Below are 72,089 nucleotides of genomic sequence, written 5' to 3'. Positions count from 1 at the left end.
AAAGCATACACATAGAGCTCAATGACTGAATTTGCAATTCAACTTGTGCAAGGATACATTTCCACTGGATACCATTGTTTCGGTTGTAGACTTTGAAGAGAACTACACACTACAACCACAAAATGAAGTGCAAGAAAATTATTATACTTCTCAACAAGTTTCCATATTTGTTCACATAACATTCATGCATTCACCTACAAGTATAGAGGATGACAGGAAGATTTTGAGGGAGTACCATTTTTACATCAGCGATGATCGATCACTTTCTACGGAGTTTGTACATGGTTGTTTTCAACTATTTTATGGAAATTTGGCTAACAAGCACATACCATATCATCAACACATTATTTGGTCAGACAATTGCACATCTTAATTCAAGAATGCACGGATGTTCTATTGGTTGAGCAGGATGCACAAGTTGTCTAGAATTCAATATATGGGGAATTTCACAGAGGCTGGTCATGGAAAGGGAGAGCACGATGGTGCAAGTGCATGCATTAAAAGAGCCTTAGCTCATGAAAAACTAAAGTACAAATATGGAGCAATATTGATAGATGCAAAATCCATTGTCCAGTGGTGTAACGATACAATGGGTCCAGGTAAGGAAGGTGAGTCCATGGTTCATAGATTTTTTTGGCTAATAGATAATGCTAGCATTGCACCATATGATTATTGTTGGACACTAAAAAGATCAAGTGAGTTCCACTCTTTTAGAAGCTTTGATGGAGGTTTATGGAGTATCCACACACGAAAAATGGCATGCTATTGTCCATCATGTGCAGAGGAAAATTGGAATGACTAAGTGGACTGAATGGGTGGACAAATAGGATATACAGGTTTTGGATCCAATTGACACCTATCATCCCCCACAAGCACTGGAAATGGTAGAGATGGATTTGTCCATTGACTTTGACCACTTGTTTGATATAGTGCAACCTGGTAAGATATATATATTTATATATCTTCATAATTTCCATATGTAACTTTTATAACTATTACCTAAGTATTTTCTAAATTTATCACTACAAGCCATGTTTTTACTGTTATTGCACCTAAAGATAATGAAGAAGTGACATATTATTATTTGTGTCATTGTGACCAAGCTAAACAAAAATTGGATCACTTGGTTATAGATGGTGAAGGTTTAGACTACCATATCAGTGCAGTGGTTGTAATCGACACATGGCTTAGACAATATTCTATGAAGAACCCTAACTTGTGGTTATTCAAGGATTGGAAAACTGAGAAGAAGATTCTTCATTATTCAAACCTTGTTGTTACATCAAATGTCCACCTGATAAAATATGGTGGAAAACCACATAATAAGACTCTTTGGAAAGTTTGCGAGTCGGACCACAAGGCAATATTTGAGACATTAAAATGTAGAGCAGATCTAGTTGGTTCATTAGATTGAATAGGGAGAGAGGTAGAGAGAGAGAGAGTGGTGTAGGGGCACCTTGAAGCATAGGGCCCTTACCTTTTCATTTTTTGTTGTGTTATGCTCCAAGTGAGCCTTGTAAGTAAAATAAGGGTCATTGGACCTAGGTGTGGTAGTTAGGGTATTGGATGTCATTTAATGTCCTTAGAAGAGTCACTATTTTGGCCTAAAAATAAAGGCATACATTTCCATAGGGCAATGAGTAACCTAAGGGATGAGTCATTAGCTTAGGTAAGGGTCCCTAGCATGGAATTGATAATGGATAGCCTATATAACAAGTTAAAAGTGTTAAGAAGAGCAAGCAAGAGAAATCCAAAAGTGGCTATATTGCAATTTTGCAATTTTAGCAAAATGTTGATTTTGCAAGAAATTGTGGATTTGCCTTTTAAAACTTGAAGGAGGCCAATGCAAACCATAAGGATGAAGGGAAAAGAACTAGGAGGAGATATAAAGACTTTCCAAACCCTAAAATGAGAGAATTTAATATTATTGTGTACAATTAGCATGATATTTGAAGGCAAAACTATTGAGTTTCTGAGTTTTAAGGCACTTTTGACATTTTTTTTTTAAGACTATACTAGTTTCCATGGTAGATTGGGTTGTTTAGAACAATTTTGTTTTAGGAAATTTGGTTTGATTGTCTTTCTTTTCATAGTTGCTCAAAAAGTTGTTTGATAACTTCTTAAAAAGTTGTTAAACTTTCAAAAACTATTCCACAAAGGGCTAGTTGGTTAAAACCAACCTTATAACTATTGGTGACAACCTATATCAGCCCTTAGAGGCAGGTGATAGGTATGATGTACTTATTTTGGCAAGAAATCAATAAAATAACCTATTTTTCTTGTAAAATTATGTGTTTAAGAGCATTGTACAAATTGGTATGGATGTTCTAACATGCATCAATTATCCCAATAGTTAGAGGGGTGAGTTGCCTTTCATTTGTATTTGGTTTCATGTTTTGATCCTTTGTAGTTTGCAAGTTATTCAAGTTTTACTGAAGGTGCCTAGAAATCAGCATTAAACCAAAGATTTTACCTAGGGCCTTGTTGTTTGTGGCACTTTCCTCCATGGGAATTTGATTCCCCTTAGTAGAATGCAAGCCCTATCAGTTTACTTAATGATTTTGTAGGTTTTATAGATGGCCAAGCAAGGAATGAATTTTTCCACCATACCATAGGTGTGTGGCTCCATACATGCACCATTCAACACTTCACCGCAATCACTATAAAGATTTCTCCAAAGTGATCCAAGTTCTATAACTTTGGATTTGGACTTGTTTCACATGCCCCTAGATGTTCCAATGATTTTTTTGCATATTGGCATGTGTGAAAGGGTACCTATAGCGTAACTGTAGCCTAATTAGGCCTATCAACACTTTCCAAATGTTGTTACAATAGTGGCTTCTAGTCTCTTCTAGTTTGAGGTTTACATATATTTTATATGTCCTAAAAGGGTGTTTGAATTTCACTTTAAATCATGTCTTCATGTTGGATTTTTCCATATTATGTTCAATTTAAAATTTGAAGGGCTACTAGCCTTTTCAATGGAAAACTATTGTAGTTGTATATCAGTGCTATTTGGACACAACAAAATCACTTTATCTAATGTATACATACCTTAATAGGTCTAAGGTGTATTTGTATTCCATTCCATGGTCCTTGTTCTCTTTTCATTCATGTTTGGGGGTATGTTCCTGGTGCAGAACACCAAGGAAGTGGTTTATATTTTAGTTTTCATGGTTTTTTTTTACCTACTTAGGCTAGAATAAACAAACCTTGGATGAGAAGTCCATGGTTATCAAAGAAAGACACCATTTTGTATGCTTAAGGCACTTTATGCAATTTATAAGCAAAAGTTGCTCATTAGGAAAATTTGGAATTTTTAATGTTTTTGGTCAAGAAATCCTAGGATTAGTTGCTTTTAGTCAGTTTTAGGTATGTTGGAACCTTTTCCAAGTCCTAGAAGTGGAATCAGGTGAAAAATGTAAAAATTGCACTTTTTCTGCAAAGTTGCATTCTTGAAAGTTGTAAAAGTTGCTCAAGTTTACAACTTAGTGGGAGAAGGGTTATAAATATTAAAATATGGGTTGTAACCATTAAAATATACATAGGAGATATGTATGCCTCATTTGTGAGGTCTAGAGGGCATTAATGTACAGATTGGAAGAAGTTGCAAAGAAAGAAATTCAGTTTTGGAGTCATTTTACTGTTGTTTGTATGCTACACAAACTATATGGACTTTTAGACCAGATGTGATGGATTTTTGAATAGATATTTGAATCAGATTTCTTTTTCTTTTGGTCTCATCATTCTACGTATTTTCTAACTCAAGTTATTGCATTTTTAGTGAAACTAGGTTTTTAGGACAACATTTTGGTGCACACAGCAAAAATGGGCCTCTAACTGCAATTTCCTTGGTTGAAATTTCATGGAAACTTGGAAAATGGTAGTTAGTAGGTTTCTTTTTAGGATTCTAGGGTTTCAAGACTAGAGGATTTGTTTTGTGATTTTTCCAATCAAGCCCTAGGTCAAGTACCATGAAGGATTTGACCTCTTGTAGCGTGTTGATTTGTGAATGGCAAGAGTTTGAGAATTGGTGAAGGATTGAACATTTATAAATAAGTTATTTTAGTTTTTTCAAACCTTCTTAAGCATTGAGTTCATTTCCACAACCCCATTTCCTACTAGTTGCTTTGTAAACCAAGCCTAACTTGATCACTTAGGTTTGTGTTGCTTTGTGAAGGAAAGGAAATGTTGGAGTGGAGCTAGAACTTGATGCTTTGGGGTTTGAATTAACTTTGAAAAGGGTATTCAAAAACCTATTTTTTTTGGGTCTTGTTTGAAACTTTGTGAATTTAGATCCAAAAAACCATTTCAGGAGGGCTAAAAGGGGCTCACAGGGCTACTAGGCCAAATTGGGGTTTGAGGCTTTGTGCAAGTGTATGATTCAAACACGTGGTGTAGTATATGATAAATAGGTTCCCTAAGATCATTTAACCTCTTAGAACCCTTGGGACAAGCTTCTAGGGTGTTTTCCTAATATTGACCTAGTTGTGGGAGATAGTGCAAAACTCATAAAGTGGGCAAGTTTGGTTCTTTGTCCTTGGATTCTTGGTGAATTTGGAGAGTGTATTTCTTTGATCCATTGGAGGATTGGAGTGTGTTGAAAACTTGTAATAAGGTTAAAGATTTGATAGCCAGTTGGTTGATTTCAAGAGTGGGAAGTCCATTTGAAGCTTCTTAGTTGTGCTCTTTGCATCAATTCCCTTATTAGGCTTTTGGAGAATCTTTAAACTTAGGAAAAGCTAGTGATTAGGTTCCCTGCCTTGTTTGGGTTGTGATAACCTATGATAAGTTCATTATTGATACTTGTGATAAGTGTCCCAACACTAAACCCTCTTTTTGGGAAATTTGAAGGATTCCAACCTTGTCTAATTGCCTAGTGGCTTGCCTTTTAGAAGCTTCCACCATGCACTTTTGCATCACAACCTATCCTAAGTGAACTATCTAGGATCCTTAGGTGCCTTCTTTGATGAGTCTAGAATGGGTGCTCTTGTACCAGTCATCTACTTGACTAGGACATGTTTGGGAACTGAAAATCTCTAGTTAAACTCAAAGCTCCATTTAAAGGTAGCAATGAGATTTTTGTTGTTCTATTAAGATCATTAATATATTTCAATGAGAACTTTGAGGGATCATGCCCAACTTGAGTATCCTAGCTTCCCAAGTCCTGTAAATGAAAGACCATTGATGAATAGGTATTTCTAATTGAAACATCTATGGTGTTGGAATGAAGTGTGTGACTAGATTCTTTACCTACAAATAAGCCAATTTAAGGCTTCACTTCACATTGCTTCTTGGGCAATTATATAGCACTTGTTACTTCTCTATCTAAAATTTTTGTGTCTGTGTACATGAGCACCCTTTCCTAGTGGTTGTAGGTTTTGTCTCTTCATCCTAAGTAATTGGCATACCCTGGATGGCACTTAGACAACCATTTTCTTCTAAAATTTCCTTTTCTCTCAGATTAATCTCTCTATTAAGAAGGTTTTATATATCTTCCTTTGTATATTTAATAGATGTAGCTACAATTCCTCTATATATTAAGCTTTCCTCCGTAGGAATGAGAAGGCATTGGGGAGTGAGGCCAACTATTGGTCACTCTATTAAAAAGGTAGTTCTTGGCCATTCCACTAATGGGAATTAGTTCAATCTTCTTTTTTAGAATTAGTACCTCATTTTTCTTGAAAGAATAATATATATTGTTTTCAATGCCTTTGAAATATCTGTAGCTGGTAGTCAATTTCTTATTCATTGACTTTCAATATTCATGGGATACTAAGGTATTTGGTTAACTAATAGGTACTAGGAATCTTAACTAGGGTCCTAGAATAGTCCTAGATGGACCCATTTAAAGAGCAAAAATTGCAAATGGAAGTTTGGGAAGTTATTGTAGAACCAGAATCAGTATGCAAAGAACATTAACAAATAAAGTAAACATTCACAAACCAAAAACTAAATTCACATATATGCTTAGACAAAGAAAGAAAACAAGAATTGCAAACCTCACAAGAGAAAACACTCCATGCTTTCTTGATTCTGTAGATGTGTCCTTTTGCTGTGGATGTATGCTCAAGATGCTCAAAAGTTGCTTCAATGGAGATGGGTAATGGCAAATTGGTAGCTTTGTGAGCTCTCAATTTGGCATTATAAGGGTATGGTTGATGGCTTTGGTTCTCAAAATAGCATGGTAACTTTAGCTCAAAGATTGTTGATGAAATGGCTTGGGATGGGATTCAATTTATAGGGTAAGGGGTAGAGGGATGGAGGGCTTAGATGCAAGGATGGATGAAGGCTTAAGGAGGGCTAGGATGCACTCAAAGGAGAGCACATGGATTGTTCTTGTTTAGCACCAATGAGAAGGTGACACTTGTCACAAGGAGGATGAGTGTGAGAGGGTAGGGTAAAGGGTTGGTTAAAGTCATGATGAGTGGGGTTGAGTATGTAAGAGGGATGTAAGAGGAATGAGTGTGGAATATGGGTGTAAGAGTCATGAGTGGGCTTGTAAGAGTCTTTATGTTTTGTAAGAGCACTCATGACTTGGTGGTTGGGATTTTTGAGGGGAGACTTTGGTTTGGATTAGGAAAGTCTTAAACTTGTTTAAGGAATGTGACAACATTAGGGGGTGGATTAGGCTTGGGTTTAGGATTAGATTAGGGATGTTAGAGATGTACAAGTGGATGACATTAATGAGGGTGGGTGAGTTAGTGGCTAAGCTTGGTTAGTATGGGTGGATGGGGTGGATTAGGCTAAATGGAGGATTAGAGATAGGTTAGGCGTTTTTGAATTTGAGGATTTCATTTATCAAATAGATTTATTTAATAAATGGAGATTTTTGAAATTAGATAGGAGAAAAGGATTTAATTGATAAATAATAGATTATTTGATTTATCAATTAGGACTATAGATGATTAATTAAATTAATCAACTAGGGGATGACAAAGGATTAATTAAATAGAAATTTAATTAATAATGCCTTTTTAGATAACTAAATAGGATTACTAAAATAGTGTAATCAAATTTAGGTGTCTACAGTTATAACTATTCATGCTTGGGTATATGATCATGGGAAACATTTTTTTGAATGTTAGAAGGTTTCCAGTCAAATTTGCATTTTTAAGCAACTTTTACAACTTTTGCAATTTTGCACAAAAAGTGTAACTTTTGTAAAGTTCACTAGATTTCACTTCTAGGACTTGGAAAAGGTTCCAAACTATTAAAAACAAGTAAAAACACCTAATCCTAGGATATCTTGACCAAAAACTCAAAAAGACCCAATTTTTCCTAATAAGCAACTTTTACTCATATCTTGCACAAAGTGGCCTAGGCATACATATCTATCTCATATCTCTCAAATCGTTGTCATGGGATCAAATTGTCTATTCTGTTAGTTTTGAGTGGTCGAGAAAACCTTAGCCCCAAGATCATCCCATCCCATTGAGCACTTGAATTTTCTCAGACACGCCAAATCGAAACGTCCCTAAGAATCACTAAATGTCATAGGGCAGGAATCTTTGATGAGGCATATCTCAGAGCTTGTGCAAGGTATGAATGTGATTCTAGGTGCTATAGGACTATGTTTTAGAGACCTATAATAACCTCTCTTGCTTTGTGGAGATCTTACTCCATTTTGATTTTTCGATGCCATCTTGGGTGATGCTGAAACTTGTAGCGTTGGCCTGTACAAAGTTGACAACTGCCAAATCTCCCTCACCATTTGTCATGGGATTGAACTATCTATTTTGTTAGCTTAGAGTGGTTAGGTAAACCCTAGCCCCAAGCTTATACTATCCCTTTGAGTGCTTGAACATTCTCGGGCATGCCAAACCAAAATGTCCCTAAGAGTCACTAAATTCCATATGGCCGCAATCTTTGATGGGGCATATCTCAGATCTCATGCAAGGTATGGATGTGATTCTAGGTGCTATAGGACCATGTTATGGGGACCTATAATAACCTCTCTCACTTTTTGGAGATCTTATTCTATTTTTATTTTGCGACGCCATCTCAGGTGATGCTGAAACTTGTAGTGTTGGCTAGTACAAAGTTGCCAACTACCAAATCTCTCTCACCATTTGTCATGGGATCAAACTATCTATTCCATTAGCTTTGAGTGGCTAGGTAAACCCTAGCCCCAAGCTTGTCCTACCCATTGAGCACTCAAATGTTCTTGGGCACGCTAAACCAAAATGTCCCTAAGAGTCACTAAATGCCATAGGGCAGCGATATTTGATTGGGTATATCATGGATCTCATGTGAGGTATGGATGAGATTCTAGGTTCTATAGGACTGTATTGTGGAGACCTAAAATAACCTCTCTCTCTTTTTGGAGATCCTATTCCATTTTGATTTTGTGATGCCATCTCGAGTGACATTAAAACTTGTAGTGTTAGCTAGTACAAAGTTTCCAACTATTGAATCTCCCTCACCATTTTTTGTGGGATCAAACTATCTATTTTGTTAGCTTTGGGTGGCTAGGTAAACCCTAACCCCAAGCTCATCCCATCTTGTTGAGTGCTCAAACGTTCTTGGGCATGCTGAATTGAAACATCCCTAAGAGTCACTAAACACCATAGCGTAGTGATCTTTGACGGGGTATATCTCAGAGCTCATGTGACATATGGATGCAATTTTGGGTGCTATACGACTAGGTTGTGGAGACTTACAATAACCTCTCTCACTTTTTGGAGATCTTATTCCATTTTGATTTTGTCATGTCATCTCGGGTGATGTTGAAACTTGTAGTGTTGGCCAGTACAAAGTTGCCAACTGCCAGATCTCCCTCACCATTTGTCATGGGATTGAACTGTTTATTCTATTAGCTTTGAGTGGTTGGGTAAACCCTAGCCCCAAGATCATCCCATCCTATTGAGCACTCAAACATTCTTAGGCATGCCAAACCAAAACGTCCCTAAGAGTCACTAAATGCTATAGGGCAGCAATCTTTGATAGGGTATATCTTGGACCTCGTGTGAGGTATGGATATAATTCTAGGTGCTATAGGACCATGTTGCAAAGACCTACAATAATTTCTCTTTCTTTTTGGAGATCTTATTTTGTTTTGATTTTACGATGTCATCTTTGGTGATGCTAAAACTTGTAGTGTTGGCTAGTTCAAAGTTGCCAACTGTCGAATCTCCCTCACCATTCATCGTGGGATCAAACTGTCTATTCCATTAACTCTGGGCGGCCAGGTAAAACCTATCTCTAAGCTCATCTCATCCCTATGAGCAATCGATCTTTCTTGGGCATGCTGAACAGAAACGTCCCTAAGAGTCATTAAATGCCATAGGGCAATGATCTTTGATAGGGCATATCTCAGAGCTTGTGTGAGGTATTGATACGATTCTAGGTGCTATAGGACCATGTTGTGGAGACCTACAATAAACTCTCTCACTTTTTTGAGATCTTATTCTATTTTGATTTTGCAACACCATCTCGAGTGATGTTGAAACTTGTAGTGTTGGCCAATACGAAGTTGCCAACTGCCAAATCTCCCTCACTATTTTTCGTGGGATCAAACTATCTATTTTGTTAGCTTTGGGTGGTCATGTAAACCTTAGCCCCAATCTCATCTCATCCTGTTGAGTGCTCAAACATTCTCAAGCATGTTGAACTGAATCATTCCTAAGAGTCACTAAATGCCATAGGGCAGCAATCTTTGGCGAGACATATATCAGAGCTCGTGTGAGGTATGGATGTGATTCTAGGTGCAATAGGACTATATTGTGGAGACCTACAATAACCTCTCTCAATTTTTAGAGATATTATGTTTTCTTGATTTTGAGATGCCATCTCCAGTGATGCTAAAACTTGTAGTGTTGGCCAGTAGAAAGTTGCCAACTGCCAAATCTCCCTCACTGTTCGTCATGGGATCAAATTGTATGTTCTATTAGCTCTGAGTGGTCAAGTAAACCCTAGCCCCAAGCTCATCCCATCCCATTGAGTGGTTGAACATTCTTAGGCATGCCGAACAGATATGTCACTAAGAGTCACTAAATGCCATAGGGAAGCAATCTTTGACAGGGCATATCTCAGAGCTCGTGCAAGGTATGGATGCAATATTGGGTGCTATAGGACTGTGTTGTGGAGACCTACAATAACCTCTCTCACTTTTTGGAGATCTTATTCCATTTTGATTTTGCGATGCCATCTCGGGTGATGCTAAAACTTGTGGTGTTGGCCAGTACAAAGTTGTCAACTGCCAAATCTCTCTCACCTTTCATCATAGGATCAAATTGTCTATTTTGTTAGCTCTAGGTTGTTGGGTAAACACTAGCCCCAAGCTTCTCCCATCCGGTTGAGTGCTCAAACATTCTTGGGCACACTGAACTAAAAGATCTCTAAAAGTCACTAAATGCCATAGGGCAACAATCTTTGACTATGGCAACTAGATATGACATCTCATCCAATGATGGAGACTCATGATAGAAGGTAAAGGGGTGATCATTAACCTCATTTTGAACATCTTATTTCTTGATGGTAATAAGATAATCCTTGTTTTTAAGGTCAAGGAACTTGAGGTCACTTATAAACCCAAGTAGCCTTAGTCTTAACGATTTTTATTTTTATTTTTATTTTTTCAATAAGTTGACTCAATAAATGTTTTGAGAGTAATTACACCTTATATAGGTCATATGTGCTACCAAAAACCAATTGGTTAAGCTCTAAAAAGAGTTAGTGAAAATATTGCATTTTGCAATAAAAGTTGCTGACAACTTTTTAGCATTTTTTTGGAAAACCTTGAAATTAACCTTGTAACCAATCAAACTAATTGATAATCAATTGGAATGGATGTAAAATGATGAAAATACCCTCTATGAATTTAGAGGAGGCATAAGGTGTTGGCAATTATTAAGTTTTTTTTATATGTCGAGGAATCACTGTTGATGTTAAACTTGTATATAGGATCATTGAGTTATTGTCAAATATCATTACTTCCTGTTTGCAACAGAAAACTCATACTTTGTTAGAATAAAAAATCACTTTAGATACATTTTATCATTGAATGGAGTTAGTGGAAGACATTAAGGATCTTTTTGGTTGTCTTAACAACCATTTCATGGGTTTGAAACATAATCACTTCCCTTTGTGAAGAGTTGTCCAAAAATTAGTAAATTACATGTTGTTGCAAAGAAAATACAATCATAGGATGTTGAAGAATCTCTTGGAAGCATGGAATAGATGATAGACTGAAGTTTTTGAGATAGTTATTAGGTGTTTCTTGAAGTGTCTAAGATGTTAGTTTGAAGCAAGAAGTTGATTATGATCCATTTCTCAAATTTGCTCATTTTCTCATTATTTCTTCCCAAGTCTTGAATAGGGAAAGTGATCAAGTAGTTTTGTGAAGTTGGGTAGAAGTTTGTTTAGTGTTGTAACCAACATGGAAATATTTTTTGAAGACACTTACGAGGGTAGGAAAGGTAGTTTGCCTTAACAGTGTTCTTTCATTTTGGATGCAATTTACATTAAAATGAAATACATGAAATGTACTTAAAATGCAAACAAGAAAAACAAGATATATATTATGATAACCAATAATTTCATACATGAACAAACATATAATATATTATGATAACCAATAATATCATACATGAACGAACATATAATGTATTATGATAACCAATAATGTCATACATGAACAAACATATAATATATTATGACAACCAATAATGTTACACATTAACAAACATATAATATATTATGATAACCAATAATGTCATACATGAACAAACATATCATATATTAACCAATAATTTCATAAGTCTAATGATGTCATGCATCAAATATATGTCATACATCAAATATAAAATGTCACATATACATCAAATGTATATCAAATATGTCCACTAATGCCTATACATGTGTGTCTATCAACTATATCTTCTCCTTCCCACAAGGGGAAGGAAACAAATCCCTAGAGGTCTTTAGTCGTCGTGTGGAGGGAGATAATGGGGATGGTGGGGTCTTCTTCACATGCTCGCTCATCTTCTTTTTTAGACTCTTCTCTAACTCGAGCTGATGCAAATAAAGTAGATATGAATAAATAATTACTATACATTGAAATCAAATATATGTACACACAAAATTAATTATTTTCTTACCGCCATCAAATAGTCACTCTATAGGTCCCCCTCAAAGGCTCGTGGATGATCGAGTGTAATAAGGCCCTACAACAATTCAATCAATATAATCACTTATAAATAACATTAGAAATTTTGATACTAACTATTATAAAAAAAAAAACTAAAACCAAGAAAATTCTTTCATACCTCGGTCAATCACTCTAAACTAACCATTGCTGTAGCAACTCCACGATTGATGGACTGGTGAAGATGAGGAGGAGTCTCAGACATCAATAACTGCATTTCATATAATATAATTTACATGAAATATGAAACATGAAACAAATATAATCAAATGAATTAAATTAACATGAAACACATGTACCTCTACGAAGCTTGCATCACACCTAGGCTCGGAGTCCCTTGTGAATGTCAATGGTCTAGTAGAGAACTAATGCACATGCATAATTTTTTTTTTGTCAATCCTTCATATGATTACTTAATAAATATATGTATTAATTTAAATGATTAAATCGATACATACCTCTCGACTCATTGATGGGACAAAATATGGGGCCAGGGAATCTGTACTAGGGCTGCCAACACTCTTACCCTGAATTTTAAACAATGTCAATACATGTTAATTAATTAGTCATTCACTATACATATGAAATGAAATCAAATTAGTTTATTATAATTGTAATTTACCTATGTGTCAATGACAAATGTCTCACTAAGGAACTCACCATTGACTAACCCATCATCCATACTATCTCTAACATGACTACCAAATGTGCATAAGGATCCACATGATGTGCACATGTGACTGTGACACATAGAAGGCTCCTCCTCAACTAATGAACTCGTGCAATGAATGAGGGTCTGCGTCAAAGCATTAGTAGTCCCTAGAGTGCTAGTCTCTACATGTTCCTTCACAACTGACGAAATAACCACATGCTTACCATGTGGCTTGACAACAGGTGCCCTAACTATATTAGAATCATGATGTGCCCCTGACCTCTCAGATGATGACCCCCCACCTATACCCTGAGAATCTAATATATCAAAATAATTTGGGATCTCCCCAAGGACAAATTCACAATACAATTTCTTTAGAAATACATTAGAACCTTGTGATTATTGCAGGGAGGGGCATCAAAGACCATCCACCATCTATCCCAAAAGTTATTTCCAATACCATCATATATGTACCAATCGATGGGGAATCTTTTAGTTGTAGTTTCAACAGTATCTTGTTCTCTAGGCTTTTTAAATAATGCACAAATGCTACCTTTTGCTTTTATTTTATTTTCCATCTTGATATGATAAATTTTTTTCATAATATCTTCTTTGTTCATCCCTCTTAACACACCAAATATCCAACTGAGCACTAATAGAAGCTACATGGGTCATAATGGACTCGAGGGAGGATGCAAATTGTACTCTCATCGGATTGGTTTCTCAACAAGTTTTCAACCTATGAATGAGTGCTTCTAATTCATTTTTCCCTCTTTCTATTTCATTCATTATGTTGCCTTGGGTGCTAGGAGGAGGTCTTCCAATTGGTGCAAGTTGCAGAATTTCTTGCTCTTGTTATGGAGCGTTTTGATTTTCATCTTATGGAGGGTTTTGATTACGATCTTGTGGAGGGTTTTCTTTTTGATTTTTCTGATCCAACTAGGGATTTGGTAGTTGATTATTCACATTTCCTAATAAGAAACCAATTGAATCTAAATAAATAAACAAATTTAAAGCAAAATTGAAAAAACCTACAAAACAATGTAAAAACTTACAAAATAATGCAAAAACATGTAAAACAATGTAAAAACAAGAGTAGAAAACATACTATGCAATCTCAATCTTGAACTTCGGCGACAAGGAGGCATTTTGAGGAGGTGGATGACAAAATTCTTCAACTTCTTCAATCCATGTGCATGTTGTTGAGGAGAAATGTAAAAGCCAAATAGAATGATAAAATTGGCCGTAGGTTTGTAGCCCATTTATAAAGAAATTAATTTTACAAAGCGCGTACATGCTATGGCACGCACGCACTTTGCAAAAAAAAAAAAAAAAAAACTTTAGGTGTCATGTTTTTGGCACCACAACTTGGTGCACATACTCCCTACTATTCTCCAGGAGGAATTTCTATCCCTCTAGCATTTTTATGCATGAATTATTTCATTCAAGCCATATAAGCTGTAGGGCTATGTTTCAGAAGGGCAACACCATTTCGATCTTTTCTTTCCCACCATTAAGTTTGCCAATAAGATAAGAATCAACAAGGGTGAATAATTGTAGCATAACTAAACTAGTAGTTGGGGCATTTGTAGGCCTATTCAACACTAGGAGCCCTGCAATTCTATGGGGCAATTAGACAGAACTCAAAAAGTGAGTATTTGGAAGGGAAGGATTTGCTCCATTTCGAGACAACACACATTAAAAGTAGACCTAGCTTGGTGAATAGTAAGGGTGGTGTAGAGGGAATCATAGTTCTGCATGTTACATAAATGTAGTGATTAGAACTAGTGATGACATCAAATTGCTATCTCTTGTTAGTTCATTCCTCTGAATAGTTTTTGTGAGCCACTATCCATCAATGTCATCTATGACCTTATTATTATATTATTCAAACTCCCACCTACCCCTACAATAATATACCTCTGCACTTGAAGCCCTCCTTTTAGATTATTTGGTTGGTAGGGTGGGGGTGGATTTCTTGTGGTGGTTGGTTAAGAGGACTTTATGGGAATAGGGGAATAGATGGTCTAAGTGGGAATATCAATGACTAACAAGTTCCCACCCTTTGATCAAGTGGCTAGGAGATTATTGAGGTTTTATGAGTCACACAATAAGAAAACTTGGATGCAAATGATGCCCTACCTCTATATTGGTTTATCTTCCCAAGGATTTAAAGCCTTCATTTCTATATTCAAGGATAGATCTATGTATGAAGTTTCGATTGGCGAAGAGTAGGATTGCTTTGTTTCCCAACAACTATAGATGAACCCCCCTACTATTCTATGGTCCCCCCCTACAATTTTTGAGGGTAGATGTATAGATTTGAGGTACATTACATATATATGTATATATATCTATATATATATATATATATATATATATATATATATATATATATATATATATATCTATATATATATATATCTATATATATATATATATATCTATATATATATATATATATATATATATATATATATATATATATATATATATATATATATATATATGTATATGCTGACTGAGTAGAATTGAAGTCACTGATTTGCTAGATGAGAAAGCAACATTCTTCATTCATTGTCATAGTTGATAGGTTGACAAAAACATTAATAACTTAATATGCACCATTGAATCACCTACTAGATCTACTTCTTATACCTAGGCCATTGGCTCTATCTCCGCCTCTCATGCCCCTGGACCAGCTCATTCTTCTTATTCCTTCCCATGCCTAGCTCCCACTTTAGGGAAAGACTAAATCATGCTTATTTGTAACTTCTTGCATTAGGTCTAGGTCTTTCTCTCGTGATTTAGAATATCTTGATGAACCAGTAGGGTAAGGCTACATCGGAAGGAAAAGACCTACCTAGATCAGAAGTGAGGGGTGGGGCCCTATCTATTAAAGACAAGGTCAGTCTGGTCTAGTGCTAGATCAATGAAATACTATAAGGATCCCTACAAAAGATCTTCCAAAAACTTATGATAGATAGAAGGCCATAGGGGCCTGCATCTACTTGCATTCATGCTGGCAACCCGTATGTGCTCACACCTCTATCTGTACTCATTCTCACCATGTTGTTGCTCACTAAGCAGATAGGATAGTAGGACCAAGCAATGCAAGAATTTGAGGGTAGTATGTGTAATCCCCACACTAGGATATGTGCTTGGTCCCCCCAGGTGTGATAGGTAAAGGGGGAGTGCATGCACGCTAGCTGAGACATTGTATAAAATCCACATGGAACATCAGGCATAGAAGCAAATAAATATCTAAACATCTTGCCCCCTTTTCCATATTTATCTTTTGTCATACCATTTTATAGGCTACCTATAGAATGGTAGGGGCCTACCCTTAGCCTTAGAATAGTGGGGCTGACCATTCCCCATTCCCCATTTAATATAGGGTTGGGTTAATAATAGTTGGGCCGCTTGCATGCACATGGGGTGGTGCAGATGAAAGCAAGGAAACTATAGTTCCAACCCCATAGAATTTATCAACCTACTAGCCCTACCATTCTATAGGAAAATAGTTTTTGTATGCAGGGTGGGGGTGGCCCCTACCATTCTATAGGCTAGATTCAAAGGGCCTGTGTGCGACGCCCAGTTGGTGCCCATTAAAATAGTAGGGCTGAGAAACATGTATCAAGGCTCGCCTAAACAGACAAGAGAGCCCCTACCATTCTATAGGCTAGTTCAAATGTGGTGACATTGGGGTCGAGAGGGTATATGAACATTGACTATAACACATTTGGCTTTAGCCTTCAATGTCAAGGCTATAAAAAAAAGAAAACTAAAAATACTACGAGCTTCACCACTGTCAATCAAATGAAAGAAAACTAAGTATAATTCAACATAATAACAAATGAACCTATGCCTTTTATACATCAAAAATTTGGAAGATCTTAGCATGGACAAAATTACAAGTCCACGTTTAGAAAATTACAATTTTCTAGACTGGAAATAATGATACCAACAATAAATATTTATGATTGATAGAATAAAAAATGATCCATACTTTAATGAAAATCTAAATTATATGATCTAATATCTCTCTCTGTCAAACACTTATATTATATTTTTATTCATTTTAACTAATTGTTTAATGTTAAAATATTTTTATTTCTAATATCTATACATTAAACTTTTAGATTTTAAATAAATAATAAAACCTACTAGTTATTAATTTCATATCTAGTAATAAACTTTATTAAAATAATAATTTATATATATATATATATATATATATATATATATATATATATATATATATATATATATATATATATATATATATATATATATATATATATATATATATATGTTTTTACATTTTTATTTTAAATTTTCAAATAGCCCAATGCTGCGATAATGGAATTTGACTTGGAATATTGATAATAAAAAATTTAGACGATTAAGTCGAGAATTTTTTTTTTTTTTTTTTTGATGAATAGTTACCTTTTCTATTAATAAAATATACTTAGTTTACAATTCACAAAAAAGGGGCCAAGGGATACAAGATCACCAAGTGAAAGAGTTCAATCGGCCAAAGCCGGACTAAAAACAAGGCTGCAGTTGGAATCAGAAACTATTCATCAAAAAAAAACATATAAGGCATCCTCAAGCTACCAAAGCAGTGCTAGCCGAGGGTGGTGGATCATCTTTATCTTAAAAACTCCAATCATCTTTAGGATTCGGTGGCAGGTTGGGAATAGTCCAGCCATCATCACTTGCAACAGAAATAGTGGAGGCCTCTGTATCTTTAACCTCTGGCTGTGGAGGAGAAATTGCTAGGTTCAGGTGAGGCCACTTCCCTAAGTGCACATGTTGGGAACCAGGAGGAGGAGTCAAGGACCAACTAGTACCACTACATGGTGAGGAAGCTAAGTGGTGCCTCCATCTGCCATCACCACCACTAGGAGAGTAGTGGTAGGAAGCCTGGGAGTGTGGGGTGTGTGAGTGGTGGTCGAAGGAGTGGTACCGAGGACAGCAGCCGCAGGGCGTTGAGGTCTCTGCTGAGGCATATGTAGGAACTCTGGCGACAGTACAAGGAACATTGCCCAAATGATTGAGTAGCTCCTGTAGGTGAACAAATTTGAGTGCAACTTTATTAGCTTGCACCTGAATCTGCATAATTATATTATTACAAATGCATGCCTTAGTATACATAGTAATGTTAACATCCAAAAAACTATGTGTCAAAAGAACAGCATTCCTATCTTTCCACAGAGAAAATAGGATCTCTAGCCTGAAGGTATGCCAAATTTGGGTGAATTTTCGAGGAAATCTGGGAGAGTCACCTAATAAAATCATATGCCAAGAGAAAGACTCGAGTCTGAATGGCTTGAAAAAATCATGAATCCAGTGCCAATAATTCTGAGCACGCTTGCATAACAAAAAAAATGCAAGAAAGACTCTGATTGTCCACAAAAGGGGCATCTAGGGTCAAGAACCCCAATGTGTTTGAGTTGAGGCCCCAGGGAAAGACCTTGGAAGGACAAGCACCAAGCAAAATGCACAATCTTGGGTTTAGTTATAGCATTCCATATGGTGTCAAAGCATTTTCTCCATTGAGAAAGGGAACATTGCAAATGCCATTTGTGGTTTAGTGTATCCACCATGGGAAGATGAGGTGAAAGCCATCTGTAGCCAAAACTTGGCTTGTAATTAGAAAAAGAAGTGGCAGGAAATCACCTCCAATCAAGCCACCAAGGGAAAATAGACTAAATCCCCATTTTATGAACTAAGTGAATAGGGATGGAAGAAAGTAGAAGGTCAAAAGTTTGTCGGTTTGAATGGACAAGGTGGTACTATAGTTGCATATCTTCCCAGGTCTTAAAACTCATGGTGACCCGTGAAAAGAGGTCCTTTGGAGTTTTGATACCACATTTGAAAAAATGCAGAGGACTGGCCCCTTGAGTCTTGGCAAGGGGAGTACCTTGAATGGATAATAGGGGAGAACACCATATGTTATGCTGATTCAAGGAGAGGTCATTACGAAATTCATCTCCAGCCCATCGAAGCCAGGGCTTAATAGCCTCCTAGGCTTTCTAGATTCTCTTGATGATGAAGGAGCCTTGAATGACCATGGGCTCACACATAATGAGAAGGGTTTGGAAACCAATCCCCTTCCAAGTAGGCCTGTTGACACGAAAGCCGAAAGAAATGTAGTGTTGAACCATAATCTTCCAAGCTTCATCTCCTAAGAGAGCCTTAATAATACATTATGCACAAAGAGCAAGGCCTTGTCTCCAAGTGGAAAGAAAGCCAAGACCACTAAACTCTTTTGGCAGACAACAAAAATCCCAAGCCACTCTGTGAAAGCCATGGTGATCAGAACTAGAGGCCCAAAGAAAATCCTTGAGCAATCTTTCTAGCTTCATGTAAGAAGCTTTGGATGGAGCCCAGCATGAGGAGTAATACACATGAGTGGCTGCAAGACTCTTAGAGCAGGTCTAAAATTTTCCCAGGGAGAGCGGCTTTTTGATCCAGTAGTCGTGATTTTTGCTAATGTTAGCCAGCACAACATTCCAAAGTTCCATAGGCGATTCCTGGAATGCAAAAGGAATGCCAAGAAAGCAAAATATTTCTCCATGAGCAACCCATTTTCACTCAAATTGGCTAAGCCAAGGTGGAGCTGGTAGAAAGGACTGGCAGAAGCAGAGTGTTTTATGCCATTGAATGGTAGAACTAGAAGCTTGACAAAAGGTGTCCAGGCAACTTAAAAGCATTATTGATGTTTTCTTCATCCTCTAAAAGAGTGATAATGCATTAGTAAATATCCAAAACCTTCTGTAGCAAGGACATAAAGTGCAGGAGCTAGTGGACAACCTTGTTTGATGGAATGAAAAAGTCCAAAAGCCTTTGATTGTGAATTGTTGATGGTAATGCAAGCATTAGCATCCCCAAAGAGCATCTCCATAGACTAGAGGAATTTGGGGCCAAAACCTAGAGCCTGTAGCATAGCCAAGATAAAGGGCCATTCAATGCAATCATAGGCTTTAGCAAAATCTATCTTTAAAAAGATGGCCTTTTGATTGGACTTGCAAGCCCATTCCATTCCCTCCCAGATAGTAATGATGTTGTCAAGAATATATTTGGACTTGATAAATCTAATTTTCTCTGGTTGCATAATTAAGGGCAACATGTGCTTGAATTTGAAAGAGAGTGCCTTGGCAATGATCTTGTATGACACATTCAGAAGGGTAATGGGTCTCCAATTACATAAATCCTCTGGATCACTAGCTTTAGGTATGAATTTGATATTTCCTTTTTTTATAATCACTCCTAAGCTTTTAGAGTGATAGGCTTCAAGATAAACTTTGTGTAGATCAAGACCTATATGCTCCCAAAGGTGTTTGTAGAATTCACAAGGGAACCCATCACACCTAGGGGACTTGTCATCCACCATGGAGTAGACCACCTCTTTAAGGTCTCAGAGGGAAAGAAGTTGCTCACAAAAAGTGTGTTGCTTAGCTGCTAGACAGTTTGGAGTAATAGAAATACACTTTCTGAGAGCTTCCTCCTGAGAAACCAAATTTCCCTGTGAAGCAAACACATTCTCATAGTGATGAACAAATGCTTGCAAGATGGCAGGGAGACTAGATAGAACAACATTTCCTTTGATTTTTTTAATCCCAACATTGGTATGATGAGCACAAAGAGCCTAAAAAAGCTCCTTCGAGGCTTTTTTGCCAACCTCCAACTAGTGGAGACTGGCTTTGATTTGGGCTCCTCGTGCCACATCAAAAGGATTGAGGGTGAGGACCTCAGAGGCTTTTTTGAGGGCAAGTGTGTTGGCTTCATATGATTGTTTATAGAACATAGCCAATTGTTTCCCATAAATGCACAAGAATCGAGTAGTTATGGTAATGGCATCATTCCACCATTGAATCCAACCCCTTTGAGAATGCGAATGTGGCTCCAAGTTCCAAACATGTAGGATGCGTGAAATGGTGTAAGCATGCATTAATACAGATGTGTTGAGGAAGAACTGAGACTTGGCCACCTTTGGGGTAGCTATTTTCCAGGAAATGACAAAATAAATAGGGTAGTGGTTAGATAACGTCACATCTGGTAGGAGAATGATAGGAAAATCTTGATCCTCAGAAAAAGAGAAAAAGGATTGTGCAATGATCATAGCATGATCAAGGCATTTTAATATGCAATCAGAGCCAGCTCAAAAGTTGGACCAAGTGTGTCAAACCTCACTATCCTGGCAATAGTTAGTATTGGGATCAAAAAGCCCAAATTTATTGCGCATGTAATACCAAGCTTGTCTTTCCCCAGCTATTCAGCAAAAAGGTAGAATGTCATCTTTGTCAGAGGCCACTTCAACCATATTAAGGTCCCCACACATAACCCAAGTAGCTGGAGGCAATTTGTCAGCTAGTTAGGCCCACATTTAGGATCTTTCCACAACATCATTGGAAGCATAAACATTAATGACTCCAAAAGAATGATTGTTAATGGAAAGAAAAAGCCAAATAATTCTATGTGTGGGGTCAAAATCATGTGAAATAACAACAGAATGAAGGTGAGGTGATAGGAGAATAACTACACCACCTTAGCCAAATTCATGCTAGGAAGAAAACATCACGCTATTTTGCCAAATTACACGGCATGCCAAAGCAAGCATGAAACCAAAAATTTTAACTTCTTGCAGATAGAGAAAATCTAAATTACCAAGTCTATGATGGACATCTCAAACATAGTACTTTCTAGTGAGGTCTGTGAGACCTTGAACATTCCATGATAGGAAGTTCATGAGAACTCTTCCATATCATATTTGTCCTGAAGAGAGGAGTAGCTATTCTGCAAGAAGGTAGAAACATGGTTGAAGTTAGATGGAAAACCCTTTGGACTTATAGCCTGATGTTTCACCTGTTGTATCTCTGCATGTCTAGGAGGACTGCAAGAATGCCACATCATTGGTGGTGCTATGGAAGAGGAAGCAAGAGGAGTTTGCACCCCAGCCAAGGTAGAAACCCTAGCAACTACCTTAATCCCCTATGAGCCAGCAGGGTTTGTTACCTGTAAAACTCTAGAAGCAGTTCCTTTGTCCACCGCTTGTGTCCCTACGCTGCCTAGAATTGATGCTCCTATAGGGATAGGAGGAACCACAGTGATTGTAGCATAGGACTCCTTGGGAGGTAAGGGATTCGAGGGAGCCTTGCCCTTACACCCAACAGTAACCCATTCTTCTTTTTTCCTTTCGACCTATTTGACAGGCACCTCTTTAGGTGTGGGCTTGACCCTAGGCGTAGCCAAAGGGCAGTCTTTGATCTTGTGTTTCGCAGACTAGCACCTATAACAGGTGTTGGGGAGGTTCAAGTAAAGAACCTTCTAAGAGAAGTTTTTAGTCCCAGTCTGAATTTCCACAGATCCATTTTTGAAAAACAAGCAAGGAAGAATGCAGAAACCATGGTCCATTGTTGAAGACCATGTCTGCCTATGAGGGGTTAGCAAAGTGAAATAAAAAAAACCTTTGGTAAGGTTTTGCATAGCATCAAGACAGCTCTTGTTAACCCTTTCTCAGAGCATAGTTTCAGGGGGAGTCCTACCCACAAAATAACCTATTAAGGTGTGTTGTTCTAACCAATCACATGCAGCATCAAATTCTTGCAAATGAAGGATAATGTCAGAATTACCTCATGAAAAACTTTCGGGACAAACTTGTGCAGGCACCATGGCAAACTGAAGCACTAGCATGAACATCAGAAACAACTAGTTCATCGTTGGCCAGAGCCATTATATGCTAGCCTAAAAAACTCTTCCAATAAATGTAGTGTGACAAATGGAGCTAATAGAGGGAAAGTTTAAACAAAAAGCTTTTGAGTCACCCAAATGCTATGAAAAATCAAGTCCAAAAATTTAATGACGATAACTTTACAAATACTGAAGAATCAGCTTTATTCTCATTGTAACGTCAAACATCCATTTTGAATTAATTGTTTTAACTATCTAACACACATCAAAAATTTGATGGTATGATATGACTCGTGAGAAATATTTTCCTGGTGGACAAAGAGAGTAACCATTTAGTCATTACTATGACAGAGATAGTCGTGAAGTATTTAACACGGTCTTTACACTGTCAAGTCATGGTTTTGTTTTATGGATGATATTCTCCACCTGTTATTGAATCAAACAAAATAGATGGGAAATAAAATAAAAATGATAAGCTCTATTTTCCAATCAAACGAAAAAAGACTTTGACTATCTTACTTTATATGGTTTTTCATGGGTTAGCCTAGGCAAACTTTCCATGTGACCAAACAATTATTTTAGATTATTTTAGAAATTTGAATAATAGATTGATACCAAACTAGTGAGTATAGTTAGATAGATTGTCAGATATTTAGTCACCACACGGCACTGAAAAAACTCTTAGTTAATGTGGTTGCTGCACAGTTTCAGTTCAACTTGTTAATTGGACATCCAGTAGAGGGAAAAAGCTATATAAGGATGCTAATCTCACCAACAAATAACATAAGTCAACGAGGAAGATGAAGATGGTTTGTCTCCTGCTCCTCCTTTTATTGGTATTCCCTGTCTTACATGCATCGCCTTCAAATGATTCTGACGAAGCAGCTCTCCTCTCATTCAAGAGTTCCCTCTCTCTTGACTTGTACAATTCATTGTCCAATTGGTCTCCAAATCACTCCTTCCGCAACTGGACAGGAGTTGCTTGTTCTTCTCGTCATCAACAAGTTGTTTCCTTGAATGTCATAGGTATGTCTTTAGAGGGTCCCATCTTTCCTTTCCTTGGCAATCTCTCTTTTCTTAGGATACTTTACCTCTGGAACAATAGTTTTGAGGGTCATATTCCTCCTCAACTAGGGAAGCTTTTTCATCTTACAAAGCTCAACTTGTCTAAAAATAAACAAAAAGGTTCCATTCCATCCACTTTAGGAGATTTTCATTCTTTGCAATTTCTCAGCCTATCTCTTAACAATTTGACTGGCATCATTCCCTCTGAGCTTGGCCTTCTTTCACATTTAGAGAAACTCTGGGTAGGTGTGAACCCACTAATAACCACAATTCCATCTTTTATAGAAAACTTTTCCTCTTTAATTGACTTGGATATGGCACAAGCTCAAATTTATGGTAATATTCCGATTGAATTGGGTATGCTCACTCAATTAAGAAGCCTCACTCTTGACACCAATAACCTGACAGGAGGGATTCCCACATCTCTTTCTAATTGTACTCTTCTCCAAGTAATAGGACTGTATGATAATCCATTTAGTGGCCACATTCCTTGGCAACTTGGTCAGTTAGTAGAGTTGCAATTGTTGTATTTGTGGGGAAATAACCTTACTAGAAAAATAACAAGCTCGCTCTCTAATTGCACACAACTTCAAGAGATTGAATTAGCTAGCAACGAACTAAGTGGCATGGTGCCCTTGGAGTTTGGAAAATTACTTTGGCTTGAGTGGCTTGATTTAGCAAGAAATCATCTTGTGAGTGATATTAGTGGCCTGTCTATTCTTAAAGTACTGACCAATCGTTCCAACTTAGAAAACTTAGATTTTTCTGCTAACAATCTCAATGGAATTTTACCCGCTTCTATTAGCCAGCTATCAAGAAAAATCTCATACTTGGCATTGGACTCGAATAAAATTGAGGGATTCATACCAAGTTCTATTAGCAACCTAACAATGTTGGCAGTGCTAAACTTAAGCAGCAATTACTTTAGTGGGAATATTCCATCAACACTTAGTCAACTGTCAAATCTAGAAGCACTGTGCCTTGATAGGAACAATTTATATGGGAAAATTCCAAAGAGTTTGGGACATGCAAAAAGACTTAGTTTGTTATCAACGAGTGGAAACATGATTTCAGGGAACATTCCAGAAAGTCTTGGTGATCTTCCATAGTTAAGGGATCTTGTTCTTCATCACAATCAGCTATCAGGAAAAGTACCTGTTGGTCTAGCGAGATGCATCACATTAGAAAAGTTGGACTTGGATCACAATAATCTGGAAGGAAATATACCTTCCGAATGGACAAGTTTACAAAATTTCCAATTTTACTTCAACATTTCAAACAATTTCTTACAAGGTTCTCTTCAAGCAGCAAGCAAAATGGTAATGGTCCAAGCTATAGATGTATCTCACAACAACTTCACAGGTGAAATTCTAGTTCAATTACCAAATTGTATAGAATTGCAATATTTGAATCTATCGTGGAACTCATTTGATGGTGTAATTCCTGCATCACTCAAAAATCTAAAAAAATCTTCAGGACATTGATCTCTCTAACAATAATTTGTCAGGTACAATCCCAATAATAGATTTACAAGAAATGAGAATGCTCCAGCATGTCAATCTCTCTTCAAATAAATTAATTGGAGAGGTTCCAAAGGGAGGAGTTTTTAGAATGGTTGATGAATCAGCATTTTTAGGAAATGTTGGTCTTTGTGGTAAGTGGATTAAATTGCAGTCACGTTCTAATTCCAAGCACAAACAAAGCTTAGTATCCCAAAAAGTAATATTACCTATTGTGATTGGCACTGCAATCTTCATTATGTCTTCTATATTAGTAATTTCTTATATGAGACCTGCTAAGAAAAGGACACCTGAGCTCACTACTGGGCCTAGAATAATTTCCTTTGATGAGCTTGTGGATGCAACTAGTGACTTTAGTCAAAGTAATCTTTTAGGGGTCGGGAGTTTTGGATCTGTCTATAAAGGGACTCTCAATGATGGCACAAATATTGCTGTTAAAATTCTCAGTTTACAAGATGAAAATGTTCTTCAAAGTTTTGATAGTGAATGCAATGTATTAAAAAGAGTGAGGCATCATAATGTCATGAAAATTATTTCAACATGTTCTACTAATGATTTCAAAGCTTTGATTCTTCCATTCATGTCAAATGGAAGTTTAGAGAGATTGTTATATTCCTTAGGAGAAGATGAATTTCAATTACATTTGAATAATCGATTAAGAATAGCAATGAAGATAGCACAATGAATGGAATATCTCCATCATCGTTGTTTTGTGAGGGTCATTCATTGTGATCTAAAACCCAGTAATGTGCTATTAGGAGATGATATTACACCATGTATAACAGACTTTGGCATTACAAAAATCCTATTTGAGAATTCAATAGACTCATTTACTCTTACAAATGCACTCAAGGGATTTGTTGGCTACATTGCACCTAGTATATATTTTACTAGTTATTATTATTATTTATTTATTAAATATCTAAATTAAAAGTAATACTTATTGTGTTGCATTGTAGAGTATGGAATGGGTGGAAATGTTTCAACAAAAGGAGATGTATATAGCTATAGAATTCTACTTCTAGAGTTGTTGAAAAGGAGACCTACAGATGACATCTTTGTAGAAGGTATCACTCTTTCAAAATGAGTGGGTATGAATTTTCCAATAGAATAACAGAATTGGTGGACAGTAGTCTGCTTATAAATGTTAAAGAAAGTGACATATCAATGGTAATGGCACACATTACCCAAATTATGTAAGTGGGACTGATTTGCACAAGGGAGCTACCACGACAATGCCCAAATATGATGGAGGTGGTTAAGAAAATAGAAAAAATAACAAATTCATTTCTTGGAAATCCTAGGGATTTTCACTTTCCTATAGATATATCTCCTTTCCTAGATAGTACACGTGGTCCACAACACACTTTAGAAGATTCATCATCTACATCTTAGCTCTATTTTTACTACATTGATTACATAATTGTAAATTATTTTAAACTGTTTTATTACTATTGTGGGTTTGACTTATTCTAAGATTTTGTAAGGAGGCAATGTTTAATGTTAGAAATAGTTAGAAATATATAAAGCTCTCAATCATTTTATTGATTGGACACACACACACACACACAATTAAATAGAAAGAAAGTTAAAACAAAAATAATATGAGATTTTATTGTGATATTGCTATCAGAATTTAACTATGTGATTTTGAGTCAAACTGATTGACCCATGTTTGACTCAAAATCACATAGTTAAATCTTGATAGCAATATCACAATTTGACTTACTGTGGAAATTATCTCCTACTTATCATGAGATTTTATTTTTAACGCTAATTATCTTCTTTCTCTACAAAGGTCTAAATTTTACTGATGCAAAATTTAGTTAAATTAAAAAAAAGCCTTAATTTATTTCTTTGAAGGAGGGTTACGTTATTTTATTTAATAGAACATTTATTTCTAAAAGTGATCAAATGATCTATAGAAACTCACATGTCTTATTATGAAATATTGTAAAATAATAAATATATTTCAAAAATAATATTTATCATTAAAACAAATGAAGAATTTAAGATTTCATCATCAATGAGGTTATTGCAAATGATTGTTTGTTTTCATAAACATTTTATGGAAAATTTATTGAAAATATATCTAAATGTTATAAGTTGTGCAATACATAAATATGAAACATAACCAAGTTTTTACTTATTATTTTACAAAAAAATATGTATATAGTTGAATAGAACTATTAATTAAAAAATAAATAATACACTTTAACATAGTTGTTGCAAATACTCATAGAATAGAAATAGACTCACCATAATTAATGTGAAAATTAAACTAATTTATACCATCATTATTTCAAAAGAAAGAAATTTGTACACTCAAATGCTATTAAAGTTGATATTCCATGTAAGCTAAGATTAGGTTGGTGAAGCTAAAATGTTCATTTTTAAATGAGTGTCATTTCAATAGGAATGATAAAAACATAAACCTCAAAGTTGTTAATGAGATAGGTAAAATATTATGTTTGCATATCCGCAAGAAAAAAATTTGAGCTATTAATAGAAATTAATGAATACAATTAAATGTTCGTAAAATGTTCAAGGCCTCTATAAAACAATTAAAAATTAAATAGTATAACACTTTGATTGGTAAGGAGTGACATTGAAACAATGAAAAAATATATATATATATATAATTGGAATGACTCTTGAACTTTTGTTGGAATATTCATAGCAATGTACATTAATTGTAAAAAGTATCCTAGCATATTCATTTACAATATTAAGATAATATGATTTATAGAATAGAATGATGACCATCTCATGTAAAAGATATATAAACAACTAAAATTCAAGTGTGTATATAGAAAACAATATGGTTTTTTGATTTGTCATGATAGATAGTTAAATCAAATATAGTCGTGTAATGATGATAGTGATTCACAATGTTTCCAATGCATGCATGACATTCCCTACACTTCTAATTTTGTGAGGCCCTTACCTTGTCTATATAAAAAATGGAAATAGAATATATGTATTATTTGAGTGTGTAAATAATAAGAGAGTGAAGGGAAATGGGAGCACCCCAAAAAGTCATCTGAGATCAGTACGCACATCTTGTATCCAATAGTTCCTTGAACAACTTCTAATAAGCAAATACTAATGCATACTACTATACCATAAAAGTGGAAAATGACATAGTTGATTTCCCACAGTTAAAACCTTTAAGAAAAGTGATTGCAATTTACAAATCTAAATAAATTTCAGCAACATTATGACATACATATTGTTATTCTACAATCATAATACTAGAAGAATGAGACAGAATAAAGAACATAGATATATACGTGGGGAAAATCTTTTCAAGTAAAAACCCCACCCTCCAAACCATCAAGCTAATGTATTATTCAGCAACAAGTTATAATACATTTTTAGCCTTCACATGGAGATTTACGTCTTACTCTATTCTAGAGAAAATCTAGTAATAAAACCTTGTGCAAATAACTTATCATCTCTCTCTTAATTCTCTACAACAATTCTTTGTACTCAAAGAGTTTGCATACAAGAGGAAATAGGTTCTAAAGCATTTACATTCAATACATCTACAAATTATTTTAGAAACTTCCTTATGCACAACCCTTGCATAAAAGCAAAGCATAAGAGAATAAATCACCAAAAAATAGAAGCTTTCTATTTTTCTACTCCAAGTCTTTTCTTGTGGAAGAATCCAACTCCATTTAGAAACTTTCCAAGAAAGCACAAATAAAATAATAAATCATGGTAAGGTTGAATCAACTTATCCCAAAAATCTCCCACTTTATGAAGACCTTATAAGATTCAAACTGATGAAACTATATCATCATAGTGATTCATGAAACCACATAAATCTTAACACATGCTCTCGTGCTCCAACAAGTTCCTGCCCAAATAACACAAGCATAATATCCTAGTGATAAAAAAGGCTACACAACACTACCACCACTCCACTACGCTCATGAGCTACACAAAGTATTAAAAAAAATCAACTTCTTAGCCCAAAAAAATTGTGAAGTCATTCTCTAGAGAACAAGATTAAACATCAGCCATTATAACAACCAAATTGATTAGTCCAATCCAAATGATAAACCCATGAGATTGAAAATAAAATCCACAATAAATTCTAACCCATCTAGTCACCCATATCTCAAAGGTATTGAACAGCTGAAAACTCATGCCAGTAACATAACCAACCCATAAACTACAACCTCAAGCTCTATGTGCAAACTAGTCGATGAAGACCGAACACATACAAGAACTCCCACTATATGGGTAATGTCAAATCTGAAAAATCAAAAGCATAATGAGTCTACTGATAACAACACAAAGAAAGTGCAACCATGTAGTACCAAGGACCATCCACAAAGATATGCAAATCATGTAGCAAAAACATTGCAAGAAACATCTCTCTCGTCCAATCTCTACAACTCTTCTATGTTCTCCACATCCAACAAAGAAAAGAGATAAAGGAACCACCTTTTCATCACAAAAAATAATGAAGTACAAGTGATAACAAATGACCACAAAAAGAGTGACCACCATAGCTCCAACAGATCTCAAAAACAATGTTATGTGAACCAAAACATCCAAGAAGATAACCAAGACCAAAGAAAGAAATTGCAAATCATAAGCATGTAGAATGTCCTACAAACACTTCTAAATGTCAACTATGCCAAGTATGATCTTCTTCACAACCCCAAAAGAAACGCCACAACAACATCCAAAACTATTCAACTTCAATAGATTATACATAACATTATATCATGAATCTACATGGATGTAAGCCTCTAAAATAAGATCAAACAACTCCATTCCCGTTTTAGGAAATCAGCCCACTACCATCTCCTACTGTCAACATTAATGAAAATACACCTCAAGGAGATAATAATGTTATCCATCTCTCATAATGAATCCTTTAGAACCATCTAATTGTAGCTCAAGATCCATGAATATGAAAGAAAAGATAAAGCACCTGAAAGTAACATTAGGCAATACCTCTCAAGTGATAAACTACCGAGTAGACCAAGAGAAAGGAATGAGAATGCTCCTCCAAGATATGTAGGTCACCCTATGACTTATCCAAGAACAATCTCCTCATAGGTCTCTATTGAACTCACGTCCAACAAATGTGTAGGCTCCTTGGACTTTCTATTGAAATATCATCAAGAGCATACATCTCAACAACATGTCTCTCATCTCAAGAGAACTCTAGCCTCACCTAAGTCTCCAAGTATCCACAAGCACTTATAATCAATCACTCCATGCAAAACTCTACTGCACATAGCATTGTCATGAAGTATTAATCAAATGATCAAAGTAGTCAATACCAAGAAACTAAACCAAGATCAATGTTAAAGCTCCAACCATGGAATCGGGAACATAAATATGACATCATGATCTAAACCATCTCCTCCAAAGAGATTACATGCATCATGTGATCATATCAAATAACTATATCAAGTCAGAACTCTAAACTGGTAATAAAGAGAAAACCATGACATAAAAGCCACCATGATAACATATCAAATAAAAGCATAAACAACATCTCTACCAAGGACCCCTTGAATCCTAAAGATGCAACATCTCTAATCACATGAAGATACCATCTCCAACTAGTGAACCAACAAATGTGAAAGAACCTTTTGTAACAATAGGATCTAAGGCATCCTCCAACATCTTCAACACTAAAGAAGATCATCCATCACCATATGATGGGAAAAATGCAGCCACTACCAAAGCTCCCACTAAAACATGATGCTGAGCTATCTAAGCATATGACACACCATCCTCTAAATATGAAAATCATCCAAGCCCACACATCACACTGAGTGAAACCAAGATCTCTACACTAAGGAAATTCACCATGCTATAGGACTCCATAACTGACTATCCAAGTACTCAAATATCATCCATCCTCTCATCCTAAAGCAACCACACAAATGCACAAGTGACCACAAACAAGGCTAGCTAACAAGTTTGCACCAACACTAAATCAAATCTAGTGTATATAGAAAATCCACATCCAAGTTATCCCACTACAATTAAATGGGTGGCCTACCCACCTAATTACATAACTCGTAGATCCAATTATTGTAACATGTAAACCCACTATCACATTAGTGACATGTAAAAATGAGATCAAATATAATAATCATGTAGACAACATGACTCAAACACCAAATAAAGCACAAATTTGATTCTTTAATCATGTCCACATTGAGCACCATAGTCCAAGAATCCAACAAAGCATCACCACAGAAATGTTAAGTGATTGATCATGTACCAACATCTCCATGTAGAGAAAGAAAAAATGCCTCCTCTCACCATGCACAAAGAATGCATGCATGTAGAACTACAAATATCTCATCTAGTACCACTCTAAAGTAATAAGAGTCAAGAGAATAGCTCTTTAGTAGATCCACAAAAAACCACAAGTTTTTATTTCAACATGAAAAACCTATAAAAACATTATTTTTAAGAACACCCATGCACATCCACACCCACTTCTCATATAGAAGACTCAAATTCTGAAAAAGAATACCAAACAACTACACCTAGAATAATGGATTATCATAGATGAGCATCACCATATATATTTTTAGGAAAATCTATAAACCCCTTAGATCCAATGAACAAGAGTCCAAGCCATGCATGTATAAGCATCCAAGAGGAAAACATAGTACAGGAACTCCAGGCCCACTTGTAAACCAATTCCACAACCATTACTAGTACCTACATTTGAGAGAGATAGGTTATCCAGAAGCTTCTAGATCATCCAAAGATCAACTCCATAAAATCTATGCATTATAGGTAACAAAAGATACATCTTCCTATACCCATGCATCAAGAATTATGTCGATGTCAACCAAGAACTCTAGATCAATGTCCTTTCAACATGACCAACTCTATTTTCTTTGTCTTCACCATCCTTCAAGAAGTGTCTATTGTCTCTTGAAAGAATAAATCAATTGCAAGACTTCCACTCATCAAAGGATTAATTATTAGTCATTTTTTTCAAAATAAACTTCTTCAAGCTCTACAAGCTAAGAAATCTTAATAGAAGAAATGTCTAGAACCAGAAACACTAAGAATCTTCACTTGCAAGAAACATGCAATTCACAAAACTGAGCTCTAATACCAATTGAAGGGAAATCAGAGCACCCCAAAAAGTCATATGAGATCAACATACATATCCTATATCCAATAGTTCCTTGAACAAATTATAATAAGAAAATACAAATGCATACAACTATGCCATAAAAGTAGAAATGGACATAGTTGATTTTTGACAATTAAAACCTGTATATACAAAAACCTAACCTATCGGGAGCACATGTCAACAAGAAAATTTTAGTAGCATGTACATTCAAGATACAAATGAAATTTGAAAGCTACTAATTCTACTTGAGTTTTAAAACTACTATTCAACCAACAACATAAAGTCCTCAGACAACCTCAAAGCAGCTTAACAAGGGCACCCATAAGAGACCTTGTTGGTGTGCATAAGTGTGAGGGATGTAGATGTGCTCTCCCAAAACACAACTATTGAACTCCAACATAATGAAATAAAGTGCAAAATGTGAGATGAATATAACTAAGATGAATGCAAAAATTTTCAAGGAAAGGCTATGAAGAAGCCATTCTCAAAACATCCTAAGAAGTGGAGATGGATGCAAGGAAGTAAACTAGATTAACAATGCAAATGAAATGGAAATCTAGCAACTACCAAAGGTTAGTAACAATGCAAATCACAAATATCTCTAAAAAGCTCTAACACTAAACTAGCATGATAACAATGCAAATGAGGGAGATGGAAAATGCTTGAGACAAGGGCTCTATTTTTAAGTTTGAGAGAGGCCTTGGGGAGGTGGCATCTATGTGGCATCCATATAGGTGCCACAAGGGAGACACATGGGCTAAAGGTCAAGCGATGCAAAAGTCAAAAAGAGTCTTTAATGTTTGAGAGGCTCAAGGTGTGCTCACACATGTGTGAGCAACCTTTGGGGAAGGAGTTGTGGACAAATGTGTAAGAGGTGTAAATGAAGTGGAAGCTTTATTGGATCATGTGTTTCTCACACATGTGAGAAAACACTCAAGGACTAAGAGGTGTTTAAGGTAACTAAGTGGGATTAAGTAGTGGGTAGGCTTAGAAGGATGAGAGTGATGGGTGTAGACTAGGTTTTAGGATAGGATAAGGATTAAATTAAATAATATTTAACTTAATCATAGGATTATAAAATTTAATAAAGTGGAGGGGATTAAATAAATTGAATTTATTTAAAGGGGGATTTATGGAGCACTTATGTATTAAATGAATTTTAATACATTATGGGGAAACATTTAAATTAAATTTAAATACATTAGGAAAATGAACTTATTTAATTAAATAAATAGAAGAATATGGAAAATACAATTAATTAATTATAATGTCACAGGAAATATTAAATAAATTAATATAGTGTTTATGATAATTTTAAGTGTCTACATTTTGCCCCTCTTTGATCTGATATTAGGATGACATTATATCAAAGAAAAGAAAATATAGGTTGCCCTAGAAAGGATAGGAATCCTAGGAGTGGTGTCGAAGTGACAATAGGGGAGGAGGGTGGCCCCTCGCAAAAATAGCGCAAAAAATGAATTTTGGGCAATTTTTGTGAAAAAGGTCTTTAGAAGAAAAGAAAAGGGTAGGAAAAAGGAATAGATGAATATTTTGCATGACTTGGGGATAAATAGGGTTTAACATGGCCCAGGAAAGGGTATCGGCTTGAAAAGGGGCCTTGGAGAGCCTATATAAGCCTCCAAGGGGCTCAAGGAAGAGTCATTTGCACACCTAGAGAGTAGAGAACCAAAGTAAAAGATGGATCTAACCGACATATTATAGCTTGGAGAGCATGTTCAAGAGCACTAGAGACTGGTTGAGATGGGCCCACCAGTGAGTTGACTATCCTATCTTGTCAAATTTTTTATTTTGTCTTGTAGATAGCATTTATGGGTGAAAAAACTTGGTCGGGGTGGAGACGACAATCTTTGCCCTGTCATCTGTGTAGATGAAAAAATGGGAACTAGGAGGTCTATGAAGACAATAAGATACATCTTATCATTTATGAAGATGACAAAGGGGTGAAAGAGGGAGCAGAGCTAAAGTGGAGACGACAATCTCTGAGTCATTATCTCCGAAGATGATAGTTGAGCGAGTGCTGGTAGGGAATCTAGTGAAGAGACCAAATTGGCATCTCTGTGGATCATCATCTTCATTGATCCTCGTCTGCATGGATCAGCTTCTCCATAGATCGACATCTACACCAATTCATGTATTCGCTGAGGGGGAAAAATTAGTAGAAAGAGGGGGCATGAATGGATGGGGGGAAATAAGGTAGGATGCCCCATTCTAGGGTAAGTATATGGTAGAGGATACTGACCATGTATATGTCTATGTTGTAGATGGAGACAATGGTATTTTGGTTGCTTGAGCACTAGCTGGCGACCATAGTGCTAGGGGATAGATTGATCAAGGTAGAGTGGGGACACATTGGACTATGTGGACTGAAGCATGTCCATGAGTAGCCAGATTTGAGAGTGCATTCAACATAGCTTTTAGCATTGATTGAGTGATGGCATATACCAACATTGAGTTTTCATCTACCTAGAGTAGAGGCGACAGTCACCTTGTTGGACGTGTGGTATATTCTACGAGTGCTGATCCATTGGATGTACTCTAAGTATGTGCTAGAGGGTGTTGATCCCTATTTGCAAGAGTGGTTTGGGCACCGATGGTAGAGCTTGTCAATACAAAGGTCATGGCTGACATGGAGAGATGCACTAGAGAAGAGATTTCCATGACTTGCAGTGTACCTCGCTTCACTTATATGGAGGATGGTACCAGACCATGATGGGCATGGATTTCCTATTGGGTGGACACATGTGCTTAGCTCATTGTTACAGGATGATGGCACGGTCTTTTGCTAGGGTTAGACCATCCTAACTGAGCTATATCATGACCTACATATGTGCACCTACAGGGCACAACAAACCATGGGTCTAGGGTTGAAACTACTCATGGTATGGTTGTGGGAGCATATAGGTGTTACACACCTTGTTACTAGACGGGAGACTTGATAGCCTGGTGAGCCATTTGCATGCTGGTATAGACCACCTATCCAATATACCTCCACGGAGTCTATCAGTTTTTGGAGGAGATGTATTGATGAGATCAATATGTTTGAGTGGACACCATATGACTATGTGGAGTGATGGGGCAGTGTCCTAGCAGCTGGGGGAGAGGATGATAGTGAGGATCAGAGATACCTCCCATATACATAGACAAACTGTTGGTTGATCGGGGAAACCATGCATGTCTTTATGAGGTATATGCCCTCTAGGGTGCAGTGACAGTTTGGGAGGACACAAGATGTAGTCTCAAATAGATTTGTATACCTAGTGGTATCCTAGGAGTATGACAAGCTATGGGGTCATTGGACCAACCTGAAGTTGGCTAGGATATCATGGTGGGGGATGTATCCAGTGCCTTCGGTGCATGGATAGGATTAAGGGGATGCAAGGATGACACCAACCTATACACAGTGCTAGGTGGCTCATCAGCCAATATGATTGATAGTACCTAGAGCACCACCACCAACTGAGTAGGTACAAGGTAAGGGGGATGGAGCAAGGGATGGTGGATAGGCAGTAGTGGTGCCATCGCCAGTATAGGGGCATAGCATGGTCTATAGGGGCACAAAGCCCATTAGAGGAGGGTACTAGCACCAATAGGGTCACCACAGGGGCCACAGGTATAGGGGCCACCAGGGCCACAAGTACAAGGATCACCAAGGGCACATGATGTAGATATGGTTAGGGTAGAGTGAGATAGTCTCTGAATAGAGGTTTCCCATCTCTAGGGTGAGATACAGGTAGAGCAAGAATGGGCGGATAGTGCCCAGTAGGCCTTGGCAGTGCTATAGGAAGAGGTACAAACCCATCAAGCTAGAGTAGATAGTGCCCAAGAGGCCTTGGTAGCCCTATAGGTGAGGACAAATGCTGGAGAGTTTGAAGATTTTGGGATGCAGGAGGAGCCGGATGAGTTTTCTAAGATAAAGACTCTATGTCGGGAGGTGGTCATGCTATAGGCAGAGCAAGAGATCCACCAAGCATGGCTAGATGAGTATTGTCGGCAGCAGAATGTGGCTCGATAGGTAGTACAAGCCTAGGGCAGCCATGGCTATGATGTAGGAAGCAATGGTAGCCCACCAAGTAGAGATATGGGTCGTGCAAGAGGTGGCCTACTATAGGTCCCTATATCATGATGGCGTACCTGTCGATCAGTGGCAACCAGATTTTCAAGAGGCATCTAGCTCCTGGACCATAGGGTGCTACCAATGATTAGAGAAGTCAGTGAGAAAATGGAGGCATTCGCAAGGAGGGGATATAGGAGGGGCTGGGCCCTCATAACCAGCTTCATCATTCTTTATAGTGAGCAATTTTGACATAGAGGTGCAGATGTAGTGAGTTTTTGATGATGCATTTGTGCATGATGATACTACATGATTCTTTTGTATACAGACTATACACAGACATTGATTATTCTTTGATATATACATGACATGATTTGATGGGCCTATGTGTATATGGATGATTATTGCTTATGCATGTGATTTCTATGATGTGGATACTGACATTGTGATGCAGGATGTATGTGATGTTATGTTGCCTATGATTTATATATGATGCGTAATGTATGAATGATGCAGGTTCTATGGCGAATATGAGATGTATGCATTATGTTATATTATATGTATGGATGTACTATATGTTTTGTGAGATGTTTTATGATGTATATGCCACTAAATATGATGATTATAATGTATGCACCTAATGAATTAGTGTAATGAGTTAATGATGAAATCTAATAATGAATAAAATGCCTAATTAATATGACAATGAATGGATCCTAAAAAGACACTAATGAATGCAAAGTAAAATGATTGAAATTAAAATATAATATGAATGAACCTAATGAATGGACATGTGTCAAAACTCCTCACTCGTAGGAACCAAGTAGCATAGCATAGGAGGGGGAAAATAAACAGAACCCTTGTCTCAAGCAGGGTGCAATGAAACCCTATACTACATGAATCCTAACTACCGAGGGATTCAGTTGTGTTTATATGGGAGAGAATACCCTAGTTTGATTTTGCAAAGGAGTGATGCACCAAATTCTATAGAAGCATAGATGACAAATTTCCTTTGCATGGACTAGACTCTCAACATAATGTATATTTTAGGATGATAGATGTAGTCTACCTAGTTATGATGGAACAAATGACATATATGCATTTGGAGAGGTCTAGGTACACCCAAAGCCTTTTTAGGGGACTTTGGTGGGAAATGTGCTAACTTGTTGCTCATAGTGAATAATGCATAATCATAACTCGAAACTAACATACATGTATGAAAGCATAAAAAAAAAACCATACTACAAATGACACGTGTAGTCAGTTGAAGCCATTCAAGTGATACTAGAATATGGACAATCAAGGCACACCCTAAAGGCTACCACTAACACACAAAATGAAAATCAACCAAAAGAGACCTCATGACCAAGTAGTCAATCAGTCCATAGTTCCTGCCAAGAACGTAAAGTCTTAGAATGTGAACAATTGTTATACCATGCATAGGAAGGATTCATCCTATATGTTTGTCTAATGTCTTTGCAAAATTTTGGTAAGGGTTGTGAAAAGAACACTGTCTTAAATCATTAAGTCTCAAATGGTGATTTTTTAAGGTGTTGTTGTAGTCACTTTCATGGGAAAAAACTCAGTGTAATGGGATTGGAACACGCACTCGATGGAAAAATACCTCACAGACTAGAGGTCTTTTGAAAAGTGGGAGTGAAGTGAAGCCTCGCAGATAAGAGGTCTTTTAATTGGATGCATGAAAAACACAAGTCAAATAGGACTTTTGCACAAAGGTGGGATGAAATGGTGGAAAAGGGGTGAAGTGAGATAAGCCTTATAGATAATGGACCAAAATACTTTTTTTCAAGAACTATTTTCTTCTTTTTAGTCTTTTCTTTAGGAATATTTTATGAATTTTTTTGGAGTTTTCTAATTTTTTGATTTTTTTGCGTTTTGTGGAACTATAACAACTTATACCATGCATAGGAAGGATTCATCCTATATGCTTGTCTAATGTCTTTGAAAAAGTTGGGCAAGGGCTGTGAAAAGAACACTATCTTGAATCATTAAGTCTCAAATGGTGATTTTGTTTAGGTGTTGTTGCAGTCACTATCATGGGAAAAAACTTAGTGTAATGGGATTGGAACAAGCACTCGATGGAAAAATGCCTCACAGACTAGAGGTCTTTTGAAAAATGGGAGTGAAGTGAAGCCTCATAGATAAGAGGTCTTTTAATTGGATGCATGAAAAGCACAAGTCAAATAGGACTTTTGCACAAAGGTGGGATGAAATGGTGGAAAAGGGGTGAAGTGAGATGAGCCTTATAGATAATGGACCAAAATACTTTTTTCAAGAACTTTTTTCTTCTTTTTAGTCTTTTCTTTAGGAATATTTTACGAATTTTTTTGGAGTTTGCTAATTTTCTAATTTTTTTGCATTTTGTGGAACTATAAAAACATTGTACAGGAACTACAAGACTAAAGCATAGAACTGCTTGAGGTGTTGGATATTTATAGGTTCAAGGAGCAGATCTCCCTCTGAATGGCAATTTGATATGCCCCAGAACCATATTTGGTTGTAATGAGAAATGGACCAAGTCAATTAGGTTCAAATTTTCCTTTTTTCTCATGGTTCTGGAGGTTCTTCATGTTATGCTACAAAACTAAGTCACCCACCTCAAATTCCCAAGGCCTAACTTTTTTTTGAAACTGAAGTTGAAGGTAATTTTGATACACGCAAAGGTGGTTTAGGGCATTGAGGCATCTTTCATTGAGGAGTTGCAGCTCTTGCAAGTGAGCAACTCGGTATTCTTCTTCATACATCAAATTCTTGAGAGAGATTATGAGGGAAGGAAGCTCAATTTTGATGGGTAAGACAGCTTCAGAACCATAAACAAGGGAAAATGGAGTGGCTCCTATGGGGTTATGGATGGAGGTATAGTAGGCCCAAAGGGCAGGAACAATTTGGACGTGCTAGTTATGGCCAGCTATGTCAACAGTTTCCTTTAGGATTTTCAAAATGGTTTTATTGGTAGCTTCAGCTTGTCCATTACCTTGGGGGTAGTATTTGTTGGAAAAATGTTGGGTTATTCTGAATTTTCTACACAATATGGAAACTTCCTAATTTTTGAAAGGCATTCCATTATTAGTCATGATTTCTTGAGGTATATGAAAATTACAAATAATGTAGTTTAAGATGAACTTTGAAACTTGTTTTTCGATGGTGTAGGTTAATGGGATAGCCTCAACCAACTTTGTGAAGTATTCAGTGGGGGCAATAATATACTTGCGGCCATTTACAAAATTTGGGTATACTTGACCAACAAGATCGAATGCTTAGTGGGAAAAGGACCATGGGGTGATGGTGGGTTGAAGGTCTTGGGTGAGGGCATGTATCAAATTGCTATGCTACTAACCAAGAACACATCTTTTCACAAAATGGTAAGCATCTACTTCCACAGTAGGCCAATAGTAACCCATTCTAAGGAGATTTTTTTCTAACGTAAGGCCACTAGAATGGGCACCAAAAATTCCTTGGTGGAACTCTTCTAACATCATTTTGGCTTCATCTAAATTGAGACATCAAAGGAGGTTTCCATCAAAGTTTTTTTGGAAAAGTGTATCACTTAGGATAGTATATTGGGCAGTACGACAAATGAAGGTTTTTCTTTGATTCGGGGAGAGGGCAATGGGAATCATTTTTTGATGAAGATAGGCAAAAATGTCAACATACCATGGAGACTCAAGACCAACAATCTCACACACCATCTCTGAATCGAGTTTCTCATAAGCAAGAACGAAAAGTTTCTCAACAAGAAACTCACACTTAGGCCTATATTCAGGCATGGCAACCATGAAGGTGATGGTAGCCATAGTATTTGCTACTTTTTTATTAGTCCTTAGTATTTTCTAAATAGTATTTGCTAAAAGACTATTTCTTTGAAGTGTTGTTTAAGATCTTCAAATATGTGGCAATATGGCGACAACTTTTCATCCTTTGTGTGGTATTCATTTGTGACTTGTTTAATGACCAATTGTGAGTCTCCAAAGACAAGAAGACTTTGGATATTCCATCTGATAGCTTGACACAACCCTATGACTAATCCTTCATAATCAGCTATGTCATTTGTGCAAGGGAATGAAATATTATAAGACTTAGGAATGAGGTCTCCTTGTAGTGTAACAAGCAAAATTCCTACCCCTGATCCCTTTTGTGTGAAGGAACCATCAAAAAATAGCTTCCATTGTGCACTAGGGGTAATAGTCATAATTGTGTCATCTAGAAAGTCTACCATAATGGGATGGTCTCCTTAAAGAGGAGCTTCAAAAAGATGGTCTGCAATTACTTGTCCTTTAATGGCTTTGTGATCCTTATAAACAATGTCAAATTCACTTAAAATCAAGACCCATTTTGTAGCTCGACCTATGAGGGAAGCTTTTGACAGAAAATACTTGAGTTGATCTATGTTAGCAATGACATGTGTAGTGTGATTAAGCATATAATGGCATAGTTTTTTTGTGCAAAAAACTACTGCCAAACAAGCTCGCTCAATAGCAGTGTAGTTCAACTCATAGCCAACTAGTGTTCGACTAAGATAGTATATAGCTTGCTCATTACCATTGTCATATAGTTGTGCCAAAAGGGCACCTAAGGCAACTGAAGTGGTTGAAATGTATAGAATCAATCGTCATCCTGCAATTAGAGGGACTAGAATTGGAGGATTAGCCAAGTATGCCTTAACTTGTTCAAATGTTTTCTGACATAGGCAATCCCATTGAAACTTAGTTCCTTTGTAAAGAAAATGTTGAAGTGAATGGACCTTATCTGCCAACTAGGACACAAATCATCTAATGGAATGTAACTTTCCCTAAAAATTATCGAGTTGTTTCAATGTGGTAGGTGGAGGCATTTCCATGATGGCTTTCACTTTGGTAGGATCTACCTCAATACCTCTTCTTGACACAATGTAGCCTAACAACTTGCTTGATTTGACCCCAAAAATGCACTTCTTTGGATTAAGGCGCACTTTATATTTCTCCAACCTTTCAAAAATGGTGATGAGCACATCAATGTGGGAATTACATGTCTTAGATTTTCCTAGAATGTCATCAACATAGTCCTCCATTATGGCATGTAGAAGGTCATGGAATATTGTAGTCATTGCGCGTTGATAAGTGGCACTAGCATTGTTCGAGCCAAAAGGAATGACTTGGTAACAAAAGGTCCCCCATGGGGTGGTATATGTTTTTTTATGATGATCCTCTTCTATAATTTTGATTTGATTGTAACTGAAGAAACCATCCATTAAAGATAACATTTCATGTCCTGTAGTCAAATCCACTATGATGTCTATGTTAGGAAGTGGAAAATCATCCTTAGGGCATGCAAGATTTAAATCTCAAAAAATTGAATAGACATGGATGCCCCTAGATGCTTTTCCTATAGGAACAATGTTGGAAACCTACACAGGATAATTAATAGGGCAGATAAACTTTGCCTCTAGCATTTTTTGCAATTATACTTTGACTAAAAGTGCTACCTTAGGATGCATTTTGCGCAACTTTTTCTTCACAGGTTTAATCTTGGGATCTATTGTTAAGTGATGCACAACCAAATCTGTGTCTAAACCAGGAATGCCTTTGTATCTCCACGCAAAATTTACTTTTCCCTTTTGTAAGAACTCAATCATTGCCTTTTGATCTTCGGGACTTAAGGTAGTTGCAATGTAGTTGATTTGTGGATTATCCTTCATACCCAAATTGACTTGATTGTATTCCTCATTCAATATAGATGACTTTTTTGGTGGTAAAGATCCAAATGGAAAGTTAACTTCTCTCTCTTTTGGTGCCTCTAGGAGGTTTTCACTAGGAAATGCATCCTTTATTTTATCTTTTTCTTCATCCAAAAGCGCTCTAAAAGAGTTTTAACTAGAGGATGTTTCTTCTATTTTTCTATTTTTATTTTCTCTTTTACTTTTGCGACTAAGAGAGTTGACTTGGCTACCAAAGTAGGCTTCTTCATTGTATTGGATCTCATGTTTGTAATCTTGGAGATTCTTAAGGCCAAAGAGTGTCATCACTACTTCGTCAGAGTTATAGATATCAAGAGCTGGTGGTGTGTCCTAAAAGTCCCAATCTATCATGTCAAGGTTGGTGAGAGGTAGGTTTGTGGACGAAAAGTTGACTATGGTAATGGCATGGACATGGTTATCTAGGTCATCCTCAATGTATTGGAATGGTACCTCAAAGAATTCCTCCTCTTTTGTCTCAAAATCAAGTTCAACCATACAATAGTTGTCAGCAAAGGACACCCTGGGTTTAATGGAGCCCAAACCATGTCCTTTAGGATAACTATTAGCCTCAAGGGGTTGTTTGATTCCATTTTCTTTTGGTCCAAGGCTGGTACCATGATATCCCATGTTTTTGATCATGGGGGGGGGGGCCTTAACATACTTATCTTTGGGGAATTCCATAGGTTGATATTTTCCATCAAAATATAGCCAATCAAGGATATTAGATTCCATGTGTTCATCACTAAGTGAACCCCAATGTTCAAATTTTGGTTTGTTAACATGCATAGTATCCTTATTTGCAAAAGGTGGTAGTTGTGAAGGTTTTCCAAAGGAATTGGGGGAGAGCAGTCATTGTCCAACACACAAAGCATTTTTGAACCTATACTCTCCCATTCCTAGGTCAGAAAAAGTATCCTTCTTCCCTTTAGTATTCACCTTAGTATTTTCGACTGTTTCTTTTCCTTTATGGGAACTAGAATCATTATTGGATAATTTTGGCACTATTGTGGAAGGTGATTTCATTATGGTGAGATATTTAGGTATAACCTTAGCAAACACACTGATTGGACAAAAAAAATTTGGTACACCTTCCAATCTTTTACAAAAGGAAAAAGGCAAAGGATCGCCTCAAATTGTGACCTCTCTTCCTTGGTAGGAAAATTTCAAGCATTGATGATATGTATATGGGACAACCTTGATTGTTTGTATCCAAGGTCAACCAAGTAAGATATTATATGGCAAATCCAAGTCTAGGACATGGAATTCAGTGTTTAAGATAGTTGGCCCAACCTTTAATGGTAGCATGATAACTCCTTTTGATTATCTTTCTCTTTCATCATATGCTTTGATTTTTATCCTTTTATTGATATCTAGGAGGTCCTCTGGAAGCCCCAAGAAATGAATCATCTTCAATGTACAAAGGTTCAAACCAGATCCATTATCTATAAGGACTCTTTTTATTTTATGTCGCAATATAAGGACCTCAATGTGGAGTGACAAATTGTGGTGTTGGTTAGGACCTTATAAATCTTTGTTTGTAAAGACAAGGTGTTGTTGTGTGGCAAGGTTTCCAATCATGGTAGTGAATTGAGATGCATTAATGTTTTCAGGGACACAAAACTCTAAAAGTGTAGTCTCCAAAATCTCTTTTTGGATGGGTGAGGTGGTGAGGAGTTCTAGAATGGATATTTGTGCAGGAGTCTTCCCTAACTGGGATAATACATCATAGTAAGAAGTGGGTCTTTGTGAGGTGGATGGTGTAGCAGGCGCATGTGGAATTGATGGATTAGTGGGGTTGGGAGTGGCAACTTGCAAAGTGATTCTTTCCCATTGAGTGGTTGCATCACAAATAGGTGCCTGTAAGACAAGGGTATTCACATGAGTATCTACCTCTTCAATGTGACCACACATGAAGTCAAAACCACATACATTGCTTGTTTTTATTTTACCACACAAGGAGTCAAACCCTGATATGTGGTTAGTAGAATAGTCATAGTGTAATGCATTTGATGTGGAAGCTCAATTTACATTGTTCATATTGTTGTTTCCATTGTTTTTATTGTCATTGTTGTGGTCAGGAAATGGCTTTTGAAATATCTTCAATTTAGCATTTATAGAGGGTAGTCCCCCTTTGACCTCAATTTCTCCATCATCAACAAGATTTTGAATGAAGACCTTGAATTTGATACACTCGTTTGTGTCATGTCTTTTAATGTAGTGGTATTTACAATATTCATTTTCCCTATACCATTTTGATTTGGGCTGATTTTCATCAAAGGGTTGTGTTGGGAAACACCATCAATTTGTGATCCACCAATTTTTGGAATATGGCATGCAAGGGTTCATGAAAGTTGGTGAACTTCTGATTTGATCATAGTCATGGTTTTAATTGATGTTGGCACTATTGTTGTTGCGAGGAAAAATTTATGTTTGATTATGAGATTGCTAATTGTTTTGAGTCTGATTGTCATGATTTGAATTGTTCTTGTTTTGGTTATGATAGTTCTTGTTTTTGTTCCCTCCTTGGAGGTTTTGTATACTTTTAATATCAGTGTCACCATCATGGGTAACACCTTTTTTTTAGACCAAAATTTGGGTTTGTTTTTGTTGTCGTTCATGTCATTGTTCGAAGATGAAGAGCTATAATGTTTAATGAAACCCTTGTCTAGGAGTCAATTTTCAATGTTCTTTCCTATCTTGACTAAGGTGGAAAAGTCCTTAGGAATAGCCATCTTCATATGGAAAGACATCTATGGTATTAAGTTTTTGATAAATATATCCACAAGGTGGAAATCCTCAATTTTATATGGCATGTGATTAGCAAGATGCCTCAACTATTGTAGAAAGTTGGCAAATGTTTCACCATTTCATTGTTGTGTGTTGCAAAAATCACTTAATGAGGCATGATGTTCAATTTTTTATGAGTATTGTTCTACAAACTTCCCCATCAAATCATTGAATAAAGTAATGGAACCCTTGGGTAAGTTCATTAGACACTCTAGTGTGGGGCCTCCAAGACTTTGTGTGAAGAGCATGTTAAGATAATCCTCACTATAGGCTACTTCTTGACACAAAATGGAGAATTGCTTGAGATGTGTGACAAGACATGTTTCTCCCATGTATTTGTCAAATTTAGGAATCTCAAAGTTTGGTGGAAATGGGATCATGTTAATAGATCTATCAAATGGAAAGGGGCAAATTTTCTCAAAAGAGAAATCCTTCACCCCTTTATTGCTCATAGTATGGACCAAGTTTTGAAGTTCATGCAACTACTGGGCTAGATCTTGGTTTGGTTGCATTTGTGACTATTGGGAATTTATAAACCCCCCTCCCAAGTTATAAGGAGTCCCTAATGTATTGTGAGGTGGTGGAATTACTCTACTTTGGCCAATGTATTGATATGCAGTCATTGGAATTGGCACAAATGTTTCCACCATGCTTTTTGGCATTTGCAAATAAGAGGAATACATTGGTTGTGTTGGAATTGACATCTATTGAGTAGGCACTTGCCCAATGTTTAAGCATCCTACAATTGGACCTGTCAAGGTTGATTGTGGAATACTAGAATTAGTAGTGTTGCGCATAGCACTAATGATTTTTTGGATATGTTCTGCACTTAATTGGAATGCCAATTTTGTTGAGACACTTGATGTAGGTATGGAACTAGTTCTCACTATGGGCTCCTTCTCTTTACTAGATGCTTGGGTTGTGTTTGAAGTTATTAACACGGAAGCACCACCCTTTGTAATCTATCTAAACAAGGTGCTCTCATCAAAACTCATAGGGACATTAACACCATCTTTAACCAAGTTTAAGAATATCTTAGTCTTGTTTGCGCTAATAGGCTTTTCCATCATTTCCAAATTGTATGGATTTGCAAGAAATGTTTAGACGTCACTAGGGATATTGTTGTTGTCAATAGGATCTTCCTCTTGGTATACTTCTTCATCATCATGTGAATTACTTCCCAAAGCTGTGGTGTGGAAAGGATATTTTGGTTCTTGTGTGAATGTTAAGCTAGGCATGCCAAAGTTTGAACTAGAGGAAACAGTGCTCCCCAATGAGGTTGTTTGTGGAGGAAAAGGATTCTCCATCTCTTGTTGCCTTAATGATTTTAACAAATGAGACATGGGATTAAATGTGAATTTGTCAGATCGTGTATGTACTGGATACAATAGTGACCAATCCAATGGGTAGAAGATTATGGAAGAAATAGAAGAATGTGCGAGAGAGCAACTGAACCTTATGTGGTAAAAGGGACAACAACCTAAATGTAAACAAAAGACCTTGTTGATTTAACAAATGAAGTGTGATTATAGGATAAAAGCATCTTTCTCCTACCAAAGATGGTTAAGTGATCTTTAGGAAAGATGAGACACCAAATTGATTACTCACTTTTTGGAGATGGATCTGTGATCCCCAAATGAATGAGTGTAACTATGACAAATGTTTGCTTATAGAAAAAGGTCTAGTGTTGTAATCTCAGAAGTTTTGTAACTAAGATGTCCTTATGCCCAAAACATTAATGTTCAAATGATCAGGCTCTCTAGAGGAAATTTTGCAAATGGAAGACTAGAAATTTGGGAAATGGGGTTGTTGTGGAAAATGAAAGTGTTATGGTCACTATGCGGTTAACTCAATCTTCTCTCACTGGGAACAAAATCATGGGTTTACTCCAGGAAAAGTAGACCAGTTTTGAAGTTTAGCATTGTATTCAATTCTACGATAATAGTCTTGTTTGGCTTTTTCTCTCTTGATGTCCTTGATAGAGTATCAAAATTATTTATCACCATTTTCTAGGTTCTTCATTTCCTTGTAGGCAAATGGTTTGGAAAATTTCACCTTCTTAGGTTTGACTTTGTCGATCATGGTACGAACAAAATAAACCCAGTTTCAAAAAATAAGCTTGTGACCAAAAGACCCATTGATTTCAAATGGTGGACCAAATACAAGAATTCCTAAAAAACAACCTTAGGTCAAGAGGACATTCATACAACTATTTTAGTCACTAAAATTTTAGCTCACCATTTCACTCATTTTTTTGAACTTCTTTGATGTTTGGTATTGGTTTTAGATGTTTAAACAATCAAGCACATTGAACAAATCAACAATCCTAATAAGGCTACCACTAGGATGTACAAAGATTATCTAAAGGGAGTCCTCAATATACGCAAGGTACATAAGGCCCAAATTTGTAGATGAAATAAAATAGTGCCACACATCCAGGGGGAGATGGTAACCCAAATCTTTTCCTTAAATTCCCAAAGGTATAAAGTTCTTTGGGGCTTAGCCAAGAGTGACAAAATTTTACTTGAAAGAGAGGTGTCTTTCAATTCACCACCTGATTCTTATACTCCACCAGAACACTGGAGTTGAGGTCATCCTAAGGGATGATGAAATTCCCAAGAAGACCTCCTAAAAAAAAAAAAAAAAGACCACTTATTTCTTGTGCACTCAAGATAACCTGAAGGCGCGAGAGGAGAGAATACGTAAGTGGCCTCGGGGTTAAAAGAAACTTGTTCTTTCCCAATGGAGCTTTAAGTTTTGTAATCTACTCTTGAAGAAACTCATGTTTAAGCATGCATTGTTCTTTCCAACTTGACAACATCGTCAACATAATGAAAAGCAAGGATTCATCAACAAAAGTAAATTGATCATGAACATTAGAAAATTGCTGAAAATGAAACCAATTCCTTTAAGTCATTTAAGATTGAGTGAATTCATTTTAAGCACCAAATCTATATGCTTCATAGCAAGTTTCATTGACCTTAGGCATTCAAGAGTGTATTTTCTATCTAAAAATCCATTCCAATGAAAACATGTCAATTTTATTTAAGGCATTCAAGATTGTGTTTGACTAGCCTAAACATGCATTCCAAGGAAAAACTTGTTCATTCCCTAATGGCATTCAAGATTGTGTTTGAGCATCATTCATTCCAATGAAATGTGTGTAAATTTCCTTTAAGTCATTCAAGGGTGTGTGTAATGTTTTTATCTTTAATTCATTCAAGAGTGTGTTTGGTCTTTAGGTATTAGTTTGCAACATACATTCCAAAGACAAATGATTATTTCATACAAGTTTATTAACCATCTGATCCTACAAGTGATCAAAATCACTACAAATTGTTCAAGTGATTAAAATCACTACAAATTTTTAAATGATTAAATTCCTTAAAAGGAAGTTCTCCAAAGTTTGTTTCCTGCAATAAAAACTAGTTAGAAATCTCTGCCAATTAGTCAATCAATGGGTTCATTGTTAAAAATTATTTTAATCTACCAAAAAGTAAAGACAACAGACACCAAGTGCAAAAGATAAAGCTGCACAGATGTCGAAACTCGCAAACGATAGAATTGCACAGATGTCAAAACTCGCAAATGCTAGAAAATAGGGGTGTATGGTTAGCCATTTATTGGTAACTTGTTAGTCACAAATGAAAGATTAGATTCACAGATGGTAAAACTCAGGGATGAGAAAGTACTTGGCACACAACACAAATGATGAACTAAGGATTGCAAATGACAATTCTCTATGAAAATCACAGACAACAATTTGGTTTCATAGTTTTAAATGTCCACCCATGATGCAGACAACACTACAAATATTAGACATGCTAAAACTCAAGTTTAATGTAGTGATAGGTGGATTTAAAATAGCAATGGTGGAGATGCCAATTTTTGCAAATGATGGTATGCACAGATGTTGATCTATGTAGATTTTGTATCAGAGATGATAGATCTTCGTAGATAACACTGTGTCCTAGCGAAGATGAAAATGTGCAAGTTTTAATAGCAAGTTTTGATTTTTTGAAGACAAACTAGGGACTTGGGTCCCACGGGGTCTGCAAAAATGTATATGCAAAAACCTAACCTATCGAGAGCACATGTAAACAAGCAAACGTTAGTAGCATGTGCATTTGAGATACAAATGAAATTTGAAAGCTACTAATTCTAGTTAAATTCTAAAACTAGTATGCAACCAACAACTTAAAGTCCTCACACAACCTCAAAGAAGCTCAAGGGCACCCATAAGAGGCCTTGTTACTGTGTATATGTGTGAGGGATGTAGATGTGCAAAATGTGATATGAATCTAACTAAGATGAATGAAAAATGTTTCAAGAAAAGGCTATGAAGAAGCCATTCTTAAAACATCCTAAGAAGTGGAGATGGATGCAAGGAATTAAACTAGATTAACAATGCAAATGAAATGGAAATCTAGCAACTACCAAAGGTTACTAACAATGCAAATCATAAAAATCTCTAAAAACTCTAACACTAAACTAGCATGATAACAATGCAAATGAGGGAGATAGAAAATGCTTGAGATAAGGGCTCTATTTATAGGTTTGAGAGAGGCTTTGGGGAGGTGGCATCTATGTTGAATCCCAAGGTAATGAAATGAAGTGCAAAATGTGATATGAATCTAACTAAGATGAATGAAAAATGTTTCAAGGAAAGGCTATGAAGAAGCCATTCTCAAAACATCCTAAGAAGTGGAGATGGATGCAAGGAAGTAAACTAGATTAACAATGCAAATGAAATGAAAATCTAGCAACTACCAAAGGTTAGTAACAATGAAAATCATAAAAATCTCTAAAAACTCTAACACTAAACTAGCATGATAACAATGCAAATGAGGGAGATAGAAAATGCTTGAGACAAGGGCTCTATTTATAGGTTTGAGAGAGGCTTTGGGGAGGTGGCATCTATGTGGCATCCACATAGGTGCCACAAGGGAGACACATGGGCTAAAGGAAAAGTCATGTAAAACTCAAAAAGAGTCTTTAATGTTTGAGAGGCCCAAGGTGTGCTCACACGTGTGAGCAACCTTGGGGGAAGGAATGGGGGACAACTATGTAAGAGGTGTAAATGAAGTGGAAGCTTTATTGCATCATGTGTTTCTCATATGTGTGAGCAAACACTTAAGGACTAAGAGGTGTTTAAGGTAACTAAGAGGGATTAAGTAGTGGGTAGGCTTAGAAGGATGAGAGTGATGGGTGTAGACTAGGTTTTAGGATAGGATTAGGATTAAATTAAATAAGATTTAACATAATCATAGGATTATAGAATTTAATAAAGTGGAGGGGATTAAATAAATTGAATTTATTTAAAAGGGGATTTATAGAGCACTTATGTATTAAATGAATTTTAATACATCAGGGGGAAGTATTTAAATTAAATTTAAATACATTAGGGAAATGAACTTATTTAATTAAATAAATTTAATTAAATAAGTAGAAGAATATGACAAATATAATTAATTATAATGTCAGAGGAAATATTAAATAAATTAATATAGTGTTTAGGACAATTTTAAGTGTCTACAAAACCTTAAAGGAAAGTAATTGCAATTTACTAATTTAAATAAATTTCAGTAGCATTACGACAAATAGTTTATTATTCTACAATCATAAAACTAGAAGAATGAGATAGAATGGAGAACATAGATATACGTCAGGAAAGCCTTTCCAAGTAAAAAACCCACCCACCAAACCATCAAGCTAATGTATTATTCAGCAACAAGTTACAATACATTTTCAGCCTTCACATGAAGATTTACATCTTGCTCCATTCTAGAGAAAATCTAGCAGCATAACCCTATGCAAATAACTTCTCATCTCTCTCTCTCTCTCTCTCTCTCTCTCTCTCTCTCTACAATAATAATTTGCACTTATAGAGTTTTCATACAAGAGAAAACAGTTTCTAAAGTGTCTACTTTCAATGCATCTACAAATTATTTTAGAAACTTCTTTATGCATGCAACCTTTGCATAAAGACAAAGCATAAGAGCATCCCATAGCAAGTGTATGGGTGTACCATCCACCACTTACATGACTCACAATCTAAGTAATGAAGTATGCAGAACACTATCCACTTAGTATAGTTATCAAAGAAATATGATGAGAGATAATGATTACTCAGTAAACATGTGACTCAATCACCAGATCAATTCAAGATCCCAATTTTCCAGCGTGTCTACCAAAAATAGTAACAACATATTGCATTCAAGATGGGTAAAATCAACTAAAAATGGAGGGAGACTCCATAAATAACATCCTCTTCATGAGGAATAAATGGAGGGAAACTCCATATAAAATATCATCTTTCAAAGTAGAACAAATATATACATCATCTTTCAAACTAGAACACGTAGAACCAAATAGAGGGAAACATCCATATAAACATTATCTTACAAGTAGAATAGATAGAACCAAATGGAGGGAAACTCCATAGAAAAACCATCTTTCAAAGTAGAGAAAACATCATCTTTCAAAGTGGAACAAATAGAACCAAATGGAGGGAAACTCCATATAAATATTTGTTGGAAATATTCTTAGCAATGCTAAGTTACTAAGAGAGTAGAGGTGAATCAGTAACTTCTAAATTTTTTGCAATTTTAACTCTTAATCCAATAGTCCAATTAGCATTTAATTCTTCGCATATAATCTGATCTAATTGTATGCATAAGAAACTTAAAACATGAAAGCATTCCTAACACTTTGACACAAAGATTTGGTGACCCAGAAACCTTCCAAATAGAAATCAAAATTGGGGTGGGGATTATACACATAAGCTTTAGAACTGCAATATAAAGTTGTCATGTTAAGGCTTACATTGATCATTTCTGATGATTTTCCCTATTAGGAGCAATAAGATTTACAAACATACAATGAAGTATGCACTTGGTAAGGAGATTTACAAAAGATTGTTAGGTCTACCTTGTTAAAGGATTTGATTGATCCACTTGTTAGGATGAAATAGTAGCTGATCTCTGATCTACAACTTAGTTTGTTGAATGAGATTCCTTTAAGTGTACAAATCACCTTGTTGTGATAGATGAATCTTTGTTGCTCCTTATACTATTGTAGCCTTTGTAATTTTCACTTTCTGCTCTTCTCTTAAGGTTACATATGCATCATTACTACTAGCATTGGGTGTGATACAATATACTACATATATACCAATCCAATTAAAAAGTCAGCCATAATACAAGTTTACACAAATATTCCAAAGTCAGCCCAATTGAAGACACTTAGGTTCTGAAGACTGACTCAGTGAGTTTCTGATACTCGGCATCCACTATATATGCTCAACATCATCATGAACTTAGTAGAAATAGAAGCTCAGTCCATACTAATCACTTCCAAGTAGTCTTGAACTCAGTTTGCACTGATGACTTGGTAGATATTGTGAAACTCGTCATATAAACCGAATCACTTGTTTACCTCTGCATAGCTCACTAAACACTATCACCTCGAGGTCAATATAAACTGAGTCACTTGGTTAACATTGAGTAGCTCGATTAACACTAGACTTGCATCACATAAACTGTAAACTCAATAAGAATTGCACAGCTTGGTTTGCACTGGTAAACTCAGCATACACTAAGATGTATGGTTTAGATTGCTGATTTTCACATTAATTGTAACTTCTGGGTAAACACTGAAATTTGTCCAAAGGACTCAGTAGCAACTATAGAACTCAGCAATAACTAAAATTCTTGGAAAATACTATTAATTGTACAATAAGCTATGTAGATACTTACAATTTGAATAAGTGTATGTCACTAATAAAAAACTTGACTGATATGTCAACAATCTCCCCCTTTCGCATTAGTGACAAAAACACTTAACAGCCAAAACTAAATTCAAAAAGTTTCCTACATAAATTTATTCATCACCTAGTGATTCTTAGCTTGGTAGAGTATACTATTTTTGAGATTTTTCAAAATTGGTTTTGTAACATATATATTTGTACATGGTAAGGTTCTTTTGTACAGTATACTATACATCTTCTTGTTGTATACAACATATACTTTCTGTACATATCTTTCTCCCTCATTTCTTTTACAACTTATTACATTTTCTCCTACATAAATTTTTACATCTTTGTCCATCTGTCTCCGCCTATACATCTTTCTCATATCTTCTTATTCACAGTATATAATCCCCCTATACATATATATTTATCCCCCTTTTTGACATTAATGCCAAAGATTTATTCTATTTATTTACATGTTAATGCCAAAATGAGATAAAAATTCTAAATGTACCTTGAGTATGATAGCCAAAGTTTTATCCCAATTGTCTTGTAGGACCTTAGATGTGTGAAGTGCAATCTACACTTTTGCTGACAACTCTATCATGTGGTCTGCTATGGAGAAGTTGTTTCATGGATGAGAGTTTTAGAATGTACAATATGTTTATGTAGTGCATCCATGTTGGGAAGAATCATATGTTGTCTATCTACCAATGTAAATCTGATCCTTGCTTCTTCTCTAAGCAATTCTACTTGCATATCTATCAAAACCCTTATCTTCTTGAAGTGTGTAGAACTTGAACTAAGGTCAAGCTACAACTGTTGAGCACTTGCCTTAAGGTCTTCATCTATCTTGGACAATTTTTCCTTTATTTCCTTGGTAAAATTAGAAACATCACATAGCTTACCAAAAAGTGATGATACATTTGTACAAGATGTTTCTAGAGAGCCCAAAATTGTAGAAAGTTCTACTTGATATATAGCTATTTGTTGAGAAATGTGCTCCACCACTTTATCCTCAAACTTCTTTTCTACATTCTATAGTAATTTATCTTATCCATCCAAGTCTTCATTAAAATTTTGGACTACCTCTGCTAGTTGATACAAAATTGGCTATGAAGAATCAATGTCTATACGTATAGCATATGCCAAAATATTCATTACATCCTCAATAATCTTAAATTCTTTATCCCTTTCCTCTCTTAATCTCTATTGTTTGGCTTTCTTCTATAGGAGTTCCCCAAATGTCTGCATTTGATCTAGAGTGAGCTTGGAAATGTCCCAATTTGGGATTACAATTTCCTCATCTAGGTCTATTTCTTCCTCCATCTCTTTTCCTTTACCCAAAAATTTTGTGCTTGGTTGAGCCTTGGTCTCAATTGTCCTTGCACTTACTACTGTGTGCCCAAAATAGAAATAATTGTAGACATACTAAGACTAGTTGTAAAAATTGATACTATACTTATTGAAGGAATAGTAATAGAAATACTTGAAGAATCCAAAATTGATGTGGCAATCATAGATGTGTCCAAATTGTTGTGATCAAAATTGATGTAGCCAACTTGCTAGAAGAGGGAAGAGCCTGCAGCTCGGTAGATGAAGTGAAGGTTACTTCAGTCAATGATGTACTAAGCTAAATAGGAGCAAAGAGTGATTACATGTTTGGGTTGTCACTAGTTGATGGGGACACAACGGAAGCATAGAATGGACACAACAGAAAAGGGAAAATTTTATTAACTATAAAAATATGCTAGTACACTTAGTGCAGAGAAACAGACTCCAAAACATGCCCTATGGGCTTACAATAGCATAAATCTGGAGATAATTTCTTCTCCCAGTACCTTCTCTCAAACTCCACTCCGAACTGCCTTTTATAATGCCAAGAATGTCTTTAAATAGACCCCAAAGGGTTAAGGATTAGGAATAGAATCTAGAAAGTGCTAGTTGGCATCCACCAACCATATAGAAGGCTCCAGAAGCTGCGTTAGAAGTTGGTGCAAAATTAGAAGAATCCACAAACGATAATCGAACTTTCGGTAGGCATAACTTTTGAACCGTAGCTCTGATTGACGAACTATTTATATTTTTGAAAAGCTCTTGAAGCACTCTATAGCCTATGAACTAGCTTCACTTGTCCCCCATTTTTTGGCCCTGTACGAGGTCATTTAATGCCCTGAACCTGACTTTGAAGCATTCTTACGAGGTCTCAAAAAATCAAAAAACTGTGATAACTTTCAAATCGTGCAGCCTTTTGACCTGATTCTTTTTCTAGAATATTCTAAATTACAATTTTAATCCTCCCTCCAATTTACACCTTCTAATCCACCATAATTATGGCTCAATTACATAGTCTTTTTTTTGGCATTTACACGTATCCCAAGGTGCTCAAATACTCTAACCTAGAACACCGATAGTGGAACTATGAGAGTTGGAACCTTTATTTGACCCAAATGGGTATCCAGAAATGAAAACACATGAAATAGAAACTAAGTCTAAGTACATTTTTTTGGGTGACACAGGATTTCCCTTATACTTCTTAAGTGTACCATAACTAGATCCCCTAGTTGGAACTCCTTATGTCTTCTCCTTTGATCAGCCCTAGCTTTATACTCTTGATTCATCTTGATAATGTGTGCCTAAAACTCCTCATGTAGGTGCTTGATATGTTTAACAAACTCTTCTGCTTTAGCATTTGTCCTTTCCCCTTGCTCCATCTTCCTCAATTCTGGTGCAGTCCTTGGGCTACTTCCATATACAATTTGGAATGGTGATTTTCTAGTACTCCTATTTATAGAGTTATTGTAAATGAATTCCACTTGTGGTAGGATCAAATCCCATCCCTTGGGATTATCCCCAACTAAACATCTCAACAAATTGCCCAGACTTCTATTTACCACTTCTGTCTAGTTGTTAGTCTACAAATGATGTGTGGAACTAAATTTCAAGTCCATTCTCAACTTCTTCCACAATGTTCTCCAAAAATACCCCACAAATTTAGTGTCTCTATCAGAAACTATACTCTTTGGGAGGCCATGTAGTCTTACCACCTCTCTGAAAAACAAGTCTGCAATATGGATAGCATCATGAGTTTTATGGCATGGAATGAAATGTGCCATTTTGGAGAACCTATCAACCACCACAAATACTGAGTCATTACCCCTTTGTGTCCTCGGCAATCCAAGAACAAAATCCATACTTAAGTCCTCCCATGGCTTTGATGAAACAAGCAATGGTTGATAAAGTCCAGTATTGTGACTAAATCCCTTGGCCACTTGACAAACTTGACTACTCAATACAAACTTCTTCACATCTTGTGAAATCTTAGGCCAAAAATAATGTTCCCTAAGTATGGCAATGGTCTTATCTCAACCAAAATGTCCTGCCATTCCTCCACTGTGTTTCTCCTTAATCAAATTTTCCCTCATGGAACTCCTTGGAATGCACAATTGACTGCCCTTGAATAAGATACCATCCTAAAGCAGATAGTGTAACCCCTTAGTTCTATCTACAGCAACAGGTTCTTTATAAGCTTTCCATGCTTCAGCAAAATCAAGATCCTCACGGTATAGATTCTTGAGTTTAGCAAACCCAACTACTTCAACCTGCATTACTGTAAGCAACAACTGTCTCCTACTTAATGCATTTGCAACCCTATTAGATTTTCCACTTCTATGCTTCAACACAAATGTATAGCTCTGCAAGAACTCTACCCACTTCATATGCTTCTAATTCAATTTACCTTGGCTATTTAGATACTGTAATGCCTAGTGATCAGTATATAAAACAAATTCTTTTGGCAATAAATAATACCTCCATTTCTTTAAGGCTTGAACTATTGCATAGAACTCTTGATCATAAAAAAAATACTTCTTTTTCGCATCATTCAATTTTCACTAAAATATGCAATAGGCTTACCTTCTTGCCTTAATACATCCCCAATAGTGCTGCCACTAGCATCACAATCCACCTAGAACACCTTGCTAAAATCAGGAAGTTCCAACATAGGTTGTTTTGTCACCTTCTTCTTCAGCAATTCAAAACTTCTCGCAGCTGCCACAGTCCATTTGAACTCTTTTCTATCCCCTCTTATTGTGTAAGTTAGGGGTGCACATATGCCACTGAAATTCTTAATGAACTTCCTATAAAAACTAACCAAACCATGAAATGATCTCACCTCACTAGTAGACTTTGAAGTAGGCCATTCCAAGATGGCTTTTACCTTCTTTGGATCCATTTTGAGAACTTCAGGTGATACAACAAACCCCAGGTAGACTAACTCTTTTTTAGCAAAGCTACACTTCTTCAAATTAATTAACAGTTTCTCTTCCCTTAACATTTCAAGGACACTACAAAAATGAAATAAATGTTCTTCCAAAGTCTTTCTGAAAATTAAAATATCATCCAAATAGATAATACAAAATTTTCCCAAAAACTTCTTAAGTAGCCCATTCATAAGCCGCATGAAGGTGCTTGGGGCGTTCATCAATCCAAAGGGCATGACTAGCCACTCATAAAGACCTTCCTTGGTCTTGAAGGTATTTTTCCACTCATATCCTTCTCAAATCTATATCTAGTGATAGCCACTCTTGAGATCTATCTTTGTGAAGTACTGAGCTCCACTCAAGTAGTCCATAAGATCATCCATTCTTGGCAAAGGAAACCGATACTTGATGGTTATCCTATTTATAGCTTGAGAGTCTGTACACATTCTCCACTCTCCATCCTTCTTTGGTGCTAGTACTATAGGTACTGCACATGGACTCAGGCTCTCTGGAATCAAATCTTTCTTCAATAGCTATTGAACCTATCTGTTTAGTTCCTCGATTTCAATAGGAGTCATCCTATGAGCAGCCTTGTTAGGAAAACTAGCTCTAGGGATTAAATCTATCTGATGACTAATTGGCCTTACTGGTGGCAATCCTTTTGGAACATTATCATAAATGATATCTCCAAACTCACTTAATAAATTTGAAACTTCAAGTGGTATTTCACTACTACCTTCCTTATCTTTTCTAGGAATCAAAGCATAGCACATACGCTGATGTTTCATGTCATCTAAAAACTTTCTTCCATCAACAAGGCAAATCCTAGCACTGTTTCATACCTTTTCACCTTCCTTTACCATGGGCTTTAGTTTGTGGTGAACTCCATCCTTTGTCAGAGAGTATGTCTTTGCATGACCATCATGTACTGCATGCTTGTCAAACTGCCACGGTCTTCCCAACAATAGATGGCAAACATCCATTGGAATAATATCACAGAGAACTTCATCATGGTAAATCCCAATTTTGAACTTCACTAAATATTGTTCACTTACCAAGACCTTATGATCATCCTTCACCCAAGCGATCCGATAAGGCTAGGGGTGTTTCTCCCTCTTGAGCTTCAGCTTAGAGACCATCTCTTCTGACACCAAGTTGTCAGTGCTACCAACATCAATGATCACATCACAACATTTATTCTTGCATTTGCACCTCGTACGAAATAGACTCCTCCTTTGTCCCGGTTCAATCTCACCACTTAGTATGCCCCTTTCATTTACTAAAGTCTCTCATCTTTTTGCATCCTCTAAATGTGAGGACTCTGCATCCTCATCCACATGAGCAACCCTAGCTTGGCCCTCAGTTCTCCTATCTGTTCTTCCTTGTCATTGAGGGCATTCAAAGGCACAATGGCTTTGTTCATTGCAATGGAAATAGGTACCACAAAAACCTCCTCTTCTTGAACCTTGTCCATGTCCTCTACCTCTTCCTCTCTGATCTCCGAAGTTTTGATCATGGGAGCGGTTGAAATCCTCGTTCCTCTGGTTCCTGCTAGTACCCACATCTTCATTTTTCCTTTGGGTCTCATTTTGGCCTCAAGATGACATACCACTACCCCTTCCTCCTTGACCGTGCCCTCTTTTTTTCCCTTCAAACTTTTTATTTAGCTTCTCTTTAACTCGTAGGGAAAACTAGTATGCCTCTTCAATGCTAGTCATTCTTACCAGACTTAATTCCTCTTGGATGCTAGGTCATAACCCACTGATATAACGAGAAACCTTCTCGTTATTTGCTTCTACATGCTCTACTCTAATCAGAAGTTGGTAAAACTCCTCCATATATTCATGGACTAATTTTCATACTTGCTTTAACCCATGCATCTTCTTAAACAAATCAAGCTTGTAGTCAACAGGAATGAACTGCTTCTTTAGTTTGTCCACCATGCGATCCCACCTTGTGATCTTCTCTTTTCCTCTTCTATTTCTTTCCAATTGAACCTCTTGCCACCAAATATTGGCATGGCCTTTTAGTTTGGCCTTTGCAAACTTAACCCTATCTGGATCCCTGATATCCTCATACTCAAAGTACTCTTCTAGCTCATTGATCTAGTCGATCAACTCATATGGTTTCAGATTTCTTGAAAATACACCCACATCAATTGTAGGTTTTTTCCCAAACTTAGTAATGGCCCTAAAAAGCCTCTCCTCTGCATGATTCATAACTTCCCCTTCTAGTCCAATTTCTTCTTCTTCATTATCATCCTCACTTTCATCACCTGCGGCAACATTTGTTACTCTACAGAGCTCCTCTTGCAATGCTTGAACCTGTCTTTGGAGGACTCTAACCTCCTTAGGATTAATAGCTTTGGCCCTTCCACCATGCTCTCTTTATGGGGGCATCTTCTTAACTCAAACCCATAACCACACAGTCCTGGTGCAAACTACCTCATAGTCGGTGCTGTGTCTACACACTCAGGAATAACCCGCTCTGATACCACTTGATGGGAACACAACCCAAGCACAGAATGGAAACAATAGGAAAGGGAAAATTTTATTAACTATGAAAATATGATAGTACACTTAGTGTAGAGAAATAGACTCCAAAACATGCCCTATGGGCTTAAAATAGCATAAATATGGAGATAATTTCTTCTCCTAGTACCTTCTCTCAAACTCCACTCCGAACTGCCTTTTACAATGCTAAGAATGTCCTTAAATAGACCCCAAAGGGTTAAAGATTAGGAATACATTCTAAAAAGTGCTATTTGGTATCCGTTGACCAAATAGAAGGCTCCAGAAGCCGCATTAGAAGTTGGCGCAAAATTAGAAGAATCCAAAAACGGTAACCGAACTTCTGGGAGGCATAACTTTTGAACCGTAGCTCTGATTGACGAACCGTTTATATTTTTGACAAGCTCTCGAAGCGTTCTATAGCCCTATGAAAAAATTTTGCTCATCCTCCATTTTTTGGCCCTGTACTTGAGATCATTTAATGCCCTAAACCTAACTTTGAAGCATTCTTAAGAGGTCTCAAAAAATTGAAAAACTACAATAACTTTCAAATCATGCAGCCTTTTGACTTGATTCTTTTTCTAGAATATTCTAAATTACAATTTTAATCCTCCCTCCAATTTACACCTTCTAATCTACCATAATTATGGCTCAATTACATAGTCCTATTTTTTTGGCATTTACACGTATCCCAAGGTGCTCAAATACTCTAACTTAGAACACTGATAGTGGAACTATGAGAGTTGGAACCTTTATTTGACCCAAATGGGTATCCAAAAATGAAAACACATGAAATAGAAACTAAGTCTAAGTACATTTTTTTGGGTGACATAGGATTGCCTTTATACTTCTTAGGTGTACCATGACTAGATCCCCTAGTTGGAACCCCTTATGTCTTCTCCTTTGATCGGCCCTAGCTTTATACTCTTGATTCATCTTGATAATGTGTGCCTAAACCTCCTCATGTAGGTGCTTGATATGTTTAGCAAACTCTTCTTCTTTAGCACTTGTCGTTTCCCCTTGCTCCATCTTCCTCAATTCTGGTGCAATCCTTGGGCTACTTCCATGTACAATTTGAAATGGTGATTTTTTAGTACTCCTATTTACAGAGTTATTGTAAGCAAATTTTTCTTTTGGTAGGATCAAATCCCATACCTTGGGATTATCCCCAACTAAACATCTCAGCAAATTGCCCAGACTTCTGTTTACCACTTCTATCTGGTCGTCAGTCTATGGATGATGTGTGGAACTAAATTTCAAGTCTGTTCTCAACTTCTTCCACAATGTTATCCAGAAATACCCCACAAATTTAGTGTCTCTATCAGAAACTATACTCTTCGGGAGGCCATGTAGTCTTACCACCTCTTTGAAAAACAAGTCTGCAACATGGATAGCATCATGAGTTTTATGGCATAGAATGAAATGTGCCATTTTGGAGAACCTATCAACCACCACAAATATTGAGTCATGAACCCTTTGTGTCCTCAGAAATCCAAGAACAAAATCCATACTTAATTCCTCCCATGGCTTTGATGGAACAGGCAATGGTTGATAAAGTCCAGTATTGTGACTAAATCCCTTGGCCACTTGACAAACCTGAGAACTCTGTACAAAATTCTTCACATCCTGTGAAATCTTAGGCCAAAAATAATGTTTCCTAAGTATGGAAATGGTCTTATCTCGACCAAAATGTCCTACCATCCCTCCATTGTGTTTCTCCTTAATCATATTTTCCCTCATGGAACTCCTTGGAATGCACAATTGACTGCCCTTGAACAACATACCATCCTGAATCAAATAGTCTAACCACTTAGTTTTGTCTACAACAATAGGTTCTTCACAAGCTTTCCATGCTTTAGGAAAATTAGGATCCTCAGGGTACAGATTCTTGAGTTCAGCAAACCCAACTACTTCAACCTACATTACTATAAGCAAAGAGTGATTAGATGTTTGGGTTGTCACTAGTTGATTGGGACACAACCTAAGCACAGAATGGACACAACTGGAAAGGGAAAATTTTATTAACTATGAAAATATGCTAGTACACTTAGTGCAAAGAAATAGACTCCAAAACATGCCCTATGGGCTTACAATAGCATAAATCTGGAGATAAATTCTTCTTCCAGTACCTTCTCTCAAACTCCACTCTGAACTGCCTTTTTATAATGCCAGGAATGTCCTTAAATAGACCCCAAAGGGTTAAGGATTAGGAATACATTCTAGAAAGTGCTAGTTGGCATCCACCAACCAAATAGAAGGCTCCAGAAGCTGCATTAGAAGTTGGCACAAAATTAGAAGAATCCAGAAACGGTAACCAAACTTCTGGGAGGCATAACTTTTGAACCGTAGCTATGATTAACGAATTGTTTATATTTTTGAAAAGCTCTCAAAGCGCTCTATAGCCCTATGGACCAATTTTTCTCATCCTCCATTTTTTGTCCCTGTACAAGGTCATTTAATTTCCTATACCTGACTTTGAAGCATTCTTAGGAGGTCTCCAAAAAATCCAAAAACTGCGATAACTTTCAAATCGTGCAGCCTTTTGACCTGATTCTTTTTCTAAAATATTCTAAATTATAATTTTAATCCTCCCTCCAATTTACACATTCTAAGCCACTATTCGGCATTTACACGTATCCCAAGGTGCTCAAATACTTTAACCTAGAACACTAATAGTGGAATTGTGAGAGTTGGAACTTTTATTTGACCCAAATGGGTATCCAAAAAAGAAAACACATGAAATAGAAACTAAGTCTAACTACATTTTTTGGGTGACCCAGGATTGCCCTTATACCTCTAGACGCTCCTGCATCACTAGTGGTCACAGTCAATCTTGTTGGGGTTGTCTTTGTGCTTGATGTTGTCATTGGTTTGCTTGGAGAGTGAGGAAGTGAGGCAATGACTACTACAACTATCTTAACTGGACTAGTTTCCTCATCATCTTGCTTTTCTTCCTTTGTAGCCTCTTTCTCTTGTTCCTTTTCATTTTCTATGTTATCAAAATGTGTTGGCTCTTCATCATTTCCTTCTTCATCCTTTTCCTTATCCTCTTCATCATCATCATCATTTACATTCACAAGGAAATCACTCAATTTATGAAGATGACAAACATTTTTCCAACTATTAGTAGCATTCCTTACAACATGTTTAATATCTTTCATCAGGATCAGGCAAGTGTTGAATTTCAGAGTCAATTTTTCTTCATTTTTCTTTAGTGACTCTTTTACCTCTACATTTGATAAGCTACCTCAAAGTTAGCCCATAGATGTCTTTGATAGTTTGCATGGAAAATTCCTATCTTGGCTTAATTTTCTCCACCAAAACATTAGGAATTTAAGAAGCAAGTTGGTCTGGTGAGTATTTCCATTTACCCATTTTGTCCATCACCAGATCTTCTATCTACTTCTACTCTTTAACTATTCTAATTTCATACATTAATGCCTTAAAGTTTGTTATACTAGCTTCAGCTTCAAAATCTTTCAATCTATCTTGGAATGTAGGTGGAGATTTTTTTAATATAATGTCTCCTCCTTCCTGATCAGCTTTCTTCCTAGAAGATCTTCTTGTAAGTACTACAATGGATGGCTTTGGTGGCTTGGTGATAATTACCTTGCCCTTCTTCTTTAATGGTTCTTCTTCTTTAGATTATTTCTCATCCTCTGCTTCCTCATCCTCACCTTTTCCCTTGGTCAAGAAAAGGGTAGAACTTGTTTTCAGTTTAGCAATTCTTTTCTTTCATTTGTTAACCAATTGAGGGAGCTTTATTTCTAGTTCTATCCTGGCTTTTTCTTCATCATATGTATCGAAATATGAAACCTTAGGATCAACAGGTTCGTTAACAAGTGTCTTAATGATATCTTTTGTTTCATTAATGTTAATCTTATATCCAAGAGGTTTTATCCATGCAGTTCTAGGCCTAACTACCTGAATGTATACTTTGTCACTATCCACCATGAAACACACATCATCCTTATAATCTTCAACAAGTTTCTTGGGGATTTGGTATCTATTGTTTATTTTCTCCTTAAAAGCATCAAAATAGTTGTCCATAATACTATTATAGTTCTCATCTATCTCAACAATATACTCATTGATCTAATAGAGCACAAGCATATCTTTTCTCCAAACAACACTACCTTTTGAAGGGAAGAATTTTTTAATGTAAAAGAATAGACATGTTAGCAAAGAGCCAAACTTACAAGGGTTATTCTTTGATGTCCTTATGCTTTCCATGTTCTTTTTGACATGTCTCAATAGTAGCACAACAAGGTCGAAAGATAGATTGTTCTTCACTATTTTGTATGCAAGGTCAACTGCTACACACAATACATTGTTTAACCTGCTCAACCTATAAATCTTGTGTGAAATGATATGGATTCTAAATTTCAACTCCATTTCTATGACACTGCTAATCTTCATTCCTCTACGATCCCATTCTGGTAGGGTTTTCTTTCTAGGTCAGCCTGGCCTAGGGTTTTGGCCATTTTAGTTTTGGCTAACATTGGGAGACCAGTGATTTGATGAATCATCATCTTTGTGATCAATACTAGTTGCTCTGACCACAACTACCCATTACGCACCCGACAAAGGATAAACTTGATCCATTTTACTTTGAATTCATAGGGCATGTGAGGGATGTGAGTTAACCCTTTAGTTTCTAGATGTTGGTGCTCAAGTTTCAAAACTCCATTTACATAGAGTTTATCTAAGGCATCATCCATTTCCAAAGCATGCTAATCTCTTGAGTAACACATTTAAAGTGACCGCGAATATCATTGATCAATAGTACCTTTTCCAGGATTTGAGACTACACTCCACTTAGATCTAGGGCTTTGACAATTGCAAGAGTGAGCTTGAAGTCCAATGCCTTCCATTCCACTCCACAAACCAACATATCTAATCCATGCTTTTCCTTGTTGCTGTTGGATGCCATCTTCACTTGGTCGGGTTTGAGAGAATTCAAAATATTTTGCTAAAAATTTGCTCAAATCACTTGGATGCCCTGAAGATCACACTTCACAATAGCTCTTGAGAATTTCATGGTAGGAATGACTTAGATTCCATGCTTTTTATCAAAAAAATTCCATAAATGCTTTAGTATGAAAGGTAGATCGATTGACATCATGTTGATAGTCTATCATCCACTTCTTTGCATTGAACATTTAGTGAAGTCTTCATGACTCGGTAACCATATGCATCTTCATTACTCCCAACCTTGCTTCGGTAGAGTCTTTTTTCATTTGATAACCATATAGAATTTGGTTACTCCCAACCTTGCTTGGTAAAGTCTATGACCCAACCTCACTCAGTAGAGAAGGTAACTCGATAGACACTGGTACCCTTTTACTTGTTGATCCCTTTGTATCTTGAATACAAATTTGGATCTTTTGTTTTTTCAATCTAGAACTATTTTGAATGTTTTCTTTGGTAGCATAATCCTAGTTTCCCTTGAAAACTTAAGTAGAAATGGTAGAGTCACCAAATTCTTGAGTGACTTGATCACCATTTCTTGGACTTATATTCTCTGTAGAATTTGGAACCCATTGTTGTCTCATTTGTTTTTAGATGTTATCAGCTTTTTCCTTCTTCTAATCTTCTATTCTACCAATATTCATACAGTTCTTGGCAAGATGACCAAGTTCTATACAATTGAATCATCTTTTAGTAATATCTATTTTTCTCAAATGATGTTTTACACAATTTATTCCAATGTGTCCAAATTCTCCACAATAATGACATCTAGACCAAGTGTTGCAGTCCCAACCAAATATTGCTTTCACAATTTTCTTTGATGGATTTAATATCTTGGTTTTGCATTCTTATGACTTATGTCTGTGTTTCTTACATTTGTGATATTTGCCTTCAAATTTGGGTTTCTCTTTGCATTCATTAGCCTTATGACCATGCTGATTGCAATTGTAGCATTTTCCATTGAATTTTTCTTTTCCATTGCTCCAACATTTGTTTGATGTATGATCTATCTTACCATAGTGATTACAAGTAGGTCTTTGATTATTATGAGCTCCTTGCTTGGATGATTCTCCTTCTTCTATATATCCAATTCTAGCTTTTCCTTTTTGTTTATAGAGATTTTTCTCATTCAATTGATTCATGTATGCTTGGGATTTCATCATTCTTTCATTGATTTTCCTTTTAGAGTTTAGATCATTTCATAATCTTTCATTTTCAAATCTTAGGCTTATGATTTCTTCATTTGCATTGGAGAGTTGATCAATAAGGTCTGCTTGCTAAAGGGATTGTTTCTAGATTTCATTGTTCTTTCCTTCTATCTCTTCTTTTATGTTGTGCTTCTGCTCCATGACTTCACATAGCCTTACTGATTGAATTTCTTGTTCTCTTCTTAGTTTTCTTACTTCTTCTTGAAGGGAACCATTCTTTTCTAGGAGTTCTTTGATTGCTTCATTGGCTTCATCTTGATTACTTGAATGGAGATCTTCAACCTTTTCTTCAATGTAGAGATGATCATTCATTTGAATTCCAAGTTCTTTTCTTATTTTCAAGGATTGAGAGAGTTGCTCCTTTTCTTTCTTGAGTTGGGCAATAGTTATTTCCAAATCTAGCTTTTCAGTGTCAATAGCTTTGTCAAATCTGAATATCTCCATTGCTTTCATCTATTGCTAAAGTTCTTAAACTTTCTTCTAAGAACTACAATGCCTGAGACCAATTGTTGGAATTATTTTTAACAATGCTAAGTTACTGAGAGGGGAGGGGTGAATCAGTAACTTCTAAAACTTCTACAATTTTAACTCTTAATCCAATAGTCCAATTAGGATTTAATTCTTCACATATAATTTGATCTAATTGTATGCATAAGAAAATTAAAACATGAAAGCATTCATAACACTTTGACACAGAGATTTGGTGACCCAAAAACCTTCCAAATAGAAAGTAAAACTAGGGTGGGGATGATACCCGCAAGGTTTAGTACTGCATTATAAAGTTTTCTTGTTAAGGCTTACATTGATCACTTCTGAAGATCTTCTCTATTAAGAGCAATAAGGACTATTAGGTCCACCTTGTGAAAGGATTTACAAACATATAATGAAGTATGCTCTCGGTAAAGAGATTTACAAAAAACTATTAGGTTTTCCTAGTTAAAGGATTTGACTGATCCATGTGTTAGCATGAAATAGTAGTTAATCTTTGATCTACAACTTCGTTTGCTGAATGAGATTCCTTTAACTGTGCAAATCACCTTGCTGTGATAGATGAATCTTTGATGCTCCTTGTACTACTATAGCCTTTGTAATTCACACTTTCTGCTCTTCTCTTAAGATTACATATGCATCATTACTACTCGCATTGGATGTGATAGGCTAGTAGTTGTGGGTGTCATCTTCATCAAAAAAAATTTCCATCTTTACCACAAGTTTTCCATGATAGGCTAGTAGTTGTGGGTGTCATCTTCATCAAAAAAATTTCATGATAGTCTAGTAGTTGTAGGTACCATCTTCATCCCTAGTTTTCCATGATAGTCTAGTAGTTGCAAGTACCATATTCATCCCAAGTTTTCCATGACATTCAAGTAGTTGGAGGTTCCATCTTCATTACAATTTTTCCATGACCGACTAGTAGTTGGAGGTGTCATCTTCATGACAACTTTTCCATGACAGTCTAGTAGTTGTAGGTGCTATCTTCATCACAATTTTTCCATGAAAAATGAGTAGTTGCAAGTTAAATCTTCCTCATATGTTTTCCATAAGAGTCTAGTAGTTGCAAGTGTCATCTTCATCACAAGTTCTTGATGATAAACTAGTAGTTGGAGGTGCCATATTCATCACAAGTTTTCCATGATAGTCTAGTAGTTATAGATGCCATCTTTATCACAAGTTTTCCATGATAATTTTTAGTTCATCCAAATGGAGACCCTTAAAGAGCAGACCTAATTGCAATGCAACAATACAATGTAAGGTCAAGATATAGGAGATATATTCTTATAGGTGAATCAGAAGATAAATCATCATCTAAAGAAATGAAAAAGACTTCTTGTGAAGACTCTAAGGTATGTCGATTCAATATGTAACCACCACCAAATTTTGAGGGCATGGAAATGAAACCATCATTATCCTATGCAGTACACTTAATTTTATATGTTGCAATCATTTTGTCACTTGTATACATGAAAGTCCAGTAGTTGCAGGTGTCATCTTCATAACAAGTTTTCCATGAAATTCTTTTGTTCATCCAAATGGTGACCCTTACAGGGAATACCTAATTGCAATGTAACAATACAATGTGAGGTTGACATGTAGGAGAGAGATTATTATGGATATAGGAAACCTACAACAACATTCTTCTCAAATGGCCACACAAATTATTGGAGCTCTTTCAATAATTATATAACAATAATATGTTGTCACTCCTTTTGACCCATATGAACAATTATAATATGCCCCTAGGGGTCCTAGGACTCCTAGGGACATGTGTTGTCATGAAATGTGTTGAAAGAGGTTATAGGTTATCCTACGACCCCTTTCGACCTGTATGAATAATTATAATATGTCTCTAGGGATCCTAAGAACCCTAAGGACATATCTTGTCATGAAATGTGTCAACATAGTACATCCAAAAAAAAGAATATTTTTTAATTTGTTCATCAATACAAATTATGTCCATTCATGGAAAATCTATACCCACTTACTACACAATAAATGAAACTCTTGTCATTACTAGTTATCTTCACAAGGAAAAGATTTTAAATGAGCTTGCAAGCGTTTAAACTTGAATTATTGAACATTTATGGTCTATGGGTGTCCCAAAGCTTAAATATGTCTTCAAGAAGAATGTTTGGTCAATGAAGTAAATTTTGCATCACAATCTTTAGTTTTTGCAACAACATCAAAAGCCATCTTCGATATAATATGATCAATAGATAAGTCTTTATGCTACTTCTATAGTGGTATGTATCTTTCTTGTTTTATGAAGTTGGGAAATCATTGAAATCCATATTACATATATTACCATAGGTATCAAGTATGATGTGTTAAGTGCAACCAAGTGAATGTTTACTTGTTCTTTCTAGTCTCAACAATCTCAAGAATCATCATAAGATCACTTATAATATTGTGTCTACGTACATGTGTGCTAACGACCTTTTGTCACTACTTGAGCTACTAGTAGATGATGAGTATTCATCATCATCACCATCTGACATCTAGTCTCACATGCACATCATGTGTTAAGTGCAACCAAGGTGAATGTTAACTTGGTCTTCCTATTCTCAACAATCTCAAGAATCATTAGAGCCTGTCAATATGCCACCACCGCTAGACTTGGAGGGCATGGAAATTTATCCATAATTATCCTATGAGATATGCTTAATTCCTTATGTTGCAATCATTTTTTCACTTGTAGACATGAGCTATTTTTCATTGTAACAAATGTTTGCATAAGTATTTGTGTTTAAGTATCTAGTTGACTCTGCATGTTATTGGGTATGTAGTATTTTCATTAGTGTTAGTTTTCTATAAATATTATTCTTTTTTTGAAATAAATATTTCTTTTGGATTTCTCATGAAGCTTTTGTACTTGAGCATTGAATCCTAATTCACAAAATTAATCAAAATGGAAAGAGAAAGAACAAGAACATACAGACTTGGAGATGGACAAAGCTATCAATTCAAGATACAATTTTTTTTTGAATCAAGATAGGTTAGATATGTTTTTGATAATTGGAATGCTTTATATCTTTTCATCCTTCCTATATGGTCTATATAGCTTATTATTGAACTTCATATTTTTTTTTTTATGTAGGTACTATAAAAGAACAAGGAGGTCTAGTTGGGAGAAAGCTTTAGAATCAGTGACATTAATTGAGGTGAGATATCTAAGATTATTGTAGATCTAATAGGTGTATCTCCTCCACTAACAACTATAAGTGCTTCTAGAGACTTGTTGGCTCTAGTATATTTAAAGGGGTCACGAGGAGTCCTAGTGTGTCAAAAGGGACATTAGGCACCCTAAGATCCCTTAAACTTTTTTTCTAATTACATGTACATCAAAGAACTTTCTACATAAGCTACTAGTAGATGGTGAGTATTCATCATCATCATCTAAAATATGCTCACATGCATATCTTACTTCATTCCTTTGTCACTTTCCCCTTTCTATTTCTTCGATTCCTTATCTGTGACTTTTGTCATGGGTCCAAGAAGCTCTTCCCACTCTTTTCAATTGACTAGGTGGGACTTGTCTCTTAATCCTTAATAATTCATTGATAGTTTTTTTCTTAACAGAATTCATAACTAGATTATCCATAGCCAATTCTCTTCTAGATCGTTGCAATATTTTATGCTCAACTGAGCATTTTGTAGTTTATTGATATACAATCACTCTTTTCTCTTGGTCAATCATTTAGGCATGTAATTGAGCCTATAGAACCACAAAAGGGTTGAAATATAGATCTAAAAAAGTAATTGATATTCTAAGAGTTTTCTTACTTCATGTCTCATCACAAAAAATGTATTTTGGAAGGGATCATTACACTTCAATTCTCAACTGGCCTACACCCAAAAATGATAGTCATGTATAAAGATTTTACAACCTTTCCACATTTTATGGGAAATTTGTAAAGAACTTAATTCAAATGAGTGCTCCTATCCTTGACGCCATCAAAGGAGGAAAAAACACAAAGTTTGAATAGATAACCATGGTTGATGTGTCATTTAATGAATACCTCAAGCAAAGGGTTAAACAATTTTCTATACTTGTTCTCCCTAATTTGAATAAGTTTTTTGTAGTTGAAACTAATGCAAGTAATCTAGAAATTGGAGCAGTACTAAGTCAAGAGGATAAACCAGTATCATTAATTTTTTTAAAGTTGAATGAGGCTAAGAACAAGTACAAAAACTATATGATCTAGAGTGCATGCAATGGTTTAAGCACTTAGGAAGTGGAGGCATTGCCTAGTACCCACTAAATTTATTGTTGATATTGACAATTATGCATTGAGTTCCTTGAATGGATGTGAGAAGTTAAGTTGCAGATATATGAAATGGGTGGAGAAACTTAAAATAATACAAATTCTCCATAAATCATAAGAGCGACCAAGAAAGAAAGGTGGCTAATGGCCTAAGAAGAAGAGGAAATTTGGTGTAGGAAGTTCAAATCTAAGGCCTAGGCATTAATCCATTGAAGGATCTCTACAAATATGATGCAAACTTTGGTTAGGTATATCAAGTTTGCTCCATATTTTCATAATCATATAACACTATCTATTCTGATTACATAATATAAAATAGGCTATTTTTGAAATGAGGGCAATTATGCATACAAAAATGTTTAATGAGAACTAACCTTATCAAGGATAAATATTATGGACCAATCGGTGAACACTTTGGGATATATAAAACACTAGAATTTGTCAGGAAGTATTACCATTGACCAAAGATTCAAATTGATGTCAAAAAATTTGTGGAATCATACACCATCTTCCAAAGAGCCAATGGTGTAACAGACAATCAAGGGTTGTACCAAACTCTTCCCATACCATCAAAGCCTTGGGAAAGTGTATGGATTTTTTCATAGGATTTGATAGTGTATTTTTAGTTGTTGATAGATTTATTAAAATGACACACTTTGTCCCTTACAAGTGTACAAATGATGCATTTGACATTGCCAATATATTCTTTAGAGAATTTTTTAGGATACATGGCTTACCCTCACTAATCATATATGATAGAGGTGTTAAGGTTTAGGGTAAAATTCAAAGGACTCTTTAGAAAAACTAGGCACAAACATTTCATTAAGTTTTTCCCACCACCCACAAATAGATGGATAGACTAAGGTGGTAAACAAATCTGTTGACAATTTCTTAAGGTTCTTAACAATGCAATATGCTCAAAAATAGGATTTAGTCCTTCTTTGGGATGAATTTGCATTTAATGACACCATTAATAGTATTATGGGGATAAAACCTTCCAAATAAACTATGGACTACACCCAAAGAGAATCATGGAACTAAGGGAATTTCTAAATGATTTTGAAACTGATGCACAAGGTAAAGAAATAGTAGACTTGATTAAAAAAATACATGAATTAGTCAAATATAACTTGGAAGCATATAAAAGAAAATACAAGACACATGTAGATCATAAAAGAAGGGAAACTCACTTCGAGATTGGGGACACAGTATGGGTATACTTGAAGAAGGGAAGATTTCCTAAAGGAAAAGACACAAAATTGCAAATGAAAAAGATAGGACCATTTACTTCATCGTCGAAAAACTAGGAGACAATCCATATGAAATATCCTTGTCTTCAATAGTTACCATTTCTCCTATTTTAATGTATGTGATCTCACTCCTTTCAAAGGTGATTAAGGTGCAGTTGTGAAGGATGAAGACTCAAAATGGCTCAAAGACTTACCCCTAGTCAACTAGTCCAAATAGAGAAGATTCTAGATAGAAATGTGGTCAATATAAAAAGGGAGAATGAGTACAAGAAGTAACTAGTCAAGTGGAAGGACTTACCTAAAGAGGATACCACATGGCTCATGAACAAGTCATAGAAAAGCATAGGATAACATTACAAGAACTTATCTTAAGTGGGAATTTGATTTTTGAAAACTAGGGGAGTATGTTGCAGGAGAAGCTCTCCTAGGCATCATAGAATAAATGATACTATGTATAAATATGCAATAAGGTTCTTGGGATCCATGGTGTTTGTAAAAGCCCAAATGGAAAGGCCTTTTGTTTCAAGGTGTGAGTATAAACCTGAGGTAAAACTTAG

The 72,089-nt window shown here is 36.1% G+C and overlaps 1 pseudogene; it reads left to right on the top strand.

Moving 5' to 3' along the window:
* The first annotated feature begins 23,302 nt into the window (after nt 1–23,302).
* Nucleotides 23,303–26,479, top strand: LOC149536141 (uncharacterized; annotated as a pseudogene).
* Nucleotides 26,480–72,089: the final 45,610 nt, after the last annotated feature.

This window comes from Cupressus sempervirens, chromosome 10 (genome assembly GCF_028749045.1).
Source record: "Cupressus sempervirens isolate cs-2001-9-10 chromosome 10, ASM2874904v1, whole genome shotgun sequence".
NCBI lineage: Eukaryota > Viridiplantae > Streptophyta > Pinopsida > Cupressales > Cupressaceae > Cupressus > Cupressus sempervirens.
The sequence above is the reverse complement of the archived record's forward strand: the minus strand, read 5'-3'. Positions and strand labels throughout refer to the sequence as shown.